This window comes from Brassica napus, chromosome A2 (assembly GCF_020379485.1).
Source record: "Brassica napus cultivar Da-Ae chromosome A2, Da-Ae, whole genome shotgun sequence".
In the NCBI taxonomy this organism is placed as follows: Eukaryota; Viridiplantae; Streptophyta; class Magnoliopsida; order Brassicales; family Brassicaceae; genus Brassica; species Brassica napus.
In genome coordinates, this window is record NC_063435.1 from 25,076,187 (window position 1) to 25,146,331 (window position 70,145).

Below are 70,145 nucleotides of genomic sequence, written 5' to 3' on the forward strand. Positions count from 1 at the left end.
CCAGGTTATTGAGATATAAGCACTCACAACTATACCATTGCACTAAAGGATACTTTGTACATTGATGGTCGAAACTAATATAATAGGAGAGTTTCTTTCCTCCAGATGTGACACGTCAGCGGTCTGTGGGTCCCACTTTTTAAAAATGTGAAAAATGTCAAATATGTGGTTCGAACCCGGGTTATTGAGATATAAGCACTCACAACTATACCATTGTACTAAATGATACTTTGGTACATTGATGGTCGAAACTAATATATATTATAAAGGTCGGAAACTAATATAACATTGATTTTCTGTTTATTAGGCTTTGTATCGGCCCAAAGTGGTGATACGGACAAAGCTAAGAAGATTAGGGAAGCCGCCATCTTCACCATCTCCTTCGTCACTTGCCCCTTCCGGCAATCAGCTATTATGGTCGATCTTTAAGGCTCTACGCACGTTTTGCGCCTACCAAACGCTTAGTTTCTCCTCTAACGCCTTCAGAACTCTCACATATATAGAATCCCTCTAGGTAAAAGCTCCATCTTGTCTCAAACTTTTCTTTCTCAGTTTTCCGATCGCTTTACTTTCTTACATCCGTCACGAAAATGACTTATCCAGCTGCTCCAGCCGCTTCAGCCGCCGTTCCCTACTCCACCTTCAACACTCTCCGCCTTGGAAGGTCCACTCAGTCCATTGTTGGTCGGTTCATCCGATTCTAGGATTTCAGGAACATTAACAAGAATGGAGAGTTTATGGGCATCACCATTCTCCTCCTTGATGAACTGGTGATGATTGTTTTTTAACTTATTTTTTTATCACTTTAACTCTCCTTTGCTTATTTTTTGTTCATATATGAAACGTGTCTTCATCTTTTTGTTTTGGTTTTGTCTATGGGTTTTTTTTATGAACAACTAATGATTTTTCTCTGTTTTTCTTACAGGATTCTGTGATCTACGGTTTCATCCCTGCAATCTCCAAACAAAACAAGAAAACTGAATGAATTATGTTTTTAGCAACCGAATCTAAAAGAAATATTTTTACCAAAAAAAAAAATCTAAAAGAAATAAAAGACATCTTACTTAACAAACAAAAACCTTTTCTTTTGTAGATTCCGACGACGACGAAGCACCCGAGGACCAACGACAATGGAATGATGCGGACGAAGCCTAACTGATGTAAGTAAACTCCTCTTCAATAACACATCACACTATTATCGCTCCCCAATCTCGCAAACTTAAGCTCTAATCATGCCAGGGATCCCACAGGTGATGCTGTCCCGACGACGGAGAAAAAAAAAAGAAAGATAACCTAACGTTTTTTTTACTTTCAGTTTTTAAGTTCAAATCATGTTTTAGACATAGAGCCCAACACAATTTGAGCCCAAACATTTTAAACCCACAATTACTTTTTCATAATGTAAAAACGTCAACCTTCGTTTATGTTTTGTTAAACTATTTTAATCTTTATGTTTTGTTAAACTATTTTAATCTTTATGTTTTGTTAAACTATTTTACACAGGGGGCTGATCTCCTTAGAAGGGGAGCCACTCGCCACGATGCTTCCAGTTTCACCATTCTTGAAACTCTTATGAACCACAAAGCCAATATAAGAACTCTGTTTCAATCCAACGGCTGAATTTTGTCACAGACCACCGCTAAGCCTGAAGAGGGAAGAGAAGTGGAGTGCTGCATTTTGGAAGATGGTTACTTGGAGTTTACAAGATGAAGATGGAACCCGTGACGAGGAAGACGAGGAGAAGTGTTACTTGGAATATCCTAACGTTGAGGATGTAGACAATGTGTGATCTTAGCGATGAAGATTAATGTAGCTTTAATATATGCTATTACGGTCCTTGAGCTCCCTAACAAGTACTAGCAAACAATGTGTATTTTGAAAAAAACAAAATAATTTTGTAATGCAAATAGTTTGAAACTTTGAGTATTTATTCAAACAACGGATATATACAGCGTTGATAACTTGATATGGATCCCCAAATAAGCTGGTGTTGTGCTGTCACAATATCTGTCTTTTTAATTTCATATACCTGACGTAAGCTTCTTCATCTTCTTCTCTTTTCCTTTCCGTTGTTCTACGCTCTCTGTTTCATGTTTATGCATTTTTTACATTCTCTATATTTTACCTTAATTATACTTTTTGAATTTTCTTTCCGTTTTGAGAGATGTCTCTAACTTGAGTTAATCGTCAAAAGCTAGGATCAATTTTGTTGTCTTACTTCCGATAAATTTTATTCTTTAATTTGCACAAATCTTAAAAAACATCAACATTCCATAAATCATACCGCTCCACCGATATCCAAAGTAACCAGTCCCGCGCTTGCGCGGGGTCTCAGCACCTAGTTAACCAGAACAAGGGAGTATTACAGTTTTCAGAACACACACAACATGTCCTATTTCATGTCCTTGGCTCTTAGAATGAATGCGTTTGTCCTTCTCACTCTCGCTTTCAACAAATAGAGAAACGCAAAAAACTCTTTTGCGTAAACCCTCTCATGGTTCTCTCCAGCTTCTCACCAATGGAGGTTACACTACTTGGCTCCTTCTCCGTTTTCTCTCCCGTCTCGTCAGAAAGACGACTCTCCAACGCGGTTTTCAGCAGTTCGAAGTCAAACCCGCTACGACAACCGCATAGAGTCAAGGCGGTTAAGGCCGTAGCGTCGAAGACTCATGCAGGTGGTCGACGGATAAGAAAGTGTGAAAACGGAGCGGCGACGGTAGCCAAGGTGGTGGATAATCCGTATTCGGGAGCGGAGACGGCGAGTCCTGATCTGGAGAAGAGCTTGTCGGACTTCTTGGAGGAAGCGAGAGACTTCGTGGGAGATGATGGTGGTCCGCCTCGTTGGTTCTCTCCGTTGGAGTGTAGCTCTCAGGCTCAAGGCTCTCCTCTACTCCTTTTCATACCTGGTTCGTCCCTCTGAATCTTCTACCACCTTATCTAATAATTTCTCCTGTTATAAATTATGTTTTACAAAATTATACCAAATTAGATGTTATTTTATCTATTAATAAAATAATTTATTTTTATATTCAGAAGATTGTAAAATTACTAATATAGTTATGTAGATAAATTTTTTTTAAAGCTGATTTATTATGATCTACAATTATGATATGGGAAAGATTACATAGACGATTCGACAACCGACAATACTACCTGTCTTATGAAGACCTACGCCTAACTGCATCACCTGAGCCGTCCTATGAAGATCTACGCCTGGCCAGATTTACTTGCACCATGTTGAAGATCCCTTAGAAGCCTTTCCTCTGTAGTCTGCATAATTGTTTAATAAACCGTCCTCTCCGGGACTTGAAACCTGGATTTCCTGTAATCTGCAATAAATTGCATAGTCTGGGATTTGAACCCCAAACTTGGGTGTAGAAACCTTTAAACCTTAACCAGTCACTACAAGAAAACAGGGGGATTCTGATGGCCGAAATCGTCGGAAATTCGTCGGAAAAGACCTATTCCAACGAATTTCTGACGAAGGCGTTCGTCGGTATCATTTCGTCGGAAAAAAAGAATTCGTCGGAATTTCGTCAGACCTTCCGATGACTTTCTGACGAATACCGAGAAATGTCATTCTGACGAACTTCCGACAATATTTCGATGCGGACACACGAGACCAGAGTTCATCGAAAAAACTATATACCGACGGAGACGGATCCTCCGAAGATACCGATGAACTGAGGCCTCGGTAAATACCGACGGACTATGAGTCGTCGGTAAATACTGACGGACTATGATTCGTCGGTAAATACCGACGGACTATGATTCGTCGGTAAATTCCGACGACTCATCATTCGTCGGTATTTTCCGACGACTCTTCATTCGTCGGTATTTACCGAGGCCTTAGTTCGTCGGAATATGTTAATTTTAATACGAATTAATTTTGCATTTTTATATATATTTTTTATATGAAAAATTAATTAATAAATAAATAAAATCTGAAATTTAAAACTAATAATATTATAGAATTTAAATTCATACAAACCGAAATAGAAAAAAACATTCAGAAAATTTAAAATTCATGCAAAACGAAAAAAAAAACATTCAGACAGTTTTAAAAAGCTGAAAAAAACTAAGAACTCGAAGACATCAAACGATCTAGCTTCTGCATTATCTCGGCGTTGAACTTCTTCTGGGATGCCAGCTCAGCAAGGATAGTGGCATTCTCCGAACGGATAGTGGCATTCTCAGAAAGGATAGTGGTGTTCTGCTCCTCCAATGCCCCAATCCGTTCATCTTTGTCATGTAGCTCCTCGAGAATCATGGGATCGGCATACGGAGCTTGCGAAGAAGACGCCGGATACGAAGAAGCACGGCGGGCCAACCCAACTAAACGGCATCCTTTCCTTTTAGGAACCGCCTACAAAAATATTTAAAGTTAGTAAATATGGACAAATTAGTAATCGACATTATAAGAAAAATATATTAATAAAAAAAATTACTTTTTCAACCATCTCATTTATTTGCAATAGGGACAAGTTGGTTGAAGCTCCCGTAGAATCGCCGTCATCAGAGAGAGGCTGAGATTGAGTTGCTATTTCAGCTTCCACCAAATCAACGACACCTTTGATCACGAGATCCTGAATTTGACCCGTCTTCTTGTTAGTGTGAGCCACCTTAATGAGTTGGAGACGATCAACGGGATTACCGTCATTTTCTTCGATCTAAAAAACCGCCATTATTAGCCAAGGAATATATAAAATATTTATTTAAAAAATATAAAGATAAATAATTAAAAAAAACTTACAAGTTCATCTTCCTTAGTAGACATAGAGCAAGCGCCGAGGTTGTGCACATACATACCTTTCCCGCCACGATCGCTCTTCCGGTTCTTGGAGTTCCTAGAAGACGTCTCTGCAGTTTCTTCCTTCTCCCAATGAGCTATCAACTGCTCCCACACCGTCCCGTTGATGAACCGTGGCCTCTTGTTCTTCTGCCAAACTGTCTTCCACGCGTTTATCTGCTTCGTATAAGAGTCCATGGCCTTTTCGTTGAATTTCTTACGGACTGTTTCCGTGAGATCGGAGTGCCAGTTGAACTCTTGCTACAAAACAAACATAATTTAATAAGTAAATATATTTTAAAAAATGTAAATACTTTAAAAAAATGAAGAGTTTACCGCAAACTGACGAAACCACAACTCTCGTTCTTCGAAAGGAATCACACTCCACTTTGAATATCCAAAACGAAGCATGGAGTACATCATCTGGTTGATGCTCCTGCTAATGCCATTTTTCGACTTGGTGAACCTTTAAAAAAAATACAAGTTAGTTAACAAGTTAATTAATGGAAAAAAACATAATACTACAAATTAAAAAAAATACTAACCAAGTGCTATGTCCTCGTCGTGGGTTGGGATGGAGAACCGGGAGATGCTCTCGACCTGGTTGTTGAACTAATAGATCAACTGGCATGACCCCCGGATCCTGTTGAGCAGCAGCGGGAGGGGGCAGCGGGAGCTGGAGCGGGAATATATGCGGGAACCGAGTTTTGTTCGTGAGATGATCCCGATGCACGGGAACTGCTCACCGAACTACGTCGAAGATGGGCTGCGGGGCGGGGTACATCCTCGGACCTAAAAAAAAATTAATACATCAAAAATCTTTTCAAATCATTTCTATTTTTAATGTTTTCATTTATATATTTACAAAAGGTTTTATAAACGTTTAAAAAAAACAATTAAACCTTTTATTATACATAGTTTATTACTGGAAACTTATAAAAAATTATAAAATTTTTTTATTATACATGATTTATATATATATATGTATACAAAATTATAGAAAATTTATAAATATAGAAAAATGTTGTTAAATATTTTTAAAATTTTTAAAAAATGTTTTATTATACATAGTTTATTACTGGAAATTTGTAAAAAATTATAAAAATTTTAAAATTTTTTATTATACATGATTTATATATATATATATATATATATATAAATCATGTATAATAAAAAATTTTAAAATTTTATAATTATAGAAAAATGTTGTTAAATATTTTTAAAATTTTTAAAAAACGTTTTATTATACATATTTTATTATTGGAAACTTGAAAAACGTTTTTAAAAATCAAAAAACGTTTTAAAAACAGTAAAACGTTTTGAATTTTAACAAAAACACAAAATAATTCCAAAAAAAAAACTTAAACAACAATCCAAACAACAATCCTAACTTATATATCCTAAACTATCCATTCAATCCTAAAATTTTCAATCAAACAACCTAAAATCCGAGATCTAACTTCCAAAACCCTAAAAAATTGGGATAAAACAAGGTTGGGATGATTCTTACATGATTTGGGGTTTGGGGAAGAGATATGAGGGTGAGAAGATGATTCGCCGGTGATGGGGGCTCGAGAACGGACGGAATCGCCGTGAAAGGGAGAGAAATCGTGGAGAGAATTGAGAGAGAGCCGGAGGCGGAAATAACGAAGAAGGAAGAAGAAGGGTAATTATATTTAACAATTCCGACGGACACGGGTTCGTCAGTATTCCGTCGGTATCATTAAATATATACCAATTGGCGGTTCGCAAAAATTTCATGCGGTTTGATTTTCCCGGGTAAATTACAATTCCGACGGAATTTAGTTCGTCAGTATATTCCGACGGAATACTGACGACCCTTTCCGACGGAATTCCGACGACTTAGTGTTTAAGGGTTGATTACAAGTTTCTAAAAGCAAAATCCAAATCTTTGATAATATATATAGTATTTGCATAAAGATTTAACAATAGAAATGTTTTTATAACACGAATTTATACAACAACATTTTTTGTAGTGTAAGATTAGATGAATATGATTGTATAAGTATATGAGTGTTAAGATGAGATGTTATGAAAACATGTGATATGCATACATAAATATTTTAATGAATTGTTATATTTGAACGGTTGCGATCTAATACTATACTAAACACTTATTATGTATTATTTTCATAGTTTTGGCATATAAATTTATAGATTTTTATGTTGGAAATTTTTTAAAAACACATGTCCTCGGTAATTCGTCAGAATATACCGACGACATTCCGACAAACTAGGCGAGTTCGTCGGAATGTCGTCGGTATATTGCGACGAATTACCGAGGACATTTCCAGACTTTAATGAAACTCTTTGTCGTCGCTATCTCGTCGGTATTTTGCGAGGGATTTCCGACGGACCAATAAAAAAAAAAAAAAAAAAAAACTAATCCGAATCTTCTGAATCTTCATCAAACTCCCCAACCTCAGCTTCTGGCTCCGAATGTACAACAGCATCAAGTCCAAACTCAGTCAAATCCTCAACGAGTTCAACATTTGCCAAATCTTCAACTGCCTGGGCGTTGCTGGTAGACTCTGGTTGCAATGGTTCATCATCATCAGAAGTTCCATCCATTCGTCCTCTTGGGTTGATTTGCGTTACAGTGACCCATGGATCATCTCTGTACGTCACCCGAGGGGAACTGATGTAACACACCTATACATATCAATTATACAAATATTAGTAAAATATATAACATTAATTAATTATATTGGTAAAAAATTATGAATAGATTGACATACCTGATCAGCTTGCGAACCAAGAATGAAGGGATCATAGTATTGAAGTTTCCGCCGCGAATGAACTGATGTAACACCAAACTCATCAATCTTCACTCCTCTATCTGGGGTGGTGTCATACCAATCAAAATAGAATACTACACAACGCAATCCAACCATTCCAGGAAATTGGATTTCCAATATTTCTTTTATGTTGCCGTAGTAGACATCGTCACCGGAAGAAGATGAAACACCAGCATCATATGTTGTCTTAGAATGACCTTTCCTTGTGAATGCATATCCTCGCGTACAAAATTTTGGATATGATTTGACCACATAGTTTGATCCCTGCACAAATTCGCGTATCCAATCATCGAACACAAAACCTCTGGCCAAACCATCATTCACCTACAAATTAAAAACATATATGAGTGAAAAGTTAATTAGCTTATATTAAATTTAAACTACTCATTTGCATAGGGTAATATGATATATGACTCACATAACTACGAAGCCACACAGCAAATCTATTATCTCTAAGTTGTTGAAGCTCATCTTCTGTTGCATGCCTGTGAGTCATACGCAACTCCGCCATATATACACTATATACAAAAATATTATCAATATGAAATAAATTTATTGAATATTAATCTAACAATGTAAATGAAAAAATATTTTTACCTCTCATATTGTAGAACATCTTCACAGTTGGTGAGCAAATATGTTTGCAAATGAGCGTGCTCAGTGTCCGTAAGTCTGCGCTTCGTGAATTTTCCACTAAGTCGTCCTATTTCCTTGAACATGCTTGGGACAGTAACATGATATGTTGCTCTCTCCCCTCTGTCATCATGCCGAGCAGGTCTTCGGTGTTTTGTATGCACTTCTGGTGGAAAATAATTTTCAGCAAAGATTGCAGTTTCTTCATTGATCACATGTGCCACTATAGATCCTTCCACCCTGCTTTGATTTTTGACCATCTTCTTCAGATGATGCATATAACGCTCAAAAATATACATCCATCTGTACTGCACAGGACCACCAAGTTCCAATTCTCTTGCGAGATGAATAGCAAGATATTCCATTACATCAAAGAATGATGGAGGAAATATCTTCTCAAGGTTGCACATGCTGACTGGTGCGTTTGTCTTCAAATTATTAATACCCTCTTCAGTCACTACTCTGCTGCATAAGTCGCGGAAGAAAACACTTATCCCTGCAATTGATTCATGAACATTACGTGGCAATAATGCTGAAAAAGCAAACGGGAGGAGGCGCTGCATAATTACATGACAATCATGACTCTTCAAGCCACTAAACTTTCCTTCGCTTCTATCAACGCAGTTCCCCAAATTTGATGCATATCCGTCAGGAAATTTCACTTTATCTGTAATCCAATCAAAGAACTCTTCTTTTCTAGCACCATCCAGCCGATAAATGGGAAAAGGGGCCATACCGTTCTCATCAACGTGAAGTTCAGAACGATCACAGATATCGACTAAATCCAACCTTGACTTCAAATTATCCTTCGTTTTACCTTGGATGTTAAGGACTGTGTTCATCAGATTGTCGAAGAAGTTCTTTTCAATATGCATGACATCTAAATTATGCCGCAATAGATGAGTCTTCCAATATGGCAGATCCCAGAAAATACTCTTTTTGTGCCAGTTATGTAGCTCTCCAACCGCACTGACTCGAATGTTTTCATGTCCACCTACATCTGGCGTCCTTTCTGCATCAAAATCCCTAAACTGCTTCAACAAATCTTCCCCACTAACTTCCTCAGGTGGATAAATCAAACACCTGCTTGTTCTTCGTAAACGAAGTTTTACTCCTGCGGTATGGATGATCAGGTGGTAGAAATCGTCTGTGACAGTCAAACCAACACGTTTTCCTTCCGTTCTTTAGTTGGAAAGCATCTGTGTCATCTTGACAATATGGACATGATAGCCTCCCATGTGTTGTCCATCCAGATAACATACCATATGCTGGAAAGTCACTTATTGTCCACATAAGTACTGCCCGCATCTGAAAGTTTTCTTTGCACGAAACATCGTATGTCTCAAAACCATGCGCCCATAGTTGTTGCAACTCATATATCAGTGGTTGAAAAAACACATCTAGTGATCTTTTAGGATGATCTGGACCGGGGACGAGAATTGAGAGAAACAAAAACTCTCGTCGCATGCACAAGCTCGGCGGTAAGTTGTACGGGGTCACGATAACTGGCCATAGAGAATACTGTCTTCCATGCTTTCCAAACAGGCTGAAACCATCAGTAGATAATCCAAGATAAACATTTCTTCTCTCTTCCGCAAATTCTGGATATGTTGACTGGAAATGTTTCCAAGCCTTCGCATCTGAAGGATGTCTAATCTCACCATTTGTGGAATGCTCTGTATGCCATCTCATTGCTTTTGCTGTGCGCTCACACTGATACAACCTCTTCAATCTTTCCGTCAAAGGCAAATACCACATTCTTTTGAACGGGATCGGAACTCTTCCCCTCGTCTCCTGATAACGAGGTTTCCCACAAAATTTGCATACATTTCGTGTCTCATCCGCTCTCCAATAGATCATGCAGTTGTCAATACATACATCTATCACTTCGTACGGTAGTTGAAGACCGGCTACAAGTTTCTGAACCTCGTAGTATGAACCCGATGCAAGGTTATCCTCAGGTAGAATACCTTTGACAAAATCAGTTGTCGCATCCATACATTTTTCAGCCAAATTATAGTATGTCTTAATACACATTAATCTAGTTGCAGATGATAAGACTGAATGACCATCTCTACAATTTTGATACAAAGGTTGTTTTCCTGCATCTAACATATCAAAAAATCTCCTAGATTCGGGATTTGGTTCTTCCCCTCTATAATGATCATGTACCATCTGCTCAGTACCTACACCATAATCTATATCCGTTCTAGGTTCTTCTAACCTAATATCAGGCTGAAGTTCACTAACAGGCTGAAGTTCGCTAGTACTACCATATTCATAACCAGTTTCCCCATGAAGGTACCAAACTTTATAATTACGTGAAAACCCTTTCATATACAAATGAGTCCAAACATAAAATTCTTTTATAACCTTATTATTATTGCAAGTAGAGCAGGGACATCTTAACATACCACTTTTTGCATCCGGTTGCTGTTGAACAAGCCTCATGAATTCTCCAATCCCTTGAACGTATTCTTCCGTAAGCAAATTGGTGTTGGGATCCAAATGAGGTTTATCCATCCACGAACGATAATAAGCTCCTGAAGACATGATTTTCATGGAATTGTTATGACTAAAGAGAAAGAAGAGAGAATGAGGTGTGAATGAGTTGAATGAGGAGGGGTTGCATTTATAGGAAATTGCTTACGGACATCCGACGACTTTCCGACGGAATACCGACAGATATAAAGCATTCCGTCGGTATTTTCCAATCTCAAACGGCTATAAAACAGTCATATATATTTGTCGGCAACGGTCACTTGGTTCGTCAGAAATTCGTCGGAAAATTCCGACGGAATACCGACGACCATAACGGTTATATCTTTTAATCGGAATATCGTCGGAAATTCGACGGAATATTCTGACGACTTTTCGACGACTACAACGGTTATATTGTTTATCGGAATGTCGTCGAAAAGTCGTCGGAATATTCCGACGAACATTGTTTTCTCGGAAATTCGTCGGAATTAGCCGACGGAATTCCGACGATTTCAGATTTTTTGTTTTCGTCGGAAATCGGTCGGAATTCCGTCCAAATTGTCCGACGCCTTTGGCGTCCGTCGAAATCTCCGTCGGAATTCGGTGTGTTTTCTTGTAGTGAGTAGGCTACAATGTTTCCACACTTATGTAGATAAATTAGTGATGCTTTTGTTTAAAAATATTTTTTACTACATGTTCTCTTAAGTTTTGTTTTTAACGCTTGTCAATCAAAAGTATTCTTACAATTCTAGATCAAACTGGCCGGCGACTAAAACTCAAAAAAAAAAAACAGTAGGCACCCATAGACTAATCCCAGACATCCCTTTCTTATTATTTGAGGAGCATTAAAAATAAATAACCTTTAGTTCATGTGTTTATTACAAGTGTGCCATTTTTTACGTGGCAACTCCACAAGCTCTCTCACCTATTCTATTTAAAACCCCTTTGTTAACTAGAGTAATTACACAACATGCCATTGATCAAAACATTATAATTACCTTTGTTTTGTCTACATTTGTCACATATATACGTTGATATGTATTACATCAAACCTTATCATTTATTTTTTGCGTTAGTTACCTTAACCGAAGTTCTACGTATTACATCAAAGATTTTAAAATTATGTTAATTACCTTGACTGAAGTTTTTTCATTAATTTGTTTCAATACAAAAACATTACTGACATACGTAGTGGTCTAATTTTTTTTATTCAAAATGAATATAGATGCGAAAAATTAATGTGCAATTATCAACCAAAGTTTGTTTTCTGAAAAATCCTAAAAATTATTTGATGATCAATACATGCTCAAGTGATTGATTTTCTTAAAAATGCGAAAAAATATTTGTTCTCTTAAAAATATATCAAGAAAAAAACTTTTTTTCTTAAAATAGTGAAACAGAAGAACCATGCATATGACATATACTTGCCCCGTTTCACTAAATTGTTAGATGATCTCCGCATTGCGATTGTAGAAACTAAGGTACAATACGATTTTCTGGCATACACATATAAAAACTTACCTTAGGTGATCTATCGTAATTAAGATTTTAACGCCAACTTGCATAATGCAAATAATGGCGGAGCAAATTGCCCATGATTCAAAAGTTATTTGCAAGAACGAAATTGATTGATGATTGGGAAAAAGGAAACTTCTAATAACTTTTAACATATTTTTAAATTACAAATTTGGTAAACTGATGGTAATAATACGTGATTTGCGAGGACTTGACTTTTGTATATAAGGAACGTAGATTAAGGTTCAAATTATTGTAATCAATTAATAATCATGAACTTTCTTGAATTTGTTCAATTGCGATTGATAAAAGGAAGTTTGCTTTAACTATGTACAATATTAAAGTAATTCTTGACTAAGATTGGAGCGCAAGTTATGTGTAATATTCGATTTAGTTACGACCATTATTTCGAATCCATATGACCACACGGCTATTCCTTTTTAGTATAAATATACGGCTTCTATAATTCAGAAAACTCACCACACATTTCTTCTCGACTTTGCTCATATCAAACATTCTCTCAAGCAATCAAACGGTTGGCTTTAACTCTGTTTCCGATTTGAAACCATTCAAGACATTGTTTCTTTTATATTTTATTAGTCTATTGTTTATGTTTCGTTTTATTTTATATTTTTAATTTATTTTATGCAAACAAATATACAATTTTTAAACAAAATTTTCGCAGCTTAATTTAGATTGCCATATTAAATTTTGTCTAACCCTTACTTTATAACATATAGTATTTTTTTGCTATGACTTTAACTTTTATTATGTCTACAAATTAAAAGTGTTAATATTTTGAAATCTATTTATTCCGCGCAGGGCGCGGGTTATCACCTAGTGTTCTCTTAATTGATATGCATAATTTTAAAACATCTTCTAATAAAAACGAGAGAATATTTATTTTGATACCGGAACTGTATGTAAGAAAACCGGATATTATTGTCATTTTTAAACATCTACAATATCTAATTAAGGAGATCTCAATGATAACTATGGTTGGATTTGGTTTCTGTCTCTGGGGTTGACCCCACATGGTGTATCCTCATTCCTCACCAGACCAGCCATATCGCTATAATGGCAACATGAAAGCAGTTTCATTAATGATTATGGCCAGGACGTCAATCCTTGGCTTTAAACCATATATATAAGATGTAGATTATATATAAAAAACAATCATTCAAAATAAAACTCTGTGTAGATTTTATGGTTAAGCAAGAGAAGCTAATGATCTTTTTGAACTAGACCATAGACATTTTTGTGTACTCTTTTTTATTGGTAATTTTAATAACAACTATAAGGCCACATTAGTTTGATAAACTTTAAACCTAGCATAATCAGTTTTGAATGAACTATAATAAGTTTCTGTGATATAGACAATCTCGTTTGCATGAACACTGAGAGGCTAAAAAAAAAAACTAAAAAACCTTGTAGGTATTGATGGTACTGGACTTGGGCTCATTCGGCACCACAAGAAACTTGGGGAGTGCGTGACTTCAAATTCTCCACTTCTTTAGAATCTTGCAACTTCAAGAACATGGTATCTCTGTATCTTGAGATACCTCATTTTGACATTTATGATGTTGTTGTTGTCTTTGAGTAGGGTTTTTGATGTATGGTGCCTTCATATTCCGGTCAGGGACCGAAGTCCTGCTAAAGGTTCCTTCTCTTGCTCCATCCTTTGTTAACCGAGAAGATAGGCCTATTGCGTATAAAGCCTTTTTGTTTGTGTGTTTCAGACTTGGTCCAACTTATTGAGGGGACAGTTAAGTCGGAGAGCTATCGTTTCCCAAATAGACCTATATATTTAGTTGGAGAATCTATTGGAGCGTGCCTTGCGTTAGATGTTGCAGCTAGGAATCCTAATATCGATCTTACCTTGATATTGGCTAATCCAGGTACAAAGTTGAGTCTTATATTGTCGTTAACATGTCATTCATCATGTACATCATCGTAGGCATTGTTTGTTACAGCCACAAATGTCAACAACCTCATGTCACAACCTCTAGTAGGAATGCTGAACGTTTTACCAGATGGTGTTCCTACGCTACTGGGAGAAATATTTGGTTTTAAGCATGGTACACTTTTGTTCTCTTCTCATTTTCTGTCTTGACTTCATGCTGTTGATTAAGTGTTTCCAAGTGAATCATAACACACTAGCTGAGTTTTTATATTGTTGCCTCTGGTATAACACAGGCGATCCATTGACTGCAGTGTTAGGTGGAGGGATTCTAAGAGATCTCTTTGCAGTTTCAGCTAATCTTCCTGTACAAACACCTTCTTAGAAACTCATTGATCAATGCGTTTTTTCAGTAAAATATCTCTGACATCATTAAAACATATTATTTTTCAGACTTTGAGTAGGATCTTCCCTAAGGACACACTTCTCTGGAAGATGGAACTGCTTAAGTCTGCTGCTGCGTCTGTAAATACTCACATACACGCGGTCAGAGCTGAAACACTGATACTTCTCAGGTCTATTAAGTTTTCTCTTTTTCAAAATGTTCCCCCAAAAAGTATTCAGAAAATCTTTGACTTGCAAGGAGATGTCTAGGTGTAATGTGAATATGTTGCTATGACCATTTTCAGTGGACGTGATCAATGGCTGCTGAATGAAGCAGACATTGACAGATTCTCACGCACATTGCCAAACTGTATTGTCCGTAAGCTTAAAGACAATGGACACTTTCTCTTTTTTGTAAGTGATCTCTCTCTCTCTCCATTCAATAAATAAGGAAGATGGTCCTTTGAGTCAAAAGATTGATACTAACTACAACTATATCTCATGTTAGGAGGACAGTGTAGATCTGGTTACTATCATCAAATGCACTTGTTTCTATCGCCGTGGGAAGTCTCATGATCACATTTCAGATTACATTATGCTTACCAGATATGAGTTAAAGCAACTAGTAGACGACCACAAGTAAAATTGCTCAACAAAACAAATCAGTCTATCAAATTACAATGTTATAGCCAATACTGAATGATAATTTTTTTTTTCTGTTCTTCAGGCTCTTAATAGATGCTACTTCACCTGTATATCTATCAACATTAGCAAACGGTAAACGTGTGAGGGGCCTTGAAGGTATACCTTCAGAAGGGCCTGTACTATACGTTGGCTATCACGTGTTATTGGGACTAGAGATAGTTCCAGTGATAACTCAATTCTTGAAAGAGAGGAACATTCACTTGCGTGGTTTGGCACATCCAATGCTTTTGTGGAACATCCAAGATGATCGGTTAGTCGACCCACAGGTGTTGGACAAATATAAGATGGTGGGTGCAGTTCCTGTCTCCAACTTCAATATCTACAAACTACTGCAGTCAAAGTCTCATGCGCTTTTGTATCCTGGTGGTATCCGTGAATCTTTTCATAGAAAGGTGCTTCTCTTTCTCTCTCATAAAAGTTTGTGTTCCTAGACTTCTATTAACATGTAGAGAGAGAGAGAGACTTTGCAGGGTGAAGAATACAAGTTGTTTTGGCCAGAGCAACCAGAGTTCGTGAGAGTTGCATCTAAGTTTGGAGCCAAGATTGTCCCATTTGGTGTTGTTGGAGAAGACGACATCTGCCATGTAAGGATTTTCTAGATGTGTTAGCAAAAGAAGCATTAATGAATGTCTCTCTCTCTCTCTGCTCTGCTAAACTCTACTTTAACTTGGTTTGGTGCAATGGATGATATTCTCAGCTTGTCCTGGATGCCAATGATCAAAGAAACATCCCTATCTTAAAGGATTTCATGGATTACATGGCAGAGGCAACAAAGCCAGCTGGAAACTTAAGGTTCTTCATTTTATGTTTTCTCATTCTGACTAATACTATCCAAGTAAAAACTCATGATGAGAACTGATTTTGAACGTCAAAAACTGTTAGGGAAGGAGATGAGACCGAACTTGGAAACCAGATATGCTATCTACCAGGACTTGTACCTAAGATCCCTGGGCGGTTCTACTTTTACTTTGGGAAACCAATTGAAACAGCAGGTTCATATATGCTTTACTCTAGACCTTGATCTCTGCTTCAGATCATCACTGATCTGAACACTTTATGTTCGTCGCAGGCAAGGAACAAGAGCTAAAAGACAAAGACAAGGCTCAGGAGTTTTACTTGCAAGTCAAGTCTGAGGTTGAACAATGCATTGCCTACTTGAAAATGAAAAGAGAGGGTGATCCCTACAGACAATTGTTGCCAAGGATGATGTATCAGGCTTCACATGGTTTCTCTTCTGAAATTCCGACGTTTGATTTCTGAAATGATTCTCGTTTTTGATAATTTACATAATTACATTATACTATGGTAATGTTGTACCTATTTTATAGGTTCCAGTAATGGAACAAAACCATTAAAAGTCTTAGTCTGTGATGTCGAAGTATCTTGGGTTGTCTGGGTAATGGTACTCCACATTCAACTACAACAACACAAAAGGACACATGAATAATCAAAGTTACAATGATGATCAAGACTCAAGAACGCAAATCTCGTACGTACCTTTCCTTCATCAGAATCTGTGTGGCGTTGAGGAAACACGACTCGCAAGTCGTTGTACAGATAGAATCTCCTCTTCCCATCTGCATCCAAGTCTTTCTTTTGCTCCGTAGTTTTGGTTTCTTCAGGTTTCTTTGAAGCTTTCTTGGGTAATGGACAAATAAACCTTAGATGAAGAGCGTACCGTAGAGCACCAGAACCGCTATTACATTCTTTGGAAGATTTTATACAACTTTTCCCACTTTCGTGTAACGAATCTCCTCCTCCCACTGAATTGAACAAATCAGATCCTTCACATTCTTTTTTGTTCCCATGTTTACTGGACTTTTCTTTTTCACAGTTTGTGGCTTCTCTGGTCTTCTCTTGCGTTGCTTCTTTGGTTGGATTAGATGATCCAAGAGTGACCTTTTGGCGCAAGAAAGTCTGTACAATATCCAACAAAACCCAGTTCAACAAAAGAAAAGTAAAATTTAAACGTAAACTTCTTGATACAACACAACATGCAACAATGAGTTCAAAACGCTAAGCAACGCGTTTTTTTTCTAGGCCTTATGCTTTCCTAGAAGCTATACTATTACTCTTCAGAACAAACAAATAATAATTTCTGAAACTGGAACCGAAAAGAACCGAGAGTTTGCTCTGAAATGCCACGAGAAAATGTGTAATCTTTTATGTTCTATTTCTATATTACCTTTGTACCGGCTGGCATATCAGTTAAGTCATAGTTACAGAGGAAGGTGTGAAGAGGTGTTTTCTCAGGATTACTAAGAACCTGCACAAGAGCAGTTCATATCATGAGTAAAACATTCAGAGCTTTTCAAGACTCTCTATTCGCAACACTGAGAAACGGTTTAAATTTGTTAAGGATTACAACTACATTTGTTCAGATCACGATTGGAAGACTAACTAAGTTGCCTTCTTCAGCTGTCAAATCTCTATTGCAACACTTCCAAAAGTATCTATACTAGATGCAGAATAATATCAAAAGAGAAAGAGAAAGAGAAAGAGAAGGGAGATACCAGTTGAATCCGACCCTTCATGGGGATCCGCAGTTGGCTCTTGGAGCTCTGACTATCAAACCTGATTTGACTTGTTTTCAACTTCTGGCTCCAGAAATTGTTCGATTTAGTTCCTCCAGCGAGATCTATGGATGCATAATATAGCAATAAGCAATCATCACCAGAATTGGTTACTGAGAATGGAAGCTTCTGTGATTTTGGAGATATGTTTCCCCCCGCAATACTAAGAACCGCAAGAAAACCGTCAATCTTCTGTAAGAAAAGAGGCAACAACAAAAACTTATTTTCTATTCAAAATGAGTCATCAAAGTATCAGAGTCTAAAAGTAAGAAGAGAACCTGATTTGTTGTCCCACATGACAATCTTCCTGTCAATAGTGACTCCTCAAAAGAACCAACCAATGACCTCTGAATGGGGCGTCCACTCAAGCTTCTAATGAACCTTCTGCATGGAGATGAAGGAGCTGATTCAACACTTCTCTCCATTGAAAACGCTCTCCTTAGAGCATATGCATCATCAAACAATCTACGGTCAACACTTAGTTCTGCTTCTTCACTGATATTCCTTAACTCTTCGACTATCTTCCCGTTTGGGCCACTTCTTAGAGCTTTCATTCTCTCAGAAAACTTCGGACCAAGTGGTGAGAGAGAAAGCGGCGGAGAGACAGATATATCCTTATCACATGGCTTTATACCAGATGTGTCATATACTACTGGTGAATATAAGCAAACCTCACCTTCTGTGGGTCGGTGGAGGTCTATAGAGTCGAATAATGGACCATCAGTGAAGACCATGGACGAGAGTCTGCCACTGTTTGACGCGGTGGAAGAGAGATGCAACCTACCAGCGAGGTTAAACTTTGTGTAATCTTGTGCGAGAGAATCACGGAACCCATTAGCAAGACCAGAATAATTTATTTGTTGGTGGTGGTTACTAGAGCTGATATCAAGCAGGTCACCTCTGAATTTTACAGGGAAGAGAGTATTCAGAGGAGAGAGTACTCTTTTCCTGACCAACGCTCCACCAATATCTACACTAGTTTGTTCGTTGTCTAGTGAGCTAGTTTGGCTTGATGCAAACCCCACTATCCTTCTAGCTCCAGATAGACTCGAGCTAACCTTATCAGCAGCATAGATAGTCGATCCGTGCAATGTACGCGGATCATCAGTGAACTCCAGAGGCTCCAATGATGTTTTCCTATCAAACTCTGCAATGGAAGAGGAGATGCCTCCATCACTTTCTGAATCATGAGAAGTGGCATAGACAGGCAGACTCTGAGAAAGGCTGCAACTTGGCGCAGAAGAAGAAGCTTCACTGGATTGTTCACTTGAAGCAGTCTGTGGCAGACCCATCAGCAATGCTCGTACTACTTTATCAGATAGTCACCTGAGGGTGCCTTATTGGAACTTGGGAGATGTCAGTTTCCAAAATCCCTATTTTATCTGAAAGCTCCTAACGAACTACCAAATATTTACGGTAACAATACTACTGACGACCACTTATCTCTAGCGCAGAACAAATTTAAATTCTAGAACTACGAATCAGTCACAGGCATATTGCTTGCATACAAGAAAGAAACCAAACACTCAACATTTTTATTCTGACAGTGGTTTATGTCGGAAGCTGTCAGGGATACAGTGTTCAATGCTTCCTGAAACGAATAAGACAGGAGAAAACGGATCAATTACATATCAAAAACAATAGGGACATTGACAAAGTCGTTTTGAGAGACTCATAAGCTTAAAGGCATCAGTAAAAGGATCAAACAATATAGATTCATAAACCAGAATCATCCTCAATGATTGATTTGTCAGTGTAAACATCATCAGCAGAAGAACACACACGTTAGTAAAGTAATGGGCAAACTACAAAATGATCAAACGAACACAGCCAACAAAATCTTCACAAGAAAAATAAAGTGAAGCGATCAAACATTATCATCATCTGCAGTTTTGTAGCAGTTCAAAAAAACTTGTGATCATTAATAAATCAATCTGATCAACAAATACTTACGACAAAAAAAAAAACAGCTCATCATCATCGGAAACAACACCTTAAGGAAAAAACGCAGAAACAGAAAATCGCAAAACATTCCGAGATAATAATAATAATAATAATAATAATAATAATAATAATCTCCACCACATCATGAAAAGACGCACCGATGAAGCAATGGATCAGACGGATTCATCAGAGGATTAGGAAGAATCAAACAGAAATCGAAACGAAGAAGAAGAGTCCAAAAGGCTTAATTAAGATTCTGCGCTGTGGGGTAAGAGAGAGAGAGAAGCTGAGATGGAGGTGTAGCTCTTTTGTTCCCACCCTTATCTTTCGTCTCTGTCTATAACCAAATCCCAATATCTCATCGCCATTACTACTATCATCGCTTCTAATTAACATTTTCTCGAGATGCGATTTTAATTATTTCTTTTCTCCTTAATAATATCCATTTCGTTCCTTTTGATTACAAACTCAAAATTTAGCAGGCATTTCTTCTTACTTTCTTTTTGTACTTTACCTTACCGTTTTAAATTATTTATTTCTATTGACACAATGCGACTCCACCGAACATGAAAAAAGTGAGAGAATTAATTTCTTTTTAGAATTAAAAAAAATGACAAGAAAGGACGAGAGAGAGACAAAGAAAGCTGTTGGGAATTGGGATGAGCTTTTTTCCTACCATTTCTCTGTTTCCCATTCTTGATCTCTTCGTGGGCCATTTGTAATGGGCCCACATACTAGTGGATCAACAGAATAAGCCCATCACGTGAGAGATGATGATAATGATTCCCTTCCATTCCATCCAATACAGATGTACTTTTTCTTTTAAAATTAGCATAATACCAACACCAATATTTATGCAAAATGCGTAATTAATGTCGACGATAATCATATCCTCTGACCTTTTACGAATACCTAAACTAGACGATTGCATGAGTGAGAGAGTAAAGGTCGGGAAGCTTCTTCCATCATTTTTCTTCGCTCTCGTCAGCTTCTCCATTTCTTTCAGCTCCTGAACAAACAGTCCTTTTCAAAATTTCTAGTCATAATAAGGAAAGAAAAGAAGGAAGACCTCAGGGAAACGTTCTGAGCTGCATGGAGGATCATCTCCTTTACCTGCGATTGATTTCCACAGGATCATCGATCCATATGGACAGACATCCCGTGTCTTAGAAAGTGCGCTTCTCAATTGCTCACACGATCAAACGAGAACAGACATGAGAGAATATCTGATTTGTCAAGCTCTGGACAAGCCGACCCAAAGATGATAGCCACTTAAACACAACTTCAGTCTGTAGTTTCTTTGTTGTTGGTATTGTTCGTGGAAAATAAGAAACCATGAAAATGGACGTGAAAAGAACAAAAATGGCTATATTACGAGGAAGATGAAAGAAAAAAAAATAGAAACAAAGAGATGTGTGCATTAGTTAGGTTTTCAAGGTTAGTTTCTTAATTATTTTTATGGTTATTGTTGCTAATTTACCCTAATTGGTATTAAAGAGAAAAATTTGAAGGGATTAAAAATGAAAAGGGGGATAAATTCTTCAGATTTACAATGGAAAGAAAAAAAAAACAAGAGTTGAGCAACTAAAGAATAATTGCATATACGACTACTGTATTCACTTATGGCGATCTCTGATTCTCTACAACCGGGCAGCTTCATCGCTCGATCAGCTCTCCTACTCCTGCTAAAGATAATTAATAACCTATAGAGGTCTCAATAAATCCACAGCAAGGTACTCTACACTTATGAATTATGCAGTTCAAACAATGTGATTTTTTTTTTTTTGAAAACAAATATTTTCATGTAAACGCACAAATGGCGTTTGAAACAATCGTTTTACCTCTAATTTGACTGGTCTGAGCGACTCCCCTGGACTCGAGTGGCCGAGAGAGGCTCAGTGGTGTTAACGGTGGGGATGCTACTCTATCTTCGCTACCTTCTACAGCTCGTTGAGCAACGGTTATATGGTTTCTTGAAGGTATAGAGTAGCTTCGAGGAACGACCAATGGAGGAACCGGAAGGGGCGAGGGCACAATGTTTGAAGTGGACGGAGGAGCAAAGGTGACAGTGCTGTGTCTTTCTTGATTCCATCCGGTTAGAGGCGCCGAGTGACCAACGAGACTAGGGGATTTGGCTCGTCTTGGAGGTGGTGCAAATTGGCCTGGTGGTCTTGGAAGCTCGTGAAGCTCGTTAGGCCTGGGAGAAGCAGGAGGTGGTGAAGCGGTAGGGGAGCCTGATGAATGAAGATGAGGTTGGGGTAATGGAGGAGGAGTTGGTAGAGGACGAAATACGCCTGAGGAAACGTCGGTGGTGGCGGCGGGTTTTGATGAAGAAGGTTTGATCGGTCCAGAAAATGCATGTCTTACTGCTTGCTGATGGTGCTGATGCGCGTCCGTAGTGGAAGGGCGAGGGAGACGGGCGTAGAGGCTGTTGTTTTCTGCGTCTTTACTGCTTTTTATCGGTTCTAAAGGAGATGAATGCCATATGTTTCCGGCGCTTTGGTTTGCTGGCTTCGGGTTTAAAGCTTGTTTTGAGTACCTTGAATCGCTTGGTGTCGGTAACACGTAAGCATTGGAAGATGGATTCGTTTGTCTCAGCCTTTCTGATAAATCAGGTTTCTTCTCCGGGAACAACGGAGCTGAATGGCTAGTCATTCTGTGATCACGGGTTGAGAGAGAAGCAGCTTCTACCCTCTGCTCATTTGCTCTGTTAGCAAAACCGAGTTCTCCTTCTTGGCCATCACCATCATCATCATCATCGTCATCCTCACCAGCTTCCACTTCATTCTCATGAACAGAGAGATCACAGTCGATGTGTTGTTTCTCTGAAGCAACTCTTACATGACGCTCTACTGCCTCAAGCGATTTCATTCCAGTGTAAAACAGACGCATCTAAGAAAATCATAAGAGAACACCACATTTCCATAAGAAATGAATCATTATAAATAGTAACTGAGTTTAATCATTTACCTGAGCAGTGTGGTGACGGACTGCTTGTGTGAGGAGACTACGAGCTTGACCTTCCTTGAGAGATTTCAATCGAAAAATGCACATCGTTGCTTCGTCATGGAACTCATTGTATGCAGGTCGAGAGTCATGAGGAATATGTCTCTCTCCTTTACTTCCTCTAGACCTTCCTTTATCTTTCACGAGCGACATCTCAAACACATTTCTGAGATGTTTACAGGTAAAGTAGTTTAAGACAAAGAGTTTACCAAACCAAAACTTCATTATTGAAATAAGCATACCTCTTCTCATCGCATTGTTGCTTCATATCCTGCTCAATTGTAAAGAGAAGAAAGAGTTAAAAAAAGAAGAAGAAGAGAGTATCTTCAATAACATGAGTAGCAAAAAATAGCATACCTCAACAGTTCTGAGGTCCTTGAGAAGCGCTTCTGATGGGGACGTAATGGTCTTGAATATATGACTTCGCTGAAGAGTAAAAACAGTAACAAAATAAGTTCTTCCTATAAACAGAATTTTCGAGTTTGTGTTTTGCACCAAACAGCTTTACTTACATAAGTGTCAAGAAGTTTTTGAATCTCAAACTGAACTTTACCGCACATAAACAAGATCCTACCTACAGAAGAAAACAACGTTACACAATACAGCTCATAAGGAAAGTAAAAATTCTAAAAAGCTTACTGCTTTCTTCGTCGTTATGAGGCGCGATCTGCTCCAAACAAGAACCCATCTCTCCCAACGACTCAGAGAACTCTGAAAAGTAGTTAAAAAGATCATTCCCATATTAATCAGAAACACATGAATTGTTGGATCTTTCTTTACCATAAGCACTATTGGCGGTGGCAGCAGCTGCAGCGAGAAGCCTATCATAGCATTCTCTCATGTCTTGCATATCCTGAGACATCACCAATCAGCTAAACAGTGTTTATTCAATTGTAATAAATAATTTCTATAAAACGTGTTTATATTCTTGATATTAGGGTTTCTAAACCCCCAAATCTAATCTAATTGATTGGATTCGCTACCTATATTCGAGAGCAGATCTAGAAGCTAAACTCGATTGAATTTTCCAAAATTAACTACCTACACAGCATAAAACCCTGCTAAAATCTCCACCGTAGATTACCTTCCCGGCTCGATCGAGTTCGTCAATCTGCGCTGTAGCGACGAGCTCTCCTTTCTCCTTCGCGTCGACCTTGTGCGATGTTAATCTCCTCAGCATCCCCATCGAAGCTTTCATCGTATCCACCCACAGTGAACTCTAGAAGAAACCTTAATTTACGAATTTTCTTCAGTTTAATCGAAGAGAGAGAGAAAAAAAAAACAGATCGAAACAGAGAAGAAGAGAGACGGAGACGAAACCCAGATAACAGCAAAAGGGAGGATCCAACGGCGGATATCTGTTGTTATGGGGTTATGCGAGAGAGGTGAAGCGACACGTGGCGAGATCGTAACGGATAAAAGAGGGAGTGGGGAGAAAGAGTCAAAAGTCAAAGATTGATGACAGGGAAAGAAAGCGATTATCATTATTTGGGTTTGACTGCCAGTGGATGGGTCAAACATCTATTGTCTTTTTTTGACAAGTAATTATTACTTATTTGTTTCTTTTGAATCAGACTAGTATTTATTTGGATTATACATTAAATATCCCGAGTTAATTAAACTCTAAAGCTGTTGGCGAGAAAAACAAAAAAAAAATCATCTCAATTTAGCAAAGTATTGAACAGTCAATTAAATTCATAGACTGAACACAAAACAAAAACTGAAGAACAATGTGCTACTTTCCTCGTTAGTCATCACGAGTTTTAAGGTTTTGACGTGCGTGAATGGTAATTTGATGTTTACTTTTAAAATTAAACATGGTTATATAATTCGGCTTGTTACAAACAAACAAAATACAATGTGAATTATTTAGTTAAAAGTCTTAAGACTAATCTAACCGAATGACTGATAACTCAATCTAGTTGGGTAACTGATCGAGTATTGACCCAGTTGGGTGGAGTGGTTAAGGCTTGAGATAGATAGAAAGAGACTGTTTTGAGTTACCTGCTGCCATCCATATGTGTATGGATGGCCTCCGACATGTAAATAAAAGAAGTAATAGCCCAACTGGTTACAAGATAAAAAATGAAATTTATATCGTTTAGAAAAAAAAAAGACATATCGTTTATTAAAAAGATGAATGCGAAACAAAATGTGAAAGGCTATGAAGAGAAGAGGACTGACGAGACTAGAGCAAATGTGTAAGGGCTTTCTATTTTCCTTACGAGTGCCAAGGGAGCTAAAGTCTCATGGGATTCAGTTTGCACTTCTAAGGAGTGTGGAGGACTTGATCATGACTCAGTCCCTGGAACAAAGTGCTTGGACTTAAAACTTATTTGGTTACTCTTCACTTATTTGGCAGGACCATTTGTTTTTTGTGAGATTTGTTGTGGCATGCTGCCAGCTTTTGGTATGATATTAGACTTTCCTTGGTCCTCTAATTGAGCTGACTGGAGATGATGGTTCTAGAGTATCAGGTGGATTTAGTCTAGGTCGACTTAATACTGTTACGGATCTTAGAACAATTTTTATCTTTTAAAATTGAAAAAATTGCCAAAATCTCTTTTTGGTACGATTTAGACTTAGATACTCCTGACCAACTTCAAAAATTCATACCAATTATTTTATAAGTCATAAAATATGAAAAATATACAAAATGTACATAAACAAGAGACAATCATATGAAAAATATTTTGGTTGACTAAATATTAGTAAAACACAATTTCATATTTTGATCTACGGATGGTAAAAAACATGATTTACTAGTTACAAACTCGTTGATTGTAGATTCGGTTAACTACATGGATATCTGAAGCTTGTAGAAATCAAAATCGACCAATGGTTATAGTTCTACCTTCGTAGAGTAAATCGGCCGCCATTTCCCTTATTTCTGAATTAACTACAGTATATTTCATTAACTATTACTTCTCAGTTTATCTACAGATACGAAATCACAAAATCTGCCTATGTACTAATATTCTACAAAAGTATGATAACTTTATCTACCAAAATACTCTATCCTATGGTAGCTATATTCTACGGCAGCAGAATGTATGTTCTGCCAGATTTGAAATGTATATTTTCCCTCAAATCTCTCCAAAATTTGTTAAGAAAATATATTCTAAATCTATAATTTCCATATTTTTTGTGTTTCCTAAGTTAATTCATATTTTTTTAAAAAAATCGCGTTCTCCTTGTTCATCTCACGTTCTTGACAACTTTTTTTGTAACCACCCAAAATTTTTGAATCTCTTATTTAAGAAGATGCATATTTATGCCTCTTGTGGGTGGAAGTTTGATTCTCTTAAAGGATGGGATTCGTTGTTGATAAAAAAACGAGGTAGAGTATTGTTTGTGGAATTGACAAGTTCCTTTGAAGATCTAAGAATCATGGCTTTTGAGGATTTTGAAATTGACCAAAACGATGCCGAACTTGAGTTAAGCTAATTTAGTTCAATCCCCTATTTATTATTTGAGAAGCATTACAACATTTTTTTGTAGCCACATGTCATCACTAGAATGATTCTTACAATCCTTAGAGAAATAGGTTGGTTCATCTAAATATATAATAAACTTTTTATTAAACTAACCATAAATACATTATTAATGTGCTTCATTATTTCCATAAATAAAATTACGGAATTACCTAATATGGCTAAATTATATATGACAATTAATGACTTTGAATAATAAAGATTTGATAAAAATAAGTGTATCTTATATTATATTTGTTTAATTTTAAACTATTAAAATAAATTAAACAATCATAGTAACCATTTAATAAAAATTAAAAAATTTCTTTATATATTGTATTTTGAATTTTTAAAAACGAGTATAAATTACTAAAACTATCAAAAGTTTCACATTCAAATTTTGTGATCTATGGTTTAAACTTTTTGTTATGACATGATACAAATAATTAAAAAATCATATAAGTTGAAAGTCTCATTTAATAAGTATTAAAAATAAAAAATATATAAAAATATATATGTATATATATATTAAATTAAATTATATGTCATATAAGAAAATAAATAAATATCTTAATTTTGAAATTTACTTTTAACAATTTTTTTTGATAAAAATTTGAAAAAATATTGACAAATTAATTTTTAAAAATATTATAAATTACATAAATTATTAATTCCACAATGAAAATTTTGTTATCAGTAATTTAATTTTTTTGCTATAACAGATACATATGATAAAAAAAACATGAGCAAAAAACATCATTTAATAAATATTAATATTAATATTAAAATATACTATATATATGTTACTATCATTTAAATTTAATTATATACCATATCAAATAGAAAAAATATCCTTTTGGATTAATAAAATTTATTTATATGTTCGCACCAGCTTAATTATATAGGTAATAATTACTGATTTTTTAATTAATCAATATATATTTATTATTTCATAATAGGTTAGAAACATATAATATATAAAATAATTTATATATATAACGTTCATCCCGCGCAAAGCGCGGATCTTAACCTAGTTTTATAATAATTTTTAAACTAATTATTTAATTGATTTATGTATTTTTTTTATTTGAAATATGTTTGTTGATTTTATTATATATGTTTATTTATAACTATACTCTCTATTTAGTTATTTGTATTTATAAATGTAATACTTATGTTTATAAACATATTTATAATTTTTGAAAAATATTAATTTTTATTTTGAAATATTATACAAATTACTTGATGCATGTAAACTGCTAATACATTATAATACTTTCTCATAAATTTTATATATATTTTATTTGAATAACATAAGCGATTGAGCTATATGCATAATATCTAATTTTGCTTTGTAGTCAAAAAAAAACTTTACAATATATGTGTGTGTGATAGTTTAATATTTATATTTAAAATTTAATCACTATAAATATATTGGTGAACTCTAGTTAATATTAAATTGCCTTTGTAAGATAATATAAAAAGTAAAGTAAATATAATGAATGTAACTAATGTTATGTAATATTTTTATTTATTGAATTAATAATATTGATAATCTAAATTTTTAGATTTATCTTCTACTTTATTTAATCAATTATTTGTATTGTAGTTAAGCTTGTATGATTGTATAATGTATTACAATAAATTATAATTTAATTTTTGGTATAATAGTTAATGTTTTTTTTTAGAGTGTACATGAAGATTTAGATCCTCTAAAAAAAATTACATAATCTTGATAAAAAAAATTCTAGTTGCTAAATGCTAACGATAAGATAGCAAAAGTCTTAGATAGAATATTCATTGTAATCTCGAGAGTTTTTGTTCTTAGTATTCAAAATTTTGTATGTTTTTAGTTGGTTGATTATAATACTTAGATAGTATATTTATATTGATAAATTCATATTGACTGTTCCTTCTATTATTCTCTTATGTTATTTGTCATGCTAATTTATTGTTGATCTTAGTTATAAGTTTTCTTAAAAATCTTAACTAACTTATTTGACATTCTTTCTTAGGATCTTTGTTTTTCAACTATCTTATAAATATTATTCTCTAAATATTTTCTTCGACATAACTAACATAGAGCTTCTTAAATTTTATATGTATATGAAGTGAATCAGACTAATGATTATAAGAATTCGTCATGTAGTTTGGAATTATTCTCTAGTATATCCGTTATTTTCTAGTGTGATGCATTCTTTGTCTATCGGATTTTGTCTTCGACTTGTAAGATTAACCTTTTATCGCAGATGTTTTTTTATTTTTATTCACTTCAAACCCTATATTTTTATGTGTTCCTTGTTCATTGGAATTATGCGATTCTTTGATTTGGATATTATTAAAGAAAATACATTTGATATTGATTTGTCGAGAGTCGTGGACTGTAAGTCAGTGGATCAATCCCCATTCTAAGTAGTTTCTTTTTTATATGTGTGTTCCAAAAATTATATACTTCATATATTAGAAAGTTTCTTATTTTATATATTAAGTTAGTTTTCCTTTTTAGATGTTTTAAATTTCCTATTTTTTGTAATTCAAAATGATATTATACCTATTTTCATTTTTGTATAAAATATATTTTACATTTGTTTTTTTTTTGACAACATATATTTTACATTCGTCATGGAGCAATTCTCTGAAATAACCTTTTTAAGTTTTTGTCACTAAAATAACTCTAAAAATGATCAAAACAAATCCTTTTATTTTGAAATTTTAAATATTTATTTTTTATTTTTAAAAATTTGGAACTCCACCCTCAAAACCCACTTCTTATCTCTAAACATTAAGTCTAGATTATTAATCCTTGGGTATAAATGTATATTTACCTTTTAATACAACTTATTTTGATCATTTTCTTTTTTGAAGGCTATTTTTGTGAAAATAAACTAAAAAGTGCTATCTTAGAAAAATTCTCTTTATTATACCTAATAAAACAATAATGTTTTTTTAATAACTTTTGATTTTCCATTTTACTATAGCAATTAAAATTTTTAAGCAAAAGTAAGTTGTAAAATGTTAATATTGTTTTTGTTAGTTTAAGTTATTATATGGAATATTCATTTCTTTTTATATAATTTTGGAAATATTAATATTTTTTGTAAATAATAAACTAATATAATGATGTGTCATAATATGATTAGTTGTTTTAAATCCTATGTGAACGCTGTCAATGGTTCATATAGCCTTTTTACTTTTGATTTTTCATTTTACTATAACAATAAACATTTTAAAGCAAGTTGTAAAATGTTAATATTTATTTTTTTAGTTTAAGTTACATATGGAATATTAATTTCGTTTTTAATATAGTTTTAGAAATATTAATATTTTCTATAAATAGCAAACTAATATAATGATTTGTCATAATACGATTGGTCGTTTAAAATTCTACGTGAACGCTCTCAATGACTTATAGCCTCAACTTTTATATAGTACTAGGTGTATGGTGCAGTGATAAATTTTTTAAAAGTTAAATTATATTTAAAATGAAACTTATTAATATTATATATTTTCTTATTTTTGACTAATATTTAATATAAAGTTGATTATTTAAGCATACAATTAAGAAAAAAATAATTTTATTTATTTTAAATTACATTTAATAATAAATGTAATATGTTTAAAATTCGAATCTTAGATAAAATTTTTATCTACTTACTTTGGTTAAATGTATTAAATCAACTTGTATAAAATTACTAAAAAATCATATAAAAATTGTAAAGTTATTAAAAATTATAACTAAATAATATTTATAAAATTTGTAGATATTTAAAAGAAACTAATGAAATTATGATTAACAATTTATTAATATTTTTAAAAAGATGTAGAAAATTTTGAAAATATTTGTAATAAAAATTTTATAATTATAAAAAATACTATTAAATAATGGATTTCGAAATTGATAATTCATATTTCGATATATTTATTTTTAGTGATGATTTATGAATTATTACCATATTTTAAGAAGTTAACCAAAAATATAAATTAACAGTAAATGTAATGTATTAGTTACTGTCATATTCTATAAAGTTTACCAAAAATATATGTCAATAATACATGTGATTGTCCATGTCATATTAATTATAAGTCATGTCATCAATCTTTTAACTATGTCATCATTGTTTTTGTAAAAATGATTGTAGAGAGAACATGTGGCAAAATCACTTCGCAAATATAGTCTAGGGATAGACTAGATTTTATACTCGCGCTACGCGAGTAGCCCATATCGTATTAAAGATTACGAACATAATTAGATTTTTTCTTGTCAATCTCTTATTATATTAAGTTTTCAATAATTAGCTATAAATATCAATCTAACTTTAAAGATAATTTTTACAAATTTAATTTATATTTTTATAGTTTTGTGCTGATTTTTATTTATTTTTACATACGTGATTATTTATAAATATTTTTTAAAACTTTATTTATTTTTGAATATTTTTATTTTTGTTAATTTTTTGTATCAAGTTAATTATTTTTAATAAAATAATCTTTTTATTTACTTTATCAAATTAAAATGCTGATTTTTATATCATTATAATGATATTTATCCGCAATTTTGAAATCATATGTTATTTAGATTCATATGTAATGAAAAACTTGATTTAGATTTATATTATCTTTATTATTTGAAATCCTTATATTTTTAAAATTATTTTTGTTACCTAATTTTTGTTACTTAATTCCAAACATTTATTTTTTATAATAAACTGATTCTTTTAGTTATTTGGCAATTTTGTTTACTAAATTTATTATTGATATTTTTTTGAAAGAAATAACTTCTATTTTTTTTTGACAACAAACATTTACAGAAATAGCTTCCATTTTGAAATCATATTTTGTTAGATTCATATATAATGAAAAGTGATTTAGATTCATATTGTTCTTATTATTTGATATTCTTGTATTCTTTAAGATTTTTATTTTTAGTTAATTTTATAATATTAACATATTTTTAGAAATGTTAAATTCTCATATTTTGATTGGTTGTTTGTATCGTGACACAAAAAAAGATTGGTTGTTTGTATAAGAAAGTTTCATGTTTTGTTTTTGTTTTTGTTACTTTTAACTGTTTTAACATTAATTTACTATTCAGTTTTGGTATAAAATATTTTTAGATTTATTGTACATAAAAAATGTAAGTTGTTTTGTTAATATTAATATTTTGATTTTCCATTCTACTATAGTAGTTGACATTTGTTAAGTAAGTTGTCAACTTTTATATTTATTTTGTTAGTTTAATTTATACTACATATGTACATACTAATTTCGTTTTTATTAAATATATTTTTTGGAATTATTAACATTTTTTAAATGATGATTTGGCATAACGTTGATTTATCAAAATAGCATACTAAAATGTAATTTTTTTTTTTTTAGAAATAGCAAACTAGTCATATTTTGATTGGTGTTTTAACATCCTATGTGAACGCTCTCAATGGCTTATAGCCTCAACTTTTATATAGTATAGAATATCATTCGTTTTAGAAACAAGGAAAGAAAAACTCAAACCATCCTAAAATCAAAAGTTAATGAACATTAAATGTTTCTTAATTGTCAGAACATCGCTGTTTTGTTTTAAATTAAAATTAACATATATTATCATTTTTCCGACTCTAAATTCCTAAAAATATCTATACTATATTAAAAGGGATATATGAGCTCCATTGAGCCTATCCACCTCAGCATAAAAAATTAACCAATCAGAGATTTCTTTTGTGCCATGTCATTTATTTGTTGAATCCAACTTCAATTAACACAGGCCGAAACATATGGGCAGAAGAAAATTCTCGGTGGCCCAGTTCAGGACTGTCTTAGTCCAAATGATTTCGTCGACTGAAGAGCTTCACCTTCATCTTTCTTAACGTCTCTGCAAATCGTCTTTAACATTTAATTCTCTTTAATACTCCTTGAAACATGAAAATATTAACGTTTGGACTCCCAATGTTCTTCTATTTATCTAAACTTCTTCGCCGAATCTAAGTTACGACCACGTTCCAAAAAAAAAGAAAACAAATACACCAAATGATGGTGAAATCGATAAAATCCGTGTCAGTTCATTCAGGATACCTCTGATCGGGTTTGTCCTCTCCTTTTATATCATTCAATTTTGTGAAAACGTTTGATATTTATCGATCATTCTTCATAGTGAATGGGTTTTGAAATTTCAATATGCATCGACAGAATGATTTTCTCTGTTTCTTGCGTGAAAGTTTAGGAGATATTGGATTGAACCACTAAGATCCAAAACGAAATTCAACTTAATTGCTTTCATAACATTTCTCAGAAAAATAGAAATGCAATCCAGTGGAAGATAAGATCTAGAGGCTTGATCTTGAGCTCTGACGAACATATAAAAAGAAGACTTGGTCCTGGAAGCCCAATGTATGAGGGTTCTGAAGCATAAGAAAATGTAAGAGATTATTATACGTTCATTCATTTATTAAATAATCTGATGAAACAACTAATTTTTCTATAGAAACCACTGAATCATCATTGTTTACTGCTACTCTGTTGGTGGTTGATAAAAAGATTTGTAAGTGAATTCTAAATTAGTTGAGCTACCTATTTTGTTTGTTCTTGAGTGCAGAGTTGTGGACTTTTTGTCTCTGAATTTTCATAATTTTTTAGCTACTTTTTATTGTCTAAGTTGTGGACTTCTTTTGGTCTTTTAATCGAAATCTTTTTTTTTTGTAGTTCTTACAATTCCCTAGCTTTGTGCCTTAGTGATTTGGTTACAATTTCTAAAGCTCATTAGATTACAAACTTCATGAGCAAGGACTTAAATGATGTGTTAGAGAAAATAAGAAAGAGAATTTACCTCAATTGTTCTAGCCATAGCACGTGCAGTAACACAAGCTATTGAAAAAACCATGTCTTTTTTTTTGTAACTTGAAAAAACCATGTCTTCTGCAATTACAGAGTGCTTACAGGTTTGAAATTAATGTGAAATGGAAGAGGTGATTTCTTTGTGTTGTTGAAAAAAATGCTTCTTTTTCTTTTATATAGAGTGCAGTTGGTGACAAAGCAGTTAACCAGCTTCAAAAATCTGTTAATTCAAACCTTGAGGCAGCAATAGCCGTCAACGTGTCTATTGAGAATAAGGAAGCTGCTGAGAAGATACATCAGCTTTATACTATAACTAGAGTTGCATAAGCTTTTGATCAGCTCTGTATTAGTTTTATCGTTCAGGATCTCCAGTCTCTGCTTTATACTATAATTCAGGTTATAAATGGAGTTGCTACACTGTTGAGTGGACCACGGTACGTGCTCCTAAGAATTAAATGTATTTGATGGCTCAATCTCTCTCGTGCAAGTGGTATATTCATTCTGATAGCTTCACTGGTATTGGATATACTGGAATATAAATCCATAAATGACAGCGAAAAGCAAGTAAAGCAGCTTGGAGCTGTCTCAACCATAAAGCTGCCTAAAAATTGGTTGAAGTCTCAGAATTTCCAAGAACAGTGTATCTTTTCTGTGATTGAGCACCTTGCTGTCCACTTTTATCAATGGAGCTTCCATATGTCTTTTCCGGAGCTTGCTATTATTCCCATTATGAGGCTTTACAAATTTGGCGAGAGAACCACTATGGAAGAGTTAAAGCTGGTGGTCAAACGCTTCATCAAGCAGGGAGTTGAATATTGAGTTTTTTTTTGGTAAAAGTTGAATATTGAGTTTGTACACAATACTATCAAAGCATCATAGACAAAGGTCGTGGAACAAAAAAAAAGTGAGGCAAGTGTGAGAATAATAATAATGTAATTCGTTGGTTTGCCACTCAGATTGCAGGGCAGGATCAAACCGTAGCAGTTAGAATTATCAAATTCTTAAAACCATTTTTGTTTCATAAATTATTTTCATAAACACACAAAACGACTATGCAATGCGTGTAATCAGATTTAAGTTAAGTGTTCTTCAGAAAAAAAATGACTTACAAACAAAAGCTAAACAAATAGTAACCTAATTTTAGACCGTAGACAGTGATAATTTTCTTATATATCTACCATTTATAAATTTTGGGTTTGAAGTCCTCACTCATACATGTTTTCGCGAGGTCATGAGACTCATGACCATGTTTGAGCATGTAGATTCGGCCTTGAAAAAAGGATGACCCAGCACACAAACACTACCCAACAAACAAACAAAAAAGCTCGAACATCAAATAATAGTATTAATATTTACAATATTTCCATAGTAAAACCTAATTACTTAAATTATTAAAAGAAGAAACTGCAAAATTAATATTAAATCAACTGTAAGAAAGAAAACCTTCTATATCTTTACAACTAAAAATATTTCAAATCATGAAGCAAAATTTATTTCCATCACAAAACAAACTAAACAAAGTCATAAATTAAATAGCAAACAATAAATGATAAATTTAAATTTTGACTAAAGCAATAAACTGAAGAAAAAAATAAAAAACCCGTTTACAAGTAGGTTGGTACTTTAGTTTGGGGTTATTTGCCGAATAACCAAAACAAAATAGAAATAAAATATTTAGAGAGAAAGAAGAGAGATAAGAAGAGAAAGTATAGAAATGATGAGATTTTGGATATTTAGTGAAATTATGTTTTTTGTATGGTTAATAGGCCTATTTTCTGTACTTTTAAAGACAAGTACAAAAATGAAAACTTAATAATTGTAAAACCAAAACAAACTTTATACAGTATTAGTTATAATTTTTACAGTTGTCTTACATAAAATAAATAACCAAGATAAAGAATATATATAGATCTAAAATAATAAGTTAGTTAATTTTTTCTTAGTCTTACTAATCTCCTATATAAAATTCCAATAAAACACAACAAATAATAGTTTTATATTTTTTATTTATATAATTCTATAACCAGTTCCAGTATATATCATATTTTTTTGGTAAAATTATTTATCATATTTTTTATACAAATTAAATTAAACTAATATTATAAGAAAAAATCCGGGCGTAGCCCGAAAAATCCCCTAGTTCCTATAAAAGTCTGGTTCAGATATAATTACTATATAACACAGCCAATCTATATTATAATGATTGGGTTGTTGCTCTCTCATAAGGGCAACTCCAACCCTACTCCATTTTATACTCCAAACATCATTTTGGAGTAAAATCTTCTCCAGCCCCACTCCATTTTTCAACTCCAAAATGGAGTAATGGCTAGGGTTACTCCATTTATGGAGTAATCTTACTCATTACTCCATTTTGGTGTTGAACTTTTTTTATTTGTGAATTGGTCCTTTAAATCTTTAATGTTTTTATTTCTTACTTAAATAATATTTTAAAATGATACAAGAACATACATAAACAAGATATTCCATTAATTTAATAATTTTACATAAAAATATATACCATAATAAAAAAAATAATAATATAAAATAAAGATAACATAAAAGGATCTATAGTTGTGTTTCGCTATTGTGAAAGGACCTGTTCGGTTTTGGAAAAAAATGTGCTACATGACATCATAACTACATGTATAATTTTACATAACATGATAATTAAGAATGAGCGTGAATTTGATGCACCAACTGAACTTGGAAGAGAAGCTACACCTCCATATATCAAAATTACATAAGATGAAAATGTCTGATTTCAAAATTTTCTTGTTCGATTTAGGAATATCAAAGATAAAGAAGCTTATGTTTCATTACGAAATGTATTAGTTGATCATTGTGAGAAAAATATTCAAATGCCACTATTAAACCAACTTATATATTGTCTTTTATTTTATTTTTATGATTTCTTGTACTTTTTAATAATAACTGTTTAATTTAAATAAATTTTTTAAAGAATTTTTGTAAACATAAAATAGTTGGGTTAATTAGTAATTTTTTATAAATATAATGTATTATTAACAATTATTAATAAAATATATTATTTTTGGAGTAGAAAATGGAGTAATACATTGGAGTAAAACTTTACTCCATTTTGGTGTTGCACCATTTTGAAGTAAAATATAGAGTAATACATTGGAGATGCTCTTAGGGTATCCACTTCAGCATTTCATTTATTTTGGTGGGACTCATCTTTATGCTTTTGTTTTAATATATTATCTATTCGTAAAAACTTACAATTAATATCACTTAGTACAGCGGTTTACACATCTTTAAAAATGCTAACAACACAGGTTCAAATAGGAACCATGGGTGTTTTACATGTTTTTATGATTAAGTTTAATTAAAATCAATTATGAGTTTTACATTCTTCATCTTTAGACTTTAAAGTTTTCTGCAATATTGACTCTAACGACTCATAATTTTTCACGAGTTATATATTAATTTCTTTGTTTTTTTTATTTTCATGAAAACATCATGAATCTTTATATCTACTATTCGATTATAGGATGAAACGATTAAAAACTAATTTTTTTTTAAATCCTGATTTTCAGACCGAATCAGTCTAAATCATCATTGGTGCCGAGTTACGTTTTTCAGGCGATTTTACAGCCCTCGGCAGTGAGTTTTGAACAGGGCTGTGTAATGAATTAATGGTTGTTAGGTCATTTTAATTAACTCGCTGTCTATCGCACCCAATTTCTACGTAAGCCTTAAAAGGTAAGGCTGATGCGTCAGACATACCCCAAGAAGCCTCCTAATCGTCTACTCTTTTTCACCGTCTCTAAGCTAGGGCCTAGGGTTTTCCCACTTCGTCGTTTAACTCTCACCTCTGATGATAAACCATTACACTCTAAATTGCTCTATTCAGTGTCGCATATCATTGAAACTCTTTAAATTGATAGAATTTCATAGTACTACAGAAAACTTGATTAATATAATTTTTCTTTGTTGTTTGTTCTACTTTCCGAAGTTGTCCACTAAGACTTGTACGTCATGAAGGGATTCACTAATTTTCCAGACTTCAAATCCGAATTAGAACACATTGGTAGTTTCAAGGAGGAGGTGAACAAAATTGTTTACACAACCGACAACTACAAGAACAACCAATGAAAAAGAAACACAGCTTCTTGGACGGACTAAAAGAGTTCTCGCATATACCTTAGAGGAGCTCATGGAAATTCATTTTTTTATTTTTGTTAAAAGATCTCGCCTTGACCATATTTATAGGGTTATGTATATTCTCTTGCTCTATGTCTAATAAAAGGTTTCACTATTGTTTGGGGTTTCTAAGCTATTGTAAATAATTATTTTCTTATACTTGCATAGTTTGCCGATTTACTGGATAGCTAATGGGGATGACAATTAGTCAGCGTATCAGATGTTGAATCTCAACGGATATATGGGTCTCTGTCCGATATATTCATGGGAAAAATATTGCTAGAAATCGAATTCATGAAGATAAATCGAAATTTTTTTTAGACATCCACACATAAAATATGAAATATCAACACATAAAATATGAAATATCAACACATAAGAAATCACCGGTTATTCTTATATCAACCTAATCAATCTATTATAATATAGATTATATACAAAGATTATATACAACATGGGAAAACAAAAGTTAAAAAAAAAAGATCCCATACATAAGACTATACAATGCATCAATAATGTATCCGGCTCCGCGGAGGCTATACCAACTAGTTGAACTTGAATCAAATGATTCAGATAATTAAAAACAGAGCAGTACATGTTCGTATAAACCGGGATTAAAACAAGAATCAAACCGGTCAATAATTACTGCTAAGTAGCCGTTTACTTGTATTTTTTAAAACGACAAAAACAGATTAAGTAAAAACAGAGCCATGAATGAGAGAGAGAGGGAAGAAGAAGCAGAGCAATCGGCGCATTAATGGCGAAAACAAATGCCATTAATAGTTTTCTTCTTTCATCTTCCTCTACATTTATTGCTCCTCTCTCCCTCTCGGACTCTCTTTGTTCTACGTGCAATACAATCCAGAGCCATTGAATTGATGTCAGGCCGTTAAATTTTCAAAAAAAAGGAACACGACGAACATACACAAACCCATAACTCGATTTATCACCTTTCACTAATCTATGATCAAATCCTTAACATGGGTTTATCTAAAGATACGACCTTTAATCATGGGTTCGATCTGATTTTGATTCTAACTCAAGTTCCATCAGAGACTTCTTCTCTTGCCCTTCAGTTCCTAGCGAGCTTGGAGCAGAACAAGAAGATGTGTTGGATCCATTGAACGGCGATAACGGTTTAGGTGGAGGAGCTGAGCAAACTGGAATCACCGATCTCATATGAACAGATGGAGCAAGTTTCTGATGGTTTAACCCAAAACCTCCAGCAAACATCTCGGGGAATGGAAGAAGTTTACTATAACAGTTTCTTCTCTCCATTGATGATAAAGGAAACGACTTTATTATCATCTCTGGTTTTGCATCATCTGGGCTCCTCTGTTTTAGCCCTGCCTGTTCTTGAGACTTCTCTAGCAAGGATTTGACTTTCGATTGTTGTTGGAGATTTGTTGTTGAAGGCCAGAGTCTCGGTGGTAGTAGTGTTTGGTGGTGTTTCAGTGATGATGGTGAAGCTTCATTGGTATATGGATTAATCATTCTGAGCTTCTCACACAACATGTCTCTTGTGTCATGTCGGATTGCTCTTCTCCTTGAGTGATGTTGTTCTCTTCTTCTACCTTCTTTGGGTCTAAATCTTGAGAGGACTCTTGCAACTACCTCTCTTTCTTTCTCTTCACCTCTTTGAGAGTCCAAGCTTGTTGGCACTGTGTAACACACATGATAGACATTAACAAATGGATTTAAAAAGTTTTAAATTTGGAGGTAATTAATATTAGCTAACTTTTTCTCAAGGAGAACCAAGCTGCAATAGCAGCGTTCTTCTCAGCTTGCTTCTTAGTCTTTGCTGATTCTCCATTAAATCTCATCCCAGCAAGCTCCACAGTGCAAGAGAACGTTGGAACATGACCAGGTCCTGATCTCACACTTGTGTAAACCGGTAGATCAAGACCAGCTCTATGCGCCGTCTCTTGAAGCAGATTCTTGTAGATCCCAGTCTCATCCTTTGAGAACAAACCAAAAACATCATGAGACTTTGAAAATAAGAAAGATGGTGAAGTCAGAGAAAAGACTTACAAGAACTCTAGCAGTTAGAGACTTTGAAGGACCTTTTGAAGAGAGAGCACTGAGAGCAACTTCAGCAGCTGAATGCTCAGCTTGTCTGAGAGTGGAACAATAAGTAGGGCTTTCAAATATTTCACCGTTGAAGTTTACACAAGCTTTGAATCTTGGAGCATGATCTGGTCCTTCTCTTGTGCAGGTATATGATGGGAGGCTGAAACAGCTTCTCTGTGCTAGCTCTTGCAACTGATTCTTGTACATACTTTTCTTTGGCCTGAGTGATAAGGGTTGAGAAGAAGATGAAAGAGTAGTAGACAACTCTAAATCAAACCCACCTGCTTAAATTGGTATTTAAGATTTGGTGCCTCTTTATAAATGAACCAAAGAGATTGTCTCTATTATGTAATGGACCAACTTGTTAAATTGCCATTGTAAAATTTTTTTTTGGTGTAATGAGTGTTTGAATGAGAAAAAAAGCTTTATGGCCTCTGATGTTTTAAGTGAATTTTAAAAATGAAAAGAATCGTTTCAGAGTTTTTTAGAGTTCTCTATCACATGGTGGTTAGTAAGGCTCGTAATAAAGGAGGAGCAGAGGCTACTTAATGATAATAGTGACATTTCAGTTGAACTATGGTCCATGACTCCATGTTATTTGTATATATGTACATATATGTCTCTGTACATAACACTGAGGAAAATCTTATTGACTCTCTTGAAAGATCCTGTATTTATGATCTGATATATCTGTTAGATTTTTCATTTTCATGAAGTTAGTTTGATCTTCATGATTCAAGGGTTTTTTTTCAAGTGCAAAGTGATTTCCATATATTTGTAAGATGATTCCAAAAGGCTATTTTCACATAACTCAAGGCTTTAATTATTGATTTGGACATTTTCTTAGACTATCTTTGACTCAGCAGAGACCTCAACACACTCTTCTTCTGTAACCTTATCTTATAATTAGGAGGAGCATTACTGCATTTGGGTTCTTACGCATTAATTGCAGAGCCATGCTTCAAATGAAGGACTATATTAATATGGTTCTGTCTTCTGGTCCACATGTCTTAATAATTCAGTTGCAGCTTCTTGATGATAAGATAAGAAAGAAACTAGTTTTGTTTGTTTTAACGTAAAACATATGTCTCTGGTTAAATGTATAAACACATCTAAAACAAGAACAGTCTGAACAATCCACAAGAAGCTCACTCATACAAACAGGTAAATACAACACACCACACCACACCAATTCAACCTTTTTTGCTTACCACAACAAACCCAACACAAAAACACTTTCCACATTAAGAACATTGCTACTTCTTTTGCCTCAACAAACCACAAGCCTGCATAAAACTGATTTTAAGCTGAATAATCCAACAAATGTTCAGCTTTGTTCTGTCTTCCTTCCGTGCTAAATCTTGTATCTGAACTATGTAGGCCGGTTCTCAGTCACTAGACCACTTCCACTGCTGCTTCCTCCACCGTTCTGGTTTTGCTCTCCTCCCACTCTAGCTGCTAAGGCCATAACTTCTGGGGACATATCCCAGCTCCCGCTTTTCCTTCCCCAGCTTGAGCGCCTCGGGTGCATACTCGGCCTATCACTCTGTTCATCAACCGTCGTCCTAACATCTGGAGAAAGCTCTCCCAACTCACCGTCCTTAACATGTAGCCTCTCATTATTACCATCTTTGCCATCACCATGTTCTGACATTGCTGAACCCATGTCAGCCCAAACAGCCTTCCTTCCCATTTCAATGTCATCACTGGCTTTACCCATGTTTGGACTCATGAAACCCCCCGCTACAGATCTAGGAGGCAATGGAGGTTCACGATGAACCATGGCTCTAAAGTCGTTCTTTGAAGGAGGGATAGCAGAACAAAACGTTTCTTTGAAGTTGTTAACCACTCCCTTGTTGTGTGGGTTGCTTCTCCGGTCATATCTGTATCTGAAATTCTCATATGTAGTCTGCAAGAACAAAGGGTTTTCAAAGGTTACAACGTTTCCAAGGAGGATGAGGATTGGATTGGTAGCAATATTACCTGGTTTGTGCTGATGAGATATAGATGGAAAGCTGTCAAGCCACCAACGAACCACATCGATATGAATGTGTAGAGTATCAATACAATAGAGGCAGGAGTTTTGAGCATTGCCTTCCAAATGGTTGTATGCTCTGACTCAGTGATCTTCCTTATATAGACCCAGCAGAAGGCAAACACATATATACAGAGAAGTGTCGTGGAGAAGACAAACATGAAGAAGAATCTGTAGTTCCTCTGCAACAACCACCAGAACATGAGATAGTTTTTATGAGAACAGTCTTTAAGTTTGGACTGTGACTTACTCGCCCAATACATTGGCCAACCCAAGGGCAGTGATGGTCAAACTTTTCAACGCAGTTGTTACAAATAGAGCAGTGGGAACAGCGAGGAGGCCTATAGAGCATGCAAGTGTCACAGTACTTGACCTTAAACGTAACCCCATCAACCTCTACTTCCTTAATGCGAGGGAGTCTCAGCTGAGGAGTCTGGCCAGCTCCTGCATCCACGTTGCTGTTGTCAAGAGGTTCAGGCTCAGGAGGATGAGCGTTTCTAGGGATGATTCCTGGATCTCTTCCGGATGTAAGCAGCAGAAGAATCAAATCCTGAAGGAAAAAGATGTGCATGCTTTTATCATTACAACATCTTCAATGCAAAGAGAGGAAAAAGTATTACTTACATAAATGGTGAAGACGACGGCGACAGATACTATAGATACTCCCCAGTTATCAGAGAAGTCATCCATTAGCTTCCTGGCGACAAAGATGCAGAAGATTGTAACAGGGACAGCGATGAGACATATTGTTAGGGCCAGTGATCTCACGTCTGGTCCGAATACAAATCTTCCCTGAAGAAAGAATTTCTGAAAAAAAAAACGGAGAAAACAAAAATGTAAAGTTTCATAAAAAAACTGGAGGAAGAATCAAACTGATGACTTGAGTTTATTACACAGGAGTCATGTACTAACTAACCACTAGAGGTAGTGTTTACTATCTATAACAAGAGAAGAAGCCAGGGATTAACGAGTTTATGGTTATGATTCTAATATCGAAAATGAAATAGGTTTGTTAAGCATTCAGTTAAGCAAAAAAGAGAAAGTGATTTTCAGTAAAACTGCTATAAATAGACATCAGTTATATAATCAACCTATGTAACACATTGAAGCTAACACTAATCAAATTAAACTAAAATGCCCCATAAATAGGGTAATTACATCAAAAAAAGCTTACGCCACCATTGAAAACGACATGAAAACATAGGATCCTCGACAAAACACTTGTTTGCTTAAAAAGTAAAAACACGAATAAAAAACAAAGTTCCAATTTTGAATATAGATAGAATAGCAAACAAAGCAACTAAGCAAGAGAAGATGAAAATATAAATTCAAATAACAGAGAGAGGAGAAGAAGGACAAACATTGCTGCCTTTCCAAGTTTGGTAAACCCGTAAATCAGAGTTGGATCCCGAATCGGATCGGGGAGGCGGAGGCACTACATACATCTCTCTCTCTTCAATCCTCAACCCCTCAATTTCTATTTTTTTCTATTTAAAAAAAAAAACAAAAGAGATGGTAAACTCCGGCGAATTGATTCTTTAGATTCCGGCGAAGAAAGCCGACAAGGTCACGAGTAAGCCAGCGATGATAAAAGAAGCTCTCTTTTTTTTTTTTTTCTCCTCCAAGTAAGTCTAATGGTGGGTTCCCTCCCCCACGCTTTTTTTACTTCTTCCTTTTTCTTTTAATATAGTATAAAGAAGAAACAAAGGGACTCGATATTTAGCTGATGTGTCACTTTATCATTGGTTTATCACTTTGTTTTGTGGGCCCAGTAAAGGAAAAGTCCGCAAATTTTTTTCACAAAACTTTTGTTCGATTTTGAAAAGGATATACTACTATATTAATTGATTGTGAAAGTTAAAATAAAAAAAATGTTTTTACTTTGAAAATCTCGAGAGAACAAAAAAAGTGGAAAACAAAAAAATGATGACAGCGAACCTATGCATATGCGTATGGGTTATGATGGACTCACCTTCTGCACAAACATTAATATTTGTTTTCAGCCTTGAAATTTGAATTATACCCCCCAAGTGGGCCTAACAATATGTCCATTATAAAATTTAAACCTACTAATATTTTAAAAAATATAATTTAATCTTTTTAATATTTTTAAAAATAAAACACAAGTACAAATTTTTTTTTTTTAAAATAAATATTTTCACGTCTTTGTCGAAAACCCAAACATATTGTAAATAGTCCTTTCTAACGTTAATCGAAACCGAGTAACGTAGATGATAGTCCCTTCTAACAGTTTGACGATATATAAATAGGAGTGTCAAAAATACAAATGTACAAGTAATTTCAGAGAGGGAGAGGGAGTAATAAAAGTGGAATTCAAAGATCAGAGACTATCGATTAGATTCTTTTCCAAAAATCCGTTGAAGTACTCGTAGGGTTTACGTGATTTTGTCTAGTTAGTCGATATCTTTCCTCTTCTAAGCTTCATTTTATAGTTTATACATTTAGGGCATTGGACTTTGATGCCATTTGTAAACTAATAGCTCATCGTTTTGAGCTATTAATTAAGAGTATCATTGGTAAAATATAAAAAACAAGTATGTAATTTCTTAGACTCATTGGTTCAAATATAGCGGTTGTATTGTAAGTGCATATATATCCATGAACTTTTAGATGTAGGTGTTTGTTTTTATTTTAACATTGTGAAGCGATTTACACAACTGATTTGTTTTAAAAAAAAAATATTTTTGTTTAACTATCCACAACTGTAAAAACTATAAACTTTTTTCAGTTTTTCATCTTTCTAAATTTGAAACGTTACGAAATAATGGACAAGAAGTGTTTCTTGTTATTGTCAAACACCAACATATATAACCGATCAAGAAGATATTACCCATTTTTTAAATAATCAAAGAACCAAAATGTTAAGAAGCATTGGAGTTATGCATATCGGTAAACCAAGAAAAAATAACATTTGTACCAACCAAATTCGGTTTAAGTATATAGCAGTTGACAAACAAACAAAATTAAGCAAAGAAAGTATCAGCAACTTTGCTCTTTCTCCGTTCAGCTCTTGTACAACCCTTAGCCCATCTCTTAGCATCAGAAACATATCTATCTCTCTCCAAACCTTCATCTCCTTCATTAACAGTTGACCCTTCAACTTTCTTCCCCTTATCTACTCCTCGTCCATATCTAATGTCATTTCCCTTATCTTTCCTCGCTATGTACTCAACCAAGACCTCCAATGCCTCCACTACTTCTCTGATTGTTGGCCTAGCTTTTGCGCGTTCCCGCAGACACATATACGCTAACTGAACGGCTCTTCTCACAGCTTCTTCCAAGTACGGATCACCTTGTATTCCTAACATCGGATCTGCAATCTTTCTTATGTTTAGGTTCCTGAAATATGGCAGTGCCTGTAAAGCACCAGCAAAGAGTCATCATAATTCATAAGATCATTTGGTTGCGTATGAAAGAAGCAACATCGATAAAACGTTCACCATAACAATAACTTAACTAAATTAAAAAAAAAAAAAAATTCTCGGCTAGCTGCGTTTATATATATTGATTTTTTAAAATTTTGGGAATTCAAAACTAATGTTTCATGTGGCTATGCCCAGAATTGTCATAGTCAAAACCATATATTTCTTCAGCGTTTAGGGTTAGTCAATATATGTTCGTACGTAAAATCATATTTAGAGAGTTACCCATCTAACAAGCAAACGTTGTGCACCCATGGTTGAGTCCCCAATAGGTTTGCGTCCAGTGATAAGCTCCAACAGCACAACTCCAAAGCTATAAATATCAGACTGCAGCGTCAGTTGCCCAGTAGCCGCGTACTCGGGTGCACAATACCCTAGCGTTCCCATAACTCTAGTAGTGACATGAGACATGCCTTCATTCGGACCAATCTTTGCAAGCCCAAAGTCAGAGAGCTTCGGTTCAAACCCATGGTCCAGCAGTATGTTTGCAGTTTTCATATCTCTATAGATCACAATAGGTTTTGAATCGTTGTGAAGATACGCTAACCCTTTAGCTGCTCCTAAAGCTATCTTCATCCTTGTGCTCAAATCTAAAACCTCTTGAGCAGATCTGATATCTGAAAAAAAAAATAAGTACTGTATTATAAATTTTGTTTCTTGAGGATGAAGTATAGTTTTGTTTTTTGTTTTACAGTGGATGTTATCTTCTACAGATCCAAGAGGCATATATTCATAGACGAGGCATCTTTGATCGCCTTCACAGCAATAACCATACAGTTTCACGAGGTTTTTGTTTCTCAACATTGAAAGCATTAGGACTTCCACAATAAACTCTTTGTTTCCTTGTATACTACTCCGACCAAGCATCTTAACAGCCACATCCTTTAACTGTAGACCAACAACATAGCCACACACACAAAAAGATTATCCGCTCGTTAGAGACATCATATAGTCTTTTCACAACAACAACAACAACAAGAGCAGTTCAAGAGATTGTTTGTGATTTGATTGATCAAAGACTACAGTTACCTGTCCGTCAATCTCTAACTCTCCTTTGAATACATCGCCGAATCCACCTTGTCCGATCCTAGCATCCAGGCTGAAGTTGTTTGTTGCGGTGGCGAGTTGTAGGTATGAGAATTTTTTGATTTTCTGCGGTGGCGGTAGCAGTGCTTCAGGATCTGATGAAGACGTTGCTGGATTGGCTACATGACACACGATGAGAGTATGTATCACATGTTACACTAGGAACAAGTGGATTAAAGACACTTCGATAAAACCAAATAAACAATGTTTTGACCTAGAAACACACAAACCCTTGTTCGAGATTTATAATATCATTCATACATTAATGTGACATAAGACTGTAACTAGGTGTGTAAATAACAAAGAATGAAGAAAGGAACATAGGAAGTGAGATGTAACCAGAAGACGATGATGGTTGGTCAGGTATGGATTCCTGAACAGAAACGGGTTCCTGATTCTCCACCTTATTACGTTTTGGTCTAAGTCCGAAACACAAGCAAAAAGCCATGTTTGCTCTAAAATTGATATTTCCGATTCTTTTCCGTTTAGGGGTGTCACTAAGGTCACAGCTATACACACAATTGCTATAGGATTACTGCTGGTTTTACCGTAACAGATATGAACTGAAGATTTGGATACAAGGACCAAGAGGAGAAATCTAAGAGAAACGTTGTTGAGCTATGAAGAGAGATTTGTTGGATAAGGTAGAAGATATAATGAATTAGAAGGGAGTTTTATTGAAAACTTGAGGCTTAGCGAAGAGGATTAGAGATAACGAGATTGAAGTTTTGAATGGGTTTTTCTTTGCAAATGATAGACACGTAATCAACAAGAGAGCATGGTTGCACCAAAATGGTATACGTTGACACCAATTGTTTCTTTCCTATACATAAAAGGTATATGATTTTTTTTTTGAGGAAATAAATCGTATATTAGATACCTTTCTGTGGGTAATAATATCCTACTGTATACATTCTTGTTACGAAGTTTAAATCATCATCATCATCATCATCATCATCATATAACATAAAACTAAACAAATAATAATATTTTTTGGTTATCATCGAAAAAACAAAAAACTTCCAACATTTTAATCGAATAAACAAAACAAATATTGATTTAGAATGATAGTTATATTTTAGTAGATTAAAAACAAAAAAAACTAATCTAAAACCAAACTGATATCCAAATTAAACATATCTAATATCTTCTTATCTTAAGAAATAACGAAATTAATAATTTTATTCCACGCAAGCCGCGGATTATTACCTAGTTTTGCTTTAAAATATTAACTAAATTTTAATCTCGCGCTTTTTAATTAACTGTGTGTTGTACGCTAAATAACGACGCTTTTTTGTATTATTCATGCGTTATACTAAGTTAAATAACAATTAGAACCAGTCTTAATCTAAAGCCCAACAAACAAAACTTTTAAATGAAAACGAAAAAATTTAAAGAACAATAATTATAAAACTATTTTGTAATATATTGGGCTTAGATTCTGTTATGAAGATTTGTGATTTTTTTTTTTTGTACATATGCTTATGAATGGATATAGCTACCTTGAACACAAAATTTGATTGTACTAGCTTTAAAACATATATATCACTATGTTATCTTTAGAGTAATTCTTTGTGATACCTATTTGATTGGCTAGATTATTATGTTTTAAAATTAAATTAATTGTTAACCTCAAACTTATTGTTATACGCAAAGATAACTGCACTTTTGGTATTATTCGTGTGTTATACACAATTAATATAATTAAGGCCGATCCTAATTTAAACCCAACCAACAAGATTTTAAGTGAACATTAGATTTTGATCCACACAATGCGTGGGTGTTTATTTGTAGTTTTATATACATAGATATTTATTTTAGATAATTAATAGTATATATTTATAAAAAGTTAATCAGATATTTAAATATTTATATAACTATTTCAGATATAATAATTTAATCAATGGTTTAAAACTTTCATATGTATTTTTGTTTCTTATTATATATATTTATCTTATTATATATAATTTTTTTCATTTTATAAAAAATAATAAAATATATATTAATGCATAATAATAGTTCATTGTTAATTACAAAATTAGTGAAAATATTTACATATAAATATTTTGAAAATTAAAAAATTGTTAAAATATTTATCAGTAGATTTGTTAGAATAAATTATATATAATGAAAAGATATCATGATTAAAGTAGTTAAAAATATCTTATATTATTAGCTTTAATAAAATACAAGTTAATTTTTTACTTGTATTATATAGTTTGCTAGTGTTAACCCGTCTTACCAACATATTATAATTTTGAACATAAATATTTATAATTATAATTATATAGCAGATAAAAAATATGATATAATTTTTATTTTTATTTCATAAATGATAATTGAACATATTAATGCATAATAATATTTCAAAATTAATTACGAAATTAGTTAAAATATTTATATATAATTTAAAAAAAATTGAGATCTTGTTAGAATCTTTTCAAACAGATTTGTTAGATTTTTTAAAATATATATTTTTATATTTAAAATGAAAATATCAAAAGATATTATGATTAAAATAGTTCAAATATTCTATGTGTTATTAGTTTAAATACAATATAGTTAATAAAATTTCTAAAGGATGGTCCAAAATAAAAAAACAAACACACATGAAAGAAGTCGTGATTTTATTTTAATAGAATAGTTAATTGTAAGTCCTATATATTGCATTTTTATATTTTATGAAATAATATATGTTTATATAAACATAATATAGAAAAATTAAAATAATGTAATATAATGAATTAACTTATCTCTAGTTTATTGTATTTCAAATCTATGTATATATATATTGTTTATAGTGTTTCAGATAATTATTAACTAAATAAATCAGAAATTGAAGTATTTTTAAAATTTGTTAGATTTTGAAATGATATGAAATGTTAATTATTTCATTCAGTATCCAAATTAATATCATTATCATTCAAAGTAATGAAATAAATGTTACTTCACACGAGCACACAGTTTGTATAATTCTAAATTGAAAACATCAAACTAATTAGTTTGGTTTATAACTGAATGATATTAATCTCAATTTCGTGATTATATTTTAGTTGTCACATAGGTATGAATGAAAGACATAATCTTGAAAATACTTATTGTAGTGTATAGTCAAATGTCCGCTACATATTATGAGTTTAGATTGTTTTAGTATAATATTAGTTTTTAATAAAATAAAGAATAGATATCTATTTATAATCAATTATGTTGATGATTATATTTTTTTAAAAATTAAATGCATATATAACGACCTGAATTTTTCGCTGAATATAAGGAGACTCCTAATGCAATTAATATGTGGTTTGAAGATTAAAAATGATTGATCATTTTATCCTTAAAGAATAAAAAAACATTTAACCAAAAAAAATTAAAGGATGATCCATTTTAAAATATCACACATGAAAAAAAATCATGACTTTTTTTTAATAAAATAGATGAAAAATTTAAAAACATTAACTATAAAATTGTTTTTTTTTTCAGATGAAAGAAGGCATAATGCTACGATTACATTTGATATATGTTTGTCACAAAGCTAAAATTAAAATCTCTATAATTTTATTTGATAATTCCGTTTTTCACGTTAACTATCCACAAAACTAAAATAGAAAATTATATACATATTTATAAAATTAATTTCAAAATATCTTATAATAGTAAGTAATTAAGATATATTTTAATATAAAATAATAGATATCATATCTGGTTTGGAAAAGTTAATATTAAAAAAAGAAATACAAATTTCTATATTTTGTCTATATTTATAAATAATAATATTATCCTTTTTGTTTTTGTTTTGGTGTTGTTAAAAGTATAGTTTTCCTTCTGAGGCTCAAATCAGGCGTATATCAAAATAAATGTAGGGCACAATGTAGGAATGTCAAACAGGTTGATCCGTCCCGTCCGTTACCGCAGCGGATTCGTCTTCGAGCGGATCACGGCGGGTCAGACCCGCGCAGGCTGTGATACTCAAAATGGCTGACTAAACCCGTACCGCAAAACATGTAGGCCCTTGCGAATCGGCCCGCGGGACATAGAATTATAAATGGAAATATGGCTCCTGAATGCTTCAAGACATGATTCAGGATGCTTTATCAATTTCATGACGCATCAGTAAGTTTGTTTAGTCGAGGATTGAACTGGATAAAGCAATACACTTGTTAGTTGAAGATTTTAGTTGTATCAAAACACTAGTTTATTTACTTTTGTTAGACTCTAAATATTTTAAAAATAAACAATACTTTAGTAGCTGAATCCAAATATTATAACTCATAAGTTCATAATAAATGCTTTAGTTTTCTGAATCCAAAATTAAATAAAACCAACACCAAATCAAAGATGCTAATCCAAAAAATAAATAAAAAGAAAACATCAATCACACTTCTTGTTTTTCATCTTTATCACCAACAAACGACAAAAAGATGGAAATTTCTCTTCTTCACCATCAACTTCATTCTCTGCAAATAAGAATAATAGAAGTCAGTTAAAGATATATTGAAACCTAAAACTCCAAAATGTATGATAATGTGAACAAATACATATAGGCAAAACTATGAAAAACCCATGGCATGAACAAGATCTTTTTCTTCGGTGGAAAGTGAGTTTTCAAACTTCTTATGATGACTCGAAGAAGCTCCACCGGTGCAGATCGAAGGCGCATGGGAGACCGGAAGCATCATTGACCCTGAAACCACCATCACCGGAGCTATCGAATCACCTTCTCTCTCTCTCTCTCTCTCTCTCTCTCTCTCTCTCTCTCTCTCTCTCTCTCTCTCTCTCTCTCTCTCTCTCTCTCTCTCTCTCTCTCTCTCTCAATGTTTTAGGCGAAAGCAGAAATGGGGACTTAGAGTTGTGGGTCTTTAAAATCCCACAGGTTAAGCCCATCCCGCTTTCGACCCGTCCCGCTTTGAACCTGTCCCGCGAGGCCTGTAATTTTGCGGGCTTACCAAATGGAGGCCCAATCCCGCCTTGCAGCCTTTACAGGTCAGGCCCGCTGTCCAGGTCTTTGATTGTCATCCCTAGTACAGTGTACCAAGGATGAAAAACTCAACGGCGGATAGACTAGCACGCAATGTTAGGAAGCAACCGTCTTTTATCGTTCACATGGGTGCATATCACCCAGTTTGGTTTACAGAGTCAGTATGAGTCTGTAAAGTTGATGACAAAAAAAAAGTAGGGCAATTCTCCAAAATAGTCTATTTTCAAGTTTTGTTCAAAAACCACAAGGAAGAAAATGAACAAACTGTTTTATTTAATAGGTAAAAGAACCGTAATACCCTAGAAATACAAAAAAAAAAAAAATTTTTTTATAATTTTAATTATAGGTTTTCAAATTCGAACTTTTTGACTAAATCTAGGACTCTAATACCCTAGATATACAAAATGTTTCATTGTGGCGTTGGATTTTTGCTTCTGACATCATCTGAGAGTTTTGTTGGCCCGTTTCATTACTCTCCAACCGCCACTGTAGGAATGCTCAAGGAGATAATTGTCTCTGAATGGCCTAAAGGTGAGCTTAGAGTCTTTACTACAAGTGCTCTTTAAGTTTGGTGAACAGTTTCTTCACTAGTGGCTTGATAGACAAAGTCTAGGCTATTTTAGATCTGATTGTATTACTAATCACTTGTCTTAAACTATTAGACATCTGTTTAGAAACTGGTTCTGGCTCTCTTCAAGACTATTCTTTACTCTTCTACATTCAACAAAATCTTTTCATTTGTCACACTTTTGATTTCCAGTTTTACTTTTTAATGTGATGTCCCTAGACAAGAATATTGTTCCAAAAGCAGCTAGTGACATCAAGTTTATAAATGATGGTAAGATGTTGGAGAATGGTAAAATTGTTGCTCAGTGTAAAGCTCCATTTGATGATCTCCCTAAATCCGTCATTAAAATGCACGTTGTCGTGCAACCGTCTCCAACAAAACCAAGACCAGGTCTTATTCTGTTGCTTTCTCACCTCAGTACATCTTGCTTATAGAATGAATGCTTAGGAGTTCTATGTAATTTGGTTATTGGTTTGTTATCTTCTCTTCTATAGAAGAGAGGAAAATTGAAGAGGAAGAAGCCTCACAGAGAAGCTTTTGCTCATGTATCATAATGTGAGAACAAGTACTAGATCCAAAATCTGAACACAAGACTTAGGAAGCTTGTTTGGAGTCTTGCTTCACTGGTTTTTTTTCACGAAGACCGTACAAACATAAATTTACCATCTTCATGCTTCATATTATGCATTCATCATAAGTTCAAACAAATCTTCATCAATGGCGTTATAAAGCTGGTCTATTGAAAGTTTCTTTTTTTGCATTGTCATGAAAACTCTTCTTTTGGAGAATAATTATTATATAAGGAGAAGAGCTTCTAGTATGTGGTTCTGTTCATCTGTACACCTTAAGACCTATATATTCTCCATCAGTATCTGCCCAAACATTTGTGTCAACAAATCATTAACCAGTGATAAACCGGTACAAACACTAATGATATATATGACATAATCCATACATAAGACAGAAGTGGCATTACCTTTCTATTCACTTTTTATTATCTCTTCAGAAGTTACATTATCAAAGTTCAGTACTTTTTCGACTTGTTATTATCTCCGCATCCATCCATTTCCTTAGGAAACTCATATTTTTAAACGTATATCTACTTCCGTCAATAATATTTCCTTATTTTGTACTATATAATACAAATATTTTTCTTTAAATAATATGAACAATTAATCATCTTTTGCTTAATATTTTACTAGTGACACCTCTGTATGATTTGAGTAATAAATTGCTTTTAATGATTTTCATTATTGTTAATAAATATATTAAAATCACTTAAAGAGTGAGTAAAATATGAAAATAATTTGTTATCTGAAAACTGACTAGTGGCCGCTGTATTGTCTTGAATTAAATGAATGTGCAATACTTATGTGAGTGATAAACTATTTTTAGTGATTTTAACTATTGTTAGAGCCATAATTAACCAATTTCATTTAATTAAAAAATTAGTGAATTATGAAATTAAGTAATAATAACTTTTAAAATCAACAAGTGTGTAGCATTGTATAATTTGAAATAAAATCAATATATATATATATATATATATATATCTGACTAATAAATTGTTGTTTAGTGATCTTACCGATTATTGATGCATCAATAAACACACTAAGAATATTCTTGCTTATTGTTAGCGTCGTAATCAATACTATTAAAAGGGAAGGAGTCCTAAAAATCTACTTAAAAAAGGTTGTTGCACCTACTTAATTAATTGTTGGGCCATATAATAAATCTAACTATAAAATATCAATAAACGTCTTTCATACCCTATATTTTCTCCTGCAATCAACCGAAAATTATAAATAAGCAAATCAAATTTATTTTAATCATATGTCGATGGTTTCCACCTTGCTAGTTTTGGGAATCATGAGAGTATGGGAGAGGACGAGGTTCAGATGCTTATTGAGGAAGAGATAGAGGAAGAGGTTAAAGCACAGGTGGTTATAACTGAGGTGCTTGAGGAGAAGAAGAAGTTCGAGGACATGGATGGGAAGGATGGAGTCGCTGGGGAGGTGGAGAAGAGACAAGGTGTTCGTAAAAAGGTGGTTAAGCCGTCTGTAGGAGCTGCAGCTTCTAATAAATTGAAGATGGCTCAGTTGGTGACGGCAAAACGTGTGGTAGCCAAACCAGGCATTCGTCATGGTGATCACTCTAAGCAGGGGGAGGATAAGGGTACATCAGGTCCAAAATATGACTCTGCAAAGCAAGTAAAAGATCCATGAATACAAGCATATGGATAGAAAAGTCACTTGGGCAGGTTATGATTTATGGTTTTATTTCAGTTTTAATAAGCTCTCTGAGCATTTGTACTTGGTGTTTTTTGGATTCTTGTTGGTTTTATGATTGTCTCTTTTTAGTTTGTTTTGTGGAATGGTTCTGCATTATGATCTCTAAATGGAATAAACATGGTTTTTTAGTGTGTTATTGGTGGTTTCAGTGTATGTTATGTGCTGTATATTGCAGAGAGTATGAGCAAAAGCATTATTATGGTATGCCTACTAATGGAGACAAAGAACTCCCTTTTAATTTATTTCTATGGCATGAGTTTGGGTCAGCTTATGGGAGGCAAATTCGGGAGATATCATTAATTTCAACGGGGTGGGTATGTTTGGTTTCTTCACACCAAGCATACTCAAACATTGGTCGAGTGCAAAGACAGTGTTTCTGGAGTTACGTGTTTTATTGTGTTGGTAATAAAATGCAGCAGTGGCAATTTCCTTGGTTATTTGCAATACGAGTGGAGTATGCGTATATGATGGTTTTTTCTTTTGAAAGGGATATTGGCTTTAGAGCTGTTTATTTTGGTTTGAGTAACACGACTACAGAATATAAGGATAGTTCCAATGTCTTCCTTTTTGTTGGTTGGTATATTTATAATAAGGATTTATTATGTGTCCGCACAGGACTGGAAATGTTTTTGGAGAAAGAGATAACTCCGGGTTTCTTTATACCTGGCGGTTTATATTATGGGTGCAGATCCTTAATTTTTATTTAATGAAAGTCCTAAGTTGGAATTGTCGAGGAATGGAAAGCAAATGGACTATGAGTTATTTGAGGGAAATATGGCATAAAAATAAACCTGATTTTTTATTTTTATCAGAAACAAAGCAGGAGTTTGATTTTGTACAAAGGTTCCAACTTCATTCGGGTTTTGATAATTTGGTAACGGTGGATCCAAATGGCAGGAGTGGAGGTTTGGCATTGTATTATAATAATGAATTTCAGGTTCAGATTCTATATACAAGTAACCGGATGATAGATGTGGAAGCGGTGGTTTTGGAGAAAAGAGTATTTATGACATTTGTTTATGGAGATCCGGTCCAACAAATGAGGGATCTGGTTTGGGAACAGTTAACTAGGTATGGGCTTGCAAGGGATGAACCTTGGTTTATTATTGGTGATTTAAATGAGATTACCGGAAATCATGAAAAAGATGGAGGAGCCCTGCGAAGTGCGGACTCTTTTGTTTCTTTTAATGATATGATTCGAAATAGTGGTTTATTGGAATTTTCGGCCCGAGGTAACAAAATGTCATGGCAAGGTCGTAGAGGAAAAGGAAAAGGGGCGTTCACGGTTAGATGTCGTTTAGACCGTGCATTGGCAAATGAGGAGTGGCATACTCTTTTTCCTTGTTCTTATACAGAATACTTAGGGATGGTGGCGTCCGATCATCGACCCGTGGTAGCGTTTTTAGAGGATAAAATTTCCAGGAGGAAGGGACAATTTCGTTTTGATAAGAGATGGGTTGGACAGGAAGGTCTTATGGAAACAATTTCCATGGGCTGGTCCGATCAGAGTGTAGAAAGGAAGGATGATATAGTGGCAAAAATTGGGAATTGTCGACATGAAATTGCGAGATGGCGGAAAAATAATCCACCTTACGGAAAGGAAAAAATAAGTGAGTTACAGAAAGCTCTCGAAGAGGTACAATCAGATGACACAAGATCGCAGGAGGATATAGTGGAGGTGTCTAGGAAATTACAAGAGGCATATAAGGACGAAGAAGAATATTGGCAGCAGAAAAGTAGGAATATGTGGTACTCTTCTAGGGATCTTAATACTAAATTTTATCATGCTTTAACTAAGCAAAGAAGAATTCGAAATATGATTGTTGGTTTGTATGATGCTGTGGGAAATTGGATTACAGAAGACAATAAGGTGGAGAAAGTGGCTGTAGATTATTTCCATGATTTGTTTACTACCACTTCACCTTCAGATTTCGATGCTTTTCTTGCGGAGGTAACGATGGGAATAACTCCTCAGATGAACCAACGCTTGCTGAGGCTAGCGACTGAGAATGAGGTTAGAGAGGCTTTGTTTATGATGCATCCTGAAAAGGCACCAGGACCGGATGGCATGACGGCTCTCTTTTTTCAATATTCTTGGCATATTATAAAGCAGGATCTGGTAGAAATGGTAAACAATTTTTTGGTTTCTGGAGAAATGGATCCAAGGTTAAATATTACTAATATATGTATGATTCCAAAGACGGAGAGGCCAACTAGGATGACGGAACTGAGACCAATTAGTCTATGTAATGTTGGGTATAAAATTATTTCGAAGGTTTTGTGCCAGCGTTTGAAAGGGTGTCTTCCGTCCCTTATTTCAGAGACTCAATCGGCTTTCGTGCCGGGGAGGTTGATAACTGATAACATTCTTATTGCTCAGGAGATGTTTCATGGGTTACGGACTAATAAGGCATGTCAAGGAAAGTACATGGCAATTAAAACGGATATGAGCAAGGCGTATGATCGAGTCGAATGGGATTTTATTCAGGCTTTACTGGAAAAAATGGGATTTGATCTTCACTGGATTAAGTTAATGATGGAATGTATATCATCGGTTCAATATAGAGTTTTACTGAATGGCTAACCAAGGGGTCTCATTATTCCACAGCGTGGATTACGACAAGGAGATCCTTTATCACCTTATCTTTTTATATTGTGCACTGAGGCTTTGATTACAAATATTAAAAAGGCGGAGAGAGAAAAACAGTTGACAGGTATGAAGGTAGCCAGGGCATGTCCATCCATTTCTCACTTGCTTTTCGCGGATGACAGCCTTTTCTTTTGTAAAGCACAAAGAGAGGAATGTCAATCTATTCTCCGGATTTTAAAGGAATATGAGATGGTTTCAGGTCAGCTTATTAATTTTGATAAGTCTTCAATCCAATTTGGGCACAAGATTGAAGAATCAGTCAGACAGGAATTAAGAGATATTTTGGGTATTCAGAATCTTGGAGGAATGGGAACTTATCTTGGATTACCAGAAAATCTTGGGGGCTCAAAGATTCAAGTTTTCGGTTTTGTGCAAGATAGACTTAATAGAAGGGTTAATGGGTGGACTTTCAAATTTTTCACGAAGGGTGGAAAAGAAGTGGTTATTAAATCAGTAGTTACGGCATTACCAAATCATGTGATGTCTTGCTATAGATTACCGAAGGCAACCGCGAAAAAATTGACAAATGCGGTAGCACGTTTTTGGTGGAGTCCAGGTGGAAGTACAAGAGGAATGCATTGGAAATCTTGGGATAAGGTATGTGTTAGCAAGGAGGAAGGAGGTTTGGGTTTTAAAGACATCACTGATTTCAATACAGCGATGCTTGGTAAACAGTTATGGCGTCTGATTGAGAAGCCGAATACTTTATTCTCTCGTGTCTTCAAAGGTCGGTATTACAGGAATGCATCACCCCTGGAACCGATCCGTTCATACTCTCCGTCATATGGCTGGCGGAGCATCACATCTGCTAGATCTCTGGTTAGCAAAGGACTAATTAAACGGGTGGGATCAGGATCATCCATTTCGGTATGGAATGATCCCTGGCTCCCAACCACTCTCCCGAGACCAGCAAATAAAAACCAACACAATTTTTACCCTGAACTCACAGTGGATGCTCTCATTGATCCTCATTCGCGAAATTGGAATATGCAGGTGATTCGGAATCTAGTGGACCCACAGGATGTGAAAATTATCGAAAGTATACCTTTGAGTAGGATCCAGAGGATTGATAGAGATGGTTGGCATTTCACAAACAATGGGAAATATTCGGTCAAATCAGGATATCAGGTAGAGCGGGTTTACCCAGATAGAGATAAACCACCAGAAATGTTTGGACCTACAGTGGATGCGTTAAAGTCGTTCTGCTGGAAGATTCGATGTCCACCGAAGATGAAACATTTTTTGTGGCAATTGGTGACCGGTTGTATTGCAGTCAAGAAGAATTTACAAGCGCGAGGGATAAATGGTGATTTATGTTGTGCACGATGTGGCGCTGATGAGGAATCAGTTAATCATGTATTTTTTGAATGTCCTCCAGCATTACAGGTTTGGGCGCTATCCAAGATACCATCAAATCCCGCTATCTTTCCAACAGGAGCTCTTTTTACAAACATGGATCATCTTTTTTGGAGAATTTCTCCGCAGCTAGATGATCATCAGTTTGCATGGATTCTATGGTATATCTGGAAAGGAAGGAATAATAAAGTTTTTAGTAACCTTGATATGGATCCAAGGGAGACGATTAAACTGGCAGAAACAGAGTCCACACTATGGGCTGAGGCGCAGATAGTGAAGGAACAGAGAGCAGGGCCACATGTAGAGGGTTCGGCAGCACCGTTAAACCAAGGAAGATGGTGTTTCACAGATGGGTCCTGGAAGGAGGATAGCGGTTTCTCTGGTCAGGGGTGGTTTAGTACTTTAGAAGGTTTTGAGGGTTTGATGGGAGCAAGGAATGTTAGGGCTAGTCTATCTCCTCTACATGCGGAGATGGAAGCATTACTTTGGGCAATGGAGTGTATGAGGAACTTACGACAATTTCAGGTTACATTTGCAACGGATTGTTCTCAATTGGTGAAGATGGTTTCGGAACCAGAAGAATGGCCAGCTTTTGCAAGTTATTTAGATGATATTAAAGTCCTGAAAGAGAGTTTTTCCCGCTCAGAGATTGTCCATGTGCCAAGAACGCAAAATACAAAGGCGGATAGCCTAGCACGTAGTGTCAGGAAGCAGCCGTCTTTCGTCGTTCACATGGATCGACATCTCCCAGTTTGGTTCACAGAGTCTGTATGAGTCTGTTTATGCTGATGACAAAAAAAAAAAAAATATCCACTATCTTCCATATTATTATACTTACAATATAAAAATATTGTTCTAGACACATTTTAAATATATATTGATTGTAACACTAAGAAATAGTGAAATACTCATGTGAACATGAATCTGAATAGTATTTAATTATAAAAGTTACTCCATGAAACATTTCCTACGTAAATTTGATATATATATATATATATATATATATATATATATATACACCATGAAACATTAGTAATAGTTATGTTCATTGTTCAATGTTTATAATACTATTATTGTCGATTGGTTTTAAGTTGCCCCTTTAACATTACTACCTAGATGATATATATACCATGTATTTTAATAGTAATGATTATTACAAATGAATAACAAAAATACAATTTATTATATGAGAAATTTAATCAATTTTTTAAAAAAAATACTATAAGATTTTTCTAGGTTTTTAGCAAGTCAACCAGTATTGGTTCACTGGTTAATAGCAGTTTTTCGGTTAATCAGTTTTTTAATTAATAAATTTTTATTAAATTTAAATTTTATGGAAACATATGAGTTGATATACAATATTACATGAAAAACATAAGCTATTCTTGATTTATATATCCATCAGGTTTACCGGTTCGACTATAGGTCCGAATCAGACTTGAAAGCCATTGCTTATATCTTAATTTGTCTATAAACCACATATGTACCCTGTTAAAAGGAGTTAGATAATTTGTATACTTTCTTCACACCATTTAAATGTGATGCACTATTAGTCTTCATCATTTGGTTTTAGTTCGAGTATTTTAGTTTTTGGTGTTTTGGTTCTATAAATATAGAAACCATTCAGGTATTTACAAAGTTTGGTTAGGTCTCAGTTGGATTATTTTAGTTTTTGGTTCGGTAACAAAGTTGGGAACTGGACCAGTTTCAAATTTTCAATTCCATAAATATATGATCTACTCGGTTTATGAAATCCAGTTCAGCTTTGGTTTTTTCAGTATGGTATGGTTCAGTTCGTGCTTTTTGATAAATATGCTCAGACTTATCCATTATCTTATATTGAAATTCGTTTAAAAGATATTTAATTTCGAAAACAAACCCGCATTTTTTAAACGCGGGTCAAAATCTAGTAAACACATTAAAATTTAAGTACTTTTGCAAACGTAACTCTCATAAATATTGTTTTTATAACGTTTCAAAAATATTGTTTTTAGTTTTTACTAAATGTTACATATTATATGATCAGAATTAAAAGAAAGGTAATAGATATACACATATATGTGAGTAATAGATTGTTGTTAATAATACTAGGGATTAACCCGGGCTACGCCCGGAATTTTTATTTTTTTCTAATTTAAGTTGTTAAATTATTTATATTTTGGCTATGATTTATATTTATATAAATGTTAAAATGCATGTCATAATTAAAATTTATTTTAAAATTTTAACACGTTAAATTAACATATTTTTACTATTTAAATATTTTTTTATAATTTTATTGCTATCTAGTTATCATATTTAGCAAAACTATCTTTTGAGTGTTGGAATAAATGTTTTAGAGATTTTATTAAACTGCAGAGTATTTTTGGATCGACCACATGCTCAACATTCGATCGATCCGTAAAAAGATGGTCGATCTCCTTGACCAGGTAAGTACAATTTTAGCAAAAATATCTTTTATTTTCAAATATTAAGTATATAACTATTCTTTTTAATATTTTTTTAATTGTATTTTTGATTAAATTATTGTATTATAATGGTTATGTAAATATTTTTTGTGATGTTTGAATTTTTGTTGTTCGTATACTTAACCTAGATGATATTGATGTTTAACAATTTAATGTTTTCTGGAAATAGAAAATAATGATATATCAAAACGTATCTAATACGTGTTAAATGATAGTATAATATAAATTACATCCATTATTTGAAAATAAATATTTGTTGTTTTTATTTTTATTTTAAATCAGAAATTATTTTTATTTAAAAACATTATTCATATATAATATAATAGTTTAAGTTTGGAAGATTAATATATATATATATATATAAATTATGTATATTTTTTTAAAAATAATTTAAGATATTATATATTGAGTATCTGAATAAAAGCTGAATTTCTTATCTTGAAAATCAGATATTTATATTTTTGTCTTCATGTTATACTCACCAATCCATCATTGATATTTATAACTCAGTATGTTTTTTAAAAAACTTTGTTTTAAGTAATAAACAAATTTAATAAATTAAATTCATCACCTATAATGTTCTGTAAACTATATTTGAAAACTCTCTAAAATTTTATTTTAAGCATAATATTATTATTATTTAATTTAAGTTATTTTAAGCATAATATATGCTAAACCAACTTAAATTATATTTACAATAGGACCATCCTAAACCGGTTAGTAAACCAAAAACAATACTAAACCAACATGAACCAATACCTGATTCGGCGAGGAAGGAAGTGTTTCGGGATAAACGCTTGAATGAGTATTAACTGAAATGGTTTGATAATGAAAGAGTTAGTATGAATATTAACAATAAAATTATGGATTAGATTAATTTAAATTTGTAAGAATACCTTTGAGTCTATGAAAAGCAATTCAATTCCCATGAATAAGTTTGGCTTTTGGAAGTTGCGGGTTTTCCAACAATGAATCCACCTAACAAAAAGTTTGTTGTTATAAAAGAATCTCATTCAAGGTCATTAAAGGTTTCTAGGACGGCAAGAGTTGATAGTGAAACAATTTTTTTGCTCGAGTGCTTTGAAATTTTCCTTAATAGTGTGAGGTTGATGTGGATGGAATAATGAGTTTTATAGGGACTTTCTCGATGTAAAACTATACATTTTTTTAATGTGGTATTTCCATTTTTATATAATTTACTACCATTTTAAGATAGAAGTACATTTTAAGATATATGCTTAAATCTTAATGTAATTTTCCATTTTTTAAAATGTTTATTTCCATTTCTTATATTTTTATTTACGTAATATCTTTATTTTATATTTTTAAATAGATATTTTAATATTAATGTACTTTTTCCATTTTTTAAATTGTGTATTTACTTATATTATATATTTTACATTTTAATATCTTGATGAACTTTTTCCATTTTTAAAAAAATTGTGTATTTACTTATTATTACATATATAATTCATATATTATATATTTACATTATTTACTTATTATTTATTTTCCTGTATATGTATTTCCATTTCTTGTACTTTTAATTTACTTAATATCTCTATTTTACATATTAAGATAGATGTTTAAATCTTAATGTATGTTTTCCATTTTTTTAAATTGTATATTTCCATTTGTTATACTTTCTATTTACGTAATATCTATATTTTAAATTTTAATATATATTTTTAAATCTTAATGTAATTTCCCATTTTTTAAATTTGGTATTCACTTATATTATATATTTACTTATTATTTATTTTTCTTTATATTGTGTATTTCTATTTCTATTTCTTATACTTTCTATTTACTAATAATTTTATATTTTAAGATTGATTTACATTTTAAGATAGATGTTTAAATACTAATGTATTTTTTCCATTTTTTTAAATTGTGTATTTCCTTTTCTTATACTTTCTATTTACTTAATATCTATATTTTACATTTTAAGATAGATGTTTAATATTTAATGTACTCTTTCCATTTTTTTAAAATTGTGCATTTACTTATTATTGTATATATAATTCATATATTTATATATTTATAATATTTACCTATTATTTATTTTTCTATATATTGAGTATTTCTCTTTCTTATACTTTATATTTAGTTAATGTCTATATTTTATATTTTAAGATAGATATTTAAATCTTTACGTACTTTTCCATTTTTATTGTAAAACATCAATGTTTAATAGAAGAACTTGGACAAATAGTCAAATAGTTATATTTATGTTTTTTTTTCTTTTTTTAATAAAATGGTAATGTTACATTATGAAGATAATCCGTTTTTTTAGTGAACAATGGTAATCTTACATATGTTTAACGTAGTTTTTCCATTTTTTTATGTTGTATGTTTACATATTATTGTTATTTTTAAATGTAAAATGGTAATTTTACATATGTTTAATGTAATATTTCCATTTTTTATGTTGTATGTTTACATATTATTTATTATTTTCGAAATTATATATATAATTGTTTTTTACAAAATAGTAATGTTACATTATGGAGATAAGATGTCTTTTTTTTTAGTGAAAAATGGTAATCTTACATATGTTTAATGTAGTTTTTTCATTTTTTATGTTGTATGTTTACATATTATTTTCTTAAAATAAAAATGTAAAATGGTAATCTTACATATGTTTAATGTAGTATTTCCATTTTTATGTTGTATGTTTTACATATATTTATTATTTTCAAAATTATATATAATATTTTTTGTTTTTTTTATAAAACGGTAATGTTACATTATGAAGATAAGCCGTCTTTTTTTAAAGTGAAAATAGTAATCTTACATATGTTTAATGTATTTTTTCTATTTTTTTATGCTGTATGTTTACATATTTTTTATAATTTTCGAAAATAAGTAATATTAAAATGTAAAACTATATTTTATGCCACGTGTCATCTTTCGAGATTATATTATATATTTACTTATTATTTATTTTTCTCTATATTGTGTATTTTTATTTCTTATACTTTCTATTTACTAATAATTTTATATTTTAAGATTGATTTACATTTTAAGATAGATGTTTAAATACTAATGTACTTTTTCAATTTTTTTAAATTGTGTATTTCCTTTTCTTATACTTTCTATTTGCGTAATATCTATATTTTACATTTTAAGATAGATGTTTAAATCTTAATATACTTTTTCCATTGTTTTTAAGTTGTGTATTTCTTTTTCTTATATTTTCTATTTACTTAATATCTATATTTTACATTTTAAGATAGATGTTTAAAATTTAATATACTCTTTCCATTTTTAAAAAATTGTGCATTTACGTATTATTGTATATATAATTTGTATATTTATATATTTATAATATTTACTTATTATTTATTTTTTTATATATTGAGTATTTCTCTTTTTTATACTTTATATTTAGTTAATGTCTATATTTTATATTTTAAGATAGATGTTTAAATCTTTACGTATTTTTCTATTTTTAATGTAAAACGGCAATGTTTAATAGAAGAACTTGGACAAATAGTCAAACATATTTATGTTTAATGTAGTATTTCCATTTTTATGTTTTATGTTTTACATATATTTATTATTTTCGAAATTATATATAATGTTTTTTGTTTTTTTTATAAAACGGTAATGTTACATTATGCAGATAAACCGTCTTTTTTTAAGTGAAAAATAGTAATCTTACATATGTTTAATGTAGTTTTTCCATTTTTTAATGCTATATGTTTACATATTTTTTTCAATTTTCGAAAATAATTAATATTAAAATGTAAAACTATATTTTATGCCACGTGTCATCTTTCGGGATAATTTTTTTCCGCTGATGTGGACGCCCTATGGAGCCTCAAAAGCTCCCTTTTATTAGTAGCGAAAAATTATATATAATGTTTTTTGTTTTTTTTTTATAAAACGGTAATGTTACATTATGGAAATAAGCCGTCTTTTTTTTTAAGTGAAAAAATAAAAAAAAAATTCCGCTGATGTGGACGCACTATGGAGCCTCAAAAGCTCCCTTTTATTAGTAGAGATTGTTAGCGCCATAATCTATATTATTAAAAGAGAAGTACAAATTTAGACTTACCCTTAAACTTATAAAGTATTTACAATCCAATGCCATTGAAAATAAAATAAACCTATTATTAGGTAATGCTTGTCTTTTCTAATTATTACATAATTTCCTTAAATAATTATAACACTAACAAAGATTTCGGCAACAAGAGAATAAAATATCCACTTTCCCTATTCGTAGGTTTCAAAATAATCATAATAAACAAAATATTCTAAAAGTTAAAGCCAAAAATATTGTGGCTAAAATCATGCCTTTTATTATTTTATGTATATTCTATTATAAATAATAAGCCAATGTAAATTCAATATGATAAATATGTTTAAAAGTATAAAGTATATAACACCAGATTTTAAATAGTACATAAAATAAATTTATTATATCTTATCATAAAATTTTGATACATAAAAAATAAAAATATTTGAGCGGATATACGGATCATATTCTAAAAGTGTAAGTGATACAATTAATGAATTACAAGACAATTTATAATACTCAGTATAAATTATAAAATTATTGTTTTTAGAAATTTTATATTAAACAACTATTTTATATGGATAAAATTTAAAAATATAGATTATCACACTTTCACAAAATAAATATTTATTTATAAAAATTAAAAACAAAAAGTCGCGCACGATAAATTTTAAAATTATAGATTATTACTTACACAAAATAAATATTTATCTATAAAAAGTAAAAACAAAAGACGCGTGGGTGTGCGGATCATGATCTAGTATATAAATTAAAATCCAACTTTCTCTGCAACACCACTTTCAAAATAATACTACTAGTATTTATGGTTTTGACTAAAGACAACACTATTTGATCGGATAATGATATGGACTCTTATTGTTAGAAAGTAAAAAATATATGTGAGTAATAGCTTATCGTTTAATGATTTTGACTTTTATTAACGCCATAGTAAAAACATTAAAATCCAACTATCTACGCAACAACACTTTCAATTGTCGTTTACTTCCTCTTGCTCCTAAAAGATCTATGTTATAGTTTTTCACACTTATTAAGAAAACATATAAAATTATATTTTCCAATACATTATTTTTTTAATAAATTATTTCCAATAACTTTTAACCAATGAAATTTTATTAAATATAATTGTATTTTTGGAAAGTATAATTTTTCATGAAAGAATGTATTGAAAATGTAAAAAATGTATATTTTTGAAACAATTTTTTTTCTAAAACATGGATCTTCTAAAAACGGGGAGAGTAATATTTTTTCTTAGTTTTAGTGACGTAATAAACACATTAAAATCCAACCATGCAACAATACTTTCTAAAAAAATACTACTTTTCAGTTTCAATTACAGACAACATTATCTGATCAAAACTTAAAAAGGTAATAGATTGTCGTTTAATGATTTTGCTCGTTATTAGCACCGCAGTAAACACATTAAAATCCAGCCATCTATGCAACATTAATTTCAAAAGTGTTACTCTCTCTGTTCCCGAAAGTAAGATTTTCTAAAGTGTTTACACTTATTAAGAATTCAATAAATGTTTATAATTTAATTTTTCTTTTACTTTATTATACACTTTCCAATAACTTTTCACCAATGAAATTTAATCAATTCAAATATTTTTATTTAATGTTTCTTAAAAGTATAAAAAGTACATTAAACATATAGAAAATCTATTTTTCTGGAACAAGTAAACAATCTAAAACATCTTACTTTCAGGAACGGAGGAAGTATTGTTTTTTTTTTGTTTTGATTAAAGACAGCATTATATGATTGAAACTTAAAAGGCATTAGATTTCTGTTTAATGATTTTTCTCATTATTAGCGCCACAATAAACACATTAAAATCTAACCATCTCAATAACATCACTTTCAAAATAATTCTATTTTTATTTTTGATTAAAGATGACACTATATGATCAAAACTTAAAAAGGCAATAGATTGTCATTTAATGATTTTGTTCATTATTAGCATCGCAATAAACACAATTAAATCTAACCATAATTACACTATTTGATCAGAATTAGATAAAAATAATATATATATATATATATATATATAAGAGTTATAGATTATCGTTTATTGATTACGGTATTATTAGCGCCGCAATAAATAATTAAATCTATTACAAAAATTAGATTTAAATAGTTTTTTCTTTTGTCAGTTTGCATGAGATATAATTTCTGGAAATACATACCCTTTAAGTTCCTTATAAACAATAGAAAGATGATTTATTTGACTTTTATTTTTACCTCATTAAAGGGAAAATCCATAAATGTAAAAAAAGAAGAAGATAACTTCCATTTTATTCCACAAAGAGAGTGGTTACAATGGTAAAATGGACACAAGAATAGCTTATAAATAGGCACAAGACATGACACAAACATGCATACTTCCATCTTCACCTCTTTACACCAAACTGAAATAAACGAGAAGGTAATCTACATTTCTTACTCGTGTCTGTTTTTTTTTACAGTTTCTTTCATTAGATTCTAACCCATATTGGCCAAACCTCTGATTCTGATTATAATGTGAGATCCCTGTAACCTCTTTAATGAGAGATGATCATCAAAATTTTCTACTTTTTTTTTGATAAGTAGTGTATACTTCTATTTTATTGACCAACCATTTTGGCTTTCTGATCATCTGTCGTCCATATGTGTCATGCAATTTAGTTTCTTGATTGTGATATCTATTTTAAGGATCTTCATGCACCTTTGCTTTCTTTTGTAATACTGGTGTCAGTTACCTCCCCAGTATAAAACAGTCTTCGCTGTTGTGTGGAAGACTGGTTTGAGCCTTGAGATTTAGTCCTTAAGGAAAAGGTTTTGAAATTGATTTTCATGGTTGAGTGTTGTTTCTGGTAAATGTTGACATCATTTTAGCAGGAAAAATGCTGAAGGTGCCAAGCAACAGGACCAGAGTGTCACCATACCCGCTTCGCTCTACAAGGACTCAGAAAGAACCTATCGAGGCACAAGGCCCAAGCCAATGGGAGGATGTCTTGTGTGTGATCTGCCAGGAAGCGCCACACAATGCCATCCTCATGCGGTGCTCTTCATCCTCTACTGGATGCCGTGCTTACATGTGCGATACGAGTGTTCGTCACTCCAACTGTTTCAAGCAGTACCGAAAGAAAAACATGAACCGCGTAACCAAGGTCTTTAACTGTCCTTACTGCAGAGGAAAGGTCTATGAGGCGATGAAGGTGCAGTCGGATGGAAGGAGAGCTCTAAATGCTAAACCGAGGTCTTGCGCTTTCGAGAACTGCAATTTCTCTGGGACATATTCTCAGCTTAAGAATCACTTGAAAGCTGATCACCCCGGTTCCACCCGACCTTTGGTTGACCAGGAGAGAGAGCGGGTGTGGGAACAGATGCAGAGAGTTACTCAGTACAATGATATCAGTATTGCAGCTGGTCTCCCACGTAGCGGCCTCGAGGTTTTGCATCAACAGCTTCCCGATGTTCCTCCTTGTCTGGTGATCCTGCTCTGGGTCAATGGAGTGGTTCAGGGCATTTTGCATCATCAACTTCCCAACAGTCTTCCGCATAGTTTCGAGATCCGGGCTGGGGCCAATGTGGTTGTGCGGAACTATCTTCTGTGCTTCCGCGGACTTGGTGCTGCTTCGCCTCTCATTATTCATGATTCTTAACTTTGTATAGCGTCTTTTTAGTAGCCAAAGTTTTGAACATTGTTCAAAAGTTTGATATCTAATTAAACTTTTTGATGTCTCAAAAGTATCCATAATGTTCAAATTATCATATCATCATGTAAGTCATATATATATATTAGGTGATTCTCCCGTTCTTTTAAATAACGTAAATATATGATAATAACCAATTAATGTTTTACTTTCAGTTTTAAATTTTTTTTATCGCATCAATTTCTCCAAATTCAACAATAACTTTTTTGTTCTAAATTATATATAAAATTTTGATTAATTTTTTTATTTGCATTTAGGTTGGGTGTTATCTTTATAGTAAAATTATGTATAACTTAATACCTATTTCATAAATCTAAATAGAAAATAACAGGTTGACTGATTCAAAATTACACAAACGAACATAAGAATTACATTTGCTTGGGATTTTTGTTATATGTATATTGAATTTTGTACGAATATAAAGAACAATTTAAATTAAAACGAAAGTAATTATTAAGGAAAAAAACGATTTTTCAATATGGTAAAGTATAATACTTTTAGTTTATTGAATGCATCTAGAGTTATGCTAGTTAAAAAGCTTTTGTAATTATTTGATCAAAATATGTTTATAGTAAAGAGAAATTTTGAATTTCCTTTTGTAATATATATATATATATATATATATATATATATATATATATTATCTTTCTTAAAATATTTGTTTTTAAATATTTAAACATTTTAAGAATGAACACCAATTTTTGTGATTTTTTTTTGAAAAAAACATCTTTTATTAGTTAAATATTTTTTTATAACTTTATAGATATTTTATCTTTTTGCAGTCTGATAAAAATGTAATTAAAAGTGTGGTTAATATTTTTATGAAAATCCTAATATGAAAAAATGAATAAATCATCTCACTAATAGTAACTATAAAATATGTTTAGTCAACTAAAGATAATTCGTTTTATGCTATTTAAATTATTTTTTTAATAATCTACCTAAATGTATAAATATAAATATATATTTTTATTATTTTAAAAATATATAACAGAATGCTTTTTAATATAATGTTTTGAAAGGAATAGTTTTTTTTTAATATCAAAATTTATTTTTGTGAATTTTCCTTTTTTATGAAATCACATTATATATTAAATATGTACATATTAAATTTGTTTTAAAATTTTTGACATGTTTCCTTTTTATGATATATATGTTATTTAAAAAAATAAAAATAAAGATAAATTAAAATTTAGTTGACAGCAATTAATAAATAAATAGTTTAATAATGAAAATTATTATATAGATTATTTTTAAGTTTTTATGAGTAACTATGTAACTGAATATAGTAAAAATAAATATGAACACGACATGCAAAAAACGGACATCTAAAATAATTTTATAGAGATAATATTCAGGGTTTTCAACCCAAAAATAAAAAGTTGTGCATACAGAAAGTACAACCTAAGGTTGGACGTTTTAGAGTATCATCAAGTTTGGCTCATCTTTACTTAAACAACCAATTTCTTCTTCTAGATAGTCCTCTCTATTGATCAAGAACTCTGGTGCGTCCTGCAACATAAATCCTTCAACAAATTTTCTCTTGACAATCATTTTACTTACTAGAATTTCAAGGATTTTTTTGTTGCGAAAGAGAAAGCATTGAGGTTTGGAAATGCTGTGGAAGAGCACAATGTAAAAAAGAAGATTTAATAGTTTCTTCCAGCTTTGTAACAAAACTGTAATCGTCAATCTACAAATGTGATGGAAGGAAAGTATTCATTGCCAATTCACTATTGTAATATCGAAAAGCCATTTTTTTTTTAATATAAAGAAGCAACAACACACAAAAAAAAAGCCTCTCTGGATCAAACATCACTACAAAGCTTCAAAAAGGAAACAAACAATCTCTGACTGTGTCTCCACCTACAAGTTTCAAACAACATCTGCCCAAAATATGTCACAAACACTCAAAAGAGCTCTTGGAATGAATCTCTCTTGCATCATCATCATCCTCCCTCTGGAAGTATCAAAACTGAAATCAGCTCAAGTGTGTGTTTTGCAGAGGGTTTTCAATAAGCATAGTTTTTCACTCTCACTCAGTATTAACCTTTTCTTTTCTTTCTCCATGCTAGTTGTACAATTACAACAATATAATAACAAAAGAAAAGGCTAAGGCTTTTCAAATCCATTAAAGCCCAGACCCTTGAGAATCATCTTTCTCATCACTCTCTTGCTGATGATGATCTTCATGTGATGGGTTATGATGAAGGGTATGATGAAGAACTCTACCCTGAGCTTGAACCTGAGCTTG

At 32.7% G+C, this 70,145-nt stretch overlaps 9 protein-coding genes across 14 annotated transcripts; 4 read left to right on the forward strand and 5 right to left on the reverse strand.

The window, feature by feature from the left end:
- The first annotated feature begins 2,380 nt into the window (after positions 1–2,380).
- LOC106402179 (phytyl ester synthase 2, chloroplastic-like) lies at positions 2,381–16,557 on the forward strand. 3 transcript variants are annotated; one of them, XM_048744629.1, is made up of 14 exons: positions 2,381–2,906; positions 13,672–13,723; positions 13,841–13,896; positions 13,977–14,135; positions 14,211–14,315; positions 14,452–14,504; positions 14,591–14,712; positions 14,827–14,935; positions 15,030–15,160; positions 15,249–15,618; positions 15,688–15,810; positions 15,924–16,018; positions 16,109–16,218; positions 16,296–16,557. In XM_048744629.1, exons 1-14 carry the CDS (start codon positions 2,495–2,497, stop codon positions 16,484–16,486), a joined length of 2,088 nt encoding a protein of 695 aa, XP_048600586.1. In that variant the 5' UTR covers positions 2,381–2,494; the 3' UTR covers positions 16,487–16,557. The 3 variants fall into 3 exon arrangements, with proteins under 3 accessions (XP_048600586.1, XP_048600580.1, XP_048600585.1); XM_048744623.1 differs by having other exon boundaries at positions 2,386–2,906; positions 14,434–14,504; XM_048744628.1 differs by having other exon boundaries at positions 2,392–2,906; positions 14,434–14,504; positions 15,697–15,810.
- Positions 16,453–20,354, reverse strand: BNAA02G28390D. Of its 2 annotated transcripts, none has more exons than XM_013842875.3 (6): positions 19,902–20,354; positions 18,078–19,390; positions 17,740–17,991; positions 17,412–17,492; positions 16,724–17,143; positions 16,453–16,643 (listed from the first exon to the last, which is right to left on the reverse strand). In XM_013842875.3, the coding sequence occupies exons 2-6, from the start codon at positions 19,089–19,091 to the stop codon at positions 16,587–16,589; spliced, it is 1,824 nt and encodes a 607-aa protein (XP_013698329.1). In that variant the 5' UTR covers positions 19,092–19,390; positions 19,902–20,354; the 3' UTR covers positions 16,453–16,586. The 2 variants fall into 2 exon arrangements, with proteins under 2 accessions (XP_013698329.1, XP_013698337.1); XM_013842883.3 differs by having other exon boundaries at positions 17,740–17,988; positions 19,902–20,260.
- Positions 20,355–21,234: 880 nt separating this feature from the next.
- BNAA02G28400D (uncharacterized protein At2g33490) lies at positions 21,235–24,110 on the reverse strand. 3 transcript variants are annotated; one of them, XM_013842855.3, is made up of 9 exons: positions 23,834–24,110; positions 23,530–23,602; positions 23,389–23,460; positions 23,262–23,323; positions 23,107–23,175; positions 22,992–23,020; positions 22,714–22,915; positions 21,585–22,635; positions 21,235–21,446 (listed from the first exon to the last, which is right to left on the reverse strand). In XM_013842855.3, exons 1-9 carry the CDS (start codon positions 23,945–23,947, stop codon positions 21,439–21,441), a joined length of 1,680 nt encoding a protein of 559 aa, XP_013698309.1. In that variant the 5' UTR covers positions 23,948–24,110; the 3' UTR covers positions 21,235–21,438. The 3 variants fall into 3 exon arrangements, with proteins under 3 accessions (XP_013698309.1, XP_013698299.1, XP_013698291.1); XM_013842845.3 differs by having other exon boundaries at positions 21,235–21,425; positions 23,834–24,092; XM_013842837.3 differs by having other exon boundaries at positions 21,235–21,428; positions 23,834–24,092.
- Positions 24,111–37,853: 13,743 nt separating this feature from the next.
- LOC106428841 (double-stranded RNA-binding protein 3-like) lies at positions 37,854–39,775 on the reverse strand. Its single transcript, XM_048744653.1, has 3 exons — positions 39,243–39,775; positions 38,950–39,169; positions 37,854–38,872 (listed from the first exon to the last, which is right to left on the reverse strand). Exons 1-3 carry the CDS (start codon positions 39,486–39,488, stop codon positions 38,217–38,219), a joined length of 1,122 nt encoding a protein of 373 aa, XP_048600610.1. The 5' UTR covers positions 39,489–39,775; the 3' UTR covers positions 37,854–38,216.
- A 550-nt stretch (positions 39,776–40,325) lies between these two features.
- On the reverse strand, positions 40,326–42,997 carry LOC125580315 (probable protein S-acyltransferase 7). Its single transcript, XM_048744651.1, has 5 exons — positions 42,678–42,997; positions 41,941–42,123; positions 41,567–41,866; positions 41,265–41,498; positions 40,326–41,190 (listed from the first exon to the last, which is right to left on the reverse strand). The coding sequence occupies exons 1-5, from the start codon at positions 42,759–42,761 to the stop codon at positions 40,654–40,656; spliced, it is 1,338 nt and encodes a 445-aa protein (XP_048600608.1). The 5' UTR covers positions 42,762–42,997; the 3' UTR covers positions 40,326–40,653.
- A 227-nt stretch (positions 42,998–43,224) lies between these two features.
- LOC125580317 (serine/threonine-protein kinase CDG1-like) lies at positions 43,225–47,222 on the reverse strand. The gene is made up of 4 exons (XM_048744660.1): positions 46,185–47,222; positions 45,789–45,964; positions 44,985–45,647; positions 43,225–44,693 (listed from the first exon to the last, which is right to left on the reverse strand). Exons 1-4 carry the CDS (start codon positions 46,291–46,293, stop codon positions 44,301–44,303), a joined length of 1,341 nt encoding a protein of 446 aa, XP_048600617.1. The 5' UTR covers positions 46,294–47,222; the 3' UTR covers positions 43,225–44,300.
- Positions 47,223–51,224: 4,002 nt separating this feature from the next.
- Positions 51,225–51,947, forward strand: LOC106414506 (membrane-anchored ubiquitin-fold protein 4-like). Its single transcript, XM_013855153.1, has 3 exons — positions 51,225–51,351; positions 51,608–51,778; positions 51,886–51,947. Exons 1-3 carry the CDS (start codon positions 51,225–51,227, stop codon positions 51,945–51,947), a joined length of 360 nt encoding a protein of 119 aa, XP_013710607.1.
- Positions 51,948–54,919: 2,972 nt separating this feature from the next.
- Positions 54,920–57,639, forward strand: LOC125585043. Its single transcript, XM_048753367.1, has 5 exons — positions 54,920–55,807; positions 55,955–56,222; positions 56,529–56,926; positions 57,323–57,519; positions 57,603–57,639. The coding sequence occupies exons 1-5, from the start codon at positions 54,920–54,922 to the stop codon at positions 57,637–57,639; spliced, it is 1,788 nt and encodes a 595-aa protein (XP_048609324.1).
- Positions 57,640–64,107: 6,468 nt separating this feature from the next.
- Positions 64,108–68,270, forward strand: LOC125580318. Its single transcript, XM_048744664.1, has one exon. The coding sequence runs from the start codon at positions 67,079–67,081 to the stop codon at positions 67,838–67,840; it is 762 nt and encodes a 253-aa protein (XP_048600621.1). The 5' UTR covers positions 64,108–67,078; the 3' UTR covers positions 67,841–68,270.
- The last annotated feature ends 1,875 nt before the right edge of the window (positions 68,271–70,145 follow it).

Coding starts and splice junctions, on each gene's coding strand:
- BNAA02G28390D (XM_013842875.3), bottom strand. CDS start 19,091: ATGGGTCTGCCACAGACTGCTTCAAGTGAACAATCCAGTGAAGCTTCT. Junction 17,493..17,739: donor TGAAGGGTCGGATTCAACTG/GTATCTCCCTTC, acceptor GCTCTTGTGCAG/GTTCTTAGTAATCCTGAGAA. Junction 17,144..17,411: donor ATATGCCAGCCGGTACAAAG/GTAATATAGAAA, acceptor GATATTGTACAG/ACTTTCTTGCGCCAAAAGGT.
- LOC106402179 (XM_048744623.1), top strand. CDS start 2,495: ATGGTTCTCTCCAGCTTCTCACCAATGGAGGTTACACTACTTGGCTCC. Junction 2,907..13,671: donor TCTACTCCTTTTCATACCTG/GTTCGTCCCTCT, acceptor AAAACCTTGTAG/GTATTGATGGTACTGGACTT. Junction 16,019..16,108: donor AAGCCAGCTGGAAACTTAAG/GTTCTTCATTTT, acceptor AAAAACTGTTAG/GGAAGGAGATGAGACCGAAC.
- LOC106428841 (XM_048744653.1), bottom strand. CDS start 39,488: ATGTACAAGAATCAGTTGCAAGAGCTAGCACAGAGAAGCTGTTTCAGC. Junction 39,170..39,242: donor CTCTAACTGCTAGAGTTCTT/GTAAGTCTTTTC, acceptor TTGTTCTCAAAG/GATGAGACTGGGATCTACAA. Junction 38,873..38,949: donor TTGGTTCTCCTTGAGAAAAA/GTTAGCTAATAT, acceptor TGTGTTACACAG/TGCCAACAAGCTTGGACTCT.
- LOC125580317 (XM_048744660.1), bottom strand. CDS start 46,293: ATGGCTTTTTGCTTGTGTTTCGGACTTAGACCAAAACGTAATAAGGTG. Junction 45,965..46,184: donor CCAACCATCATCGTCTTCTG/GTTACATCTCAC, acceptor TGTGTCATGTAG/CCAATCCAGCAACGTCTTCA. Junction 45,648..45,788: donor AGTTAGAGATTGACGGACAG/GTAACTGTAGTC, acceptor GTTGGTCTACAG/TTAAAGGATGTGGCTGTTAA.
- LOC125580315 (XM_048744651.1), bottom strand. CDS start 42,761: ATGTATGTAGTGCCTCCGCCTCCCCGATCCGATTCGGGATCCAACTCT. Junction 41,867..41,940: donor CCGTCGTCTTCACCATTTAT/GTAAGTAATACT, acceptor TTTTTCCTTCAG/GATTTGATTCTTCTGCTGCT. Junction 41,499..41,566: donor TTGGCCAATGTATTGGGCGA/GTAAGTCACAGT, acceptor TGGTTGTTGCAG/AGGAACTACAGATTCTTCTT.
- LOC125585043 (XM_048753367.1), top strand. CDS start 54,920: ATGTCATGGCAAGGTCGTAGAGGAAAAGGAAAAGGGGCGTTCACGGTT. Junction 56,927..57,322: donor ATTGGAAATCTTGGGATAAG/GTATGTGTTAGC, acceptor TGGAATATGCAG/GTGATTCGGAATCTAGTGGA. Junction 57,520..57,602: donor TTTGGACCTACAGTGGATGC/GTTAAAGTCGTT, acceptor GTTGTATTGCAG/TCAAGAAGAATTTACAAGCG.
- LOC106414506 (XM_013855153.1), top strand. CDS start 51,225: ATGTTTCATTGTGGCGTTGGATTTTTGCTTCTGACATCATCTGAGAGT. Junction 51,352..51,607: donor TGTCTCTGAATGGCCTAAAG/GTGAGCTTAGAG, acceptor TGATGTCCCTAG/ACAAGAATATTGTTCCAAAA. Junction 51,779..51,885: donor TCCAACAAAACCAAGACCAG/GTCTTATTCTGT, acceptor CTTCTATAGAAG/AGAGGAAAATTGAAGAGGAA.
- BNAA02G28400D (XM_013842837.3), bottom strand. CDS start 23,947: ATGAAAGCTTCGATGGGGATGCTGAGGAGATTAACATCGCACAAGGTC. Junction 23,021..23,106: donor AGGACCTCAGAACTGTTGAG/GTATGCTATTTT, acceptor ACAATTGAGCAG/GATATGAAGCAACAATGCGA. Junction 22,636..22,713: donor TCCGTCACCACACTGCTCAG/GTAAATGATTAA, acceptor TGATTTTCTTAG/ATGCGTCTGTTTTACACTGG.
- LOC125580318 (XM_048744664.1), top strand. CDS start 67,079: ATGCTGAAGGTGCCAAGCAACAGGACCAGAGTGTCACCATACCCGCTT.